This window comes from Tinamus guttatus, unplaced genomic scaffold (assembly GCF_059628265.1).
Source record: "Tinamus guttatus ecotype Peru unplaced genomic scaffold, ASM5962826v1 Tinamus_guttatus_pri_ptg000126l, whole genome shotgun sequence".
Classification (NCBI taxonomy): domain Eukaryota; kingdom Metazoa; phylum Chordata; class Aves; order Tinamiformes; family Tinamidae; genus Tinamus; species Tinamus guttatus.
Window position 1 is genome coordinate 1 of NW_028288660.1, and position 66,598 is coordinate 66,598.

The 66,598-nt window shown below is 64.9% G+C and overlaps 5 protein-coding genes and 1 pseudogene across 5 annotated transcripts in view; 2 read left to right on the forward strand and 4 right to left on the reverse strand.

The window, feature by feature from the left end:
- Positions 1 to 335: 335 nt before the first annotated feature.
- LOC148595265 (uncharacterized) lies at positions 336 to 3,157 on the forward strand (annotated as a pseudogene).
- Positions 3,158 to 8,574: 5,417 nt separating this feature from the next.
- ZFPL1 (zinc finger protein like 1) lies at positions 8,575 to 23,636 on the reverse strand. Its single transcript, XM_088521685.1, has 5 exons — positions 23,535 to 23,636; positions 22,080 to 22,191; positions 18,886 to 19,079; positions 10,924 to 11,033; positions 8,575 to 8,737 (listed from the first exon to the last, which is right to left on the reverse strand). Exons 1-5 carry the CDS (start codon positions 23,634 to 23,636, stop codon positions 8,575 to 8,577), a joined length of 681 nt encoding a protein of 226 aa, XP_088377811.1.
- Positions 23,637 to 34,906: 11,270 nt separating this feature from the next.
- Positions 34,907 to 39,565, reverse strand: FAU (FAU ubiquitin like and ribosomal protein S30 fusion). The gene is made up of 5 exons (XM_088521684.1): positions 39,509 to 39,565; positions 36,936 to 37,014; positions 36,705 to 36,849; positions 36,569 to 36,624; positions 34,907 to 35,072 (listed from the first exon to the last, which is right to left on the reverse strand). The coding sequence occupies exons 1-5, from the start codon at positions 39,556 to 39,558 to the stop codon at positions 34,947 to 34,949; spliced, it is 456 nt and encodes a 151-aa protein (XP_088377810.1). The 5' UTR covers positions 39,559 to 39,565; the 3' UTR covers positions 34,907 to 34,946.
- An 86-nt stretch (positions 39,566 to 39,651) lies between these two features.
- MRPL49 (mitochondrial ribosomal protein L49) lies at positions 39,652 to 43,513 on the forward strand. Its single transcript, XM_088521686.1, is given in 5 exon segments — positions 39,652 to 39,717; positions 41,373 to 41,510; positions 41,513 to 41,561; positions 42,363 to 42,487; positions 43,351 to 43,513. Coding segments are annotated over 5 exon segments (525 nt in total). The 3' UTR covers positions 43,498 to 43,513.
- A 1,366-nt stretch (positions 43,514 to 44,879) lies between these two features.
- LOC104568275 (pre-mRNA-processing factor 39-like) lies at positions 44,880 to 60,326 on the reverse strand. Its single transcript, XM_088521687.1, has 14 exons — positions 60,245 to 60,326; positions 59,103 to 59,410; positions 57,210 to 57,335; positions 56,725 to 56,843; positions 56,472 to 56,639; positions 55,722 to 55,911; positions 55,087 to 55,194; positions 54,808 to 54,972; positions 52,690 to 52,816; positions 48,360 to 48,628; positions 46,994 to 47,178; positions 45,772 to 45,846; positions 45,025 to 45,148; positions 44,880 to 44,948 (listed from the first exon to the last, which is right to left on the reverse strand). The coding sequence occupies exons 1-14, from the start codon at positions 60,324 to 60,326 to the stop codon at positions 44,880 to 44,882; spliced, it is 2,115 nt and encodes a 704-aa protein (XP_088377813.1).
- A 2,346-nt stretch (positions 60,327 to 62,672) lies between these two features.
- The window catches only part of SYVN1 (synoviolin 1), a 12,719-nt gene continuing 8,793 nt past the window's right edge, over positions 62,673 to 66,598 (reverse strand). The window contains exons 8-15 of the mRNA XM_088521689.1: positions 65,764 to 65,825; positions 65,449 to 65,565; positions 65,179 to 65,339; positions 63,836 to 63,973; positions 63,626 to 63,736; positions 63,350 to 63,536; positions 63,109 to 63,227; positions 62,673 to 62,815 (exon numbers count right to left, since the gene is read on the reverse strand). Coding sequence (XP_088377815.1) covers positions 62,676 to 62,815; positions 63,109 to 63,227; positions 63,350 to 63,536; positions 63,626 to 63,736; positions 63,836 to 63,973; positions 65,179 to 65,339; positions 65,449 to 65,565; positions 65,764 to 65,825 — 1,035 coding nt within the window. The 3' untranslated portion in view covers positions 62,673 to 62,675. The remainder of the gene's footprint in view (positions 62,816 to 63,108; positions 63,228 to 63,349; positions 63,537 to 63,625; positions 63,737 to 63,835; positions 63,974 to 65,178; positions 65,340 to 65,448; positions 65,566 to 65,763; positions 65,826 to 66,598) is intronic.

Below are 66,598 nucleotides of genomic sequence, written 5' to 3' on the forward strand. Positions count from 1 at the left end.
CCCCGCCGCCTGGGCGCGTGTCGTCACTTCCGCCCGAATTGCCTCCGCCAGCCTGGCGTTACTTCCGCCCCGCCGCCTGGGCGCGCGCCGTCACTTCCGCCCGAACTGCCTCCGCCAGCGCTGTTGCTTCCGCCCCGCCGCCTGGGCGCGCGTCGTCACTTCCGCCCGGCCGCCTCCCGCGCGTTACCATAGTAACGGGCGAACGTAGTCACGGGAGCGGCCGTGACGTCACAGCGGCCCCTTTCCCATCGGGCCTTGGGGCTTCCGCGGGCCCCACTCGGACGCCGGGGCCCCGCCCCCTGAGCGCTACCGGACACGCCTCCCCCGCCGCAAACATGGCGGCCCCGGGGCCCCCCCGCGGCGCCCCCCGGGCCCCGCCGTCCACGCTGGAGGTTCCCCGCGATGTCACCCGGACGCCGCCACCGGGGACAGCGCGGGGGGGGGCGGCCAGGACCCCCCGGGCACCCCCGGTGACGCCCGGAAGCGTCACCCCGCCCGCCGTGGCGGTGACGCCCGGAAGCGCCACCCCGCCCGCCGTGGCGGCGCCGCCCGGAAGTTTCATCCCGGCGGCCCTCGCGGCGGCGCCGGGCGGCCCCTCCCCGGGCGCCCTCTACGGCGCCGCCGTGACGTCACGCGCCCCGCCCGCGCCGGTGACGCCGTCCGGCAGCGTCACCGCCGGCCCCGCCCCCGCGGCCGCGCCGGCCCCGCCCTCCCCGGCGGGGGGGGGCTGGCGCGCGGCGCTGGGGCGGGGCGGCGGCCCGGGGGGGCGGGGCTCACGGTGGGGGCGGCGCTTCTGGGGCTGCTGCTCGGCGGTTTCCTTGGCAACGACCTGCGGCTGTTGGGGCTGCGGCGGCGGCGGCCGCGACTGCGGCTGCGCCTGGTGCGGGGGCTGCTGGTGCGGGCGCCGGGACCAACGGGAGCGGGACCGGACCGGCATTCCCGGCATTCCCGGCATTCCCGGGACCGACATTCCCGCCCTGGGACCCGTGATTCCCGCCCCGGGACCGCCCATTGCCGGGACCAACATTCCCGGGACCGGCATTCCCGGCATTCCCGGCATTCCCGACATTCCCGGGACCGCCCATTCCCATCCCGGGACCGGCATTCCCGGCATTCCCGGCATTCCCGGGACCCGAGACCGCCCATTCCCATCCCGGGACCGCCATTCCCGACATTCCCGGCATTCCCGGGACCGACATTCCCGGGACCGACATTCCCGCCCCGGGACCCGCCATTCCTGGCATTCCCGGGACCGGCATTCCCGGGACCTGCCATTCCCGCCCCGGGACCGCCCATTCCCGGGACCGGCATTCCCGGCATTCCCGGCATTCCCGACATTCCCGGGACCGACATTCCCGGGACCGCCCATTCCCGGGACCGCCATTCCCGGGACCCCGCCATTCCCGGGACCGCCCATTCCCGGGACCGCCATTCCGGCATTCCCGGCATTCCCGGCATTCCGGGACCGACATTCCCGCCCCGGGACCTGCCGATTCCCGCCCCGGGACCGCCCATTCCCGGGACCGGCATCCCCGACATTCCCGGGACCGACATTCCCGCCTGGGACCTGCCGATTCCCGCCCCGGGACCGCCCATTCCCAGGACCATCATTCCCGACATTCCTGGGACCGCCATTCCCGGGACCGACATTCCCGCCCTGGGACCGGCCAATTCCCGCCCCGGGACCGCCCATTCCCGGGACCGGCATTCCCGACATTCCTGGGACCCGCCATTCCCGCCCGGGACCCGTGATTCCCGCCCCGGGACCCGTGATTCCCGCCCCGGGACTGCCCATTCCCAGGACCATCATTCCCGACATTCCCAGGACCGCCATTCCCGGGACCGGCATTCCCGACATTCCCGGGACCGACATTCCCGCCCCTGGACCGCCTATTCCCGCCACGGGACCTGCGATTCCCGGGACCCGGCATTCCCAGGACCCGCGATTCCCGCCCCCCGAGACCGCCCATTCCCGGGACCCTCCATTGCCGCCCCGGGACCCGGCATTCCCAGGACTCGGCATTCCCGGGACCGCCCATTGCCGGGACCCGCGATTCCCATTCTGGGACCCGCCATTCCTGGGACCGTCATTCCCGCCCTGGGACGGCCCATTCCCAGGACCCGCCATTCCTGGGACCCACGATTCCCGCCCCGGGACCCGCCATTCCTGGGACCACCATTCCCGCCATTCCCGGACCCACCATTCCCGCCATTCCCGGGACCGCCATTCCCGCCCCCCGGGACCCGCCATTCCCGGGACCAACATTCCCGGGACCCGCCATTCCCGCCCTGGGACCCGCAATTCCCACCCCGGGATGTGTTGATTCCCACCCCAGGACCTGACATTCCCACCCCGGGACCCCGTGATTCCCGCCCTGGGACTGGCCATTCCCGCCCTGGCGATTCCCACCCCGGGACCCTCAATTCCTGCCCTGGGGCCTGCAATTCCCAATCCGGGACTGGCCATTCCCACCCTGGAACAGCAGGGCCCCTCCCGGACGCCTGGGCCCCTCCCGGACACCTGGGCCCCTCCCGGACGCCTGGGCCCCTTCCCAACAACCTCCTGGGTATCCGGGATCCCCCCCGGACGCCTGGGCCCCTCCCGGACGCCTGGGCCCTTCCCAACAACCTCCTGGGTGTCTGGGATCCCCCCGGACACCTGGGCCCCTCCCGGATGCCTGGGCCCTTCCCAACAACCTCCTGGGTATCCGGGATTCCCCCTGGACACCTGGGCCCCTCCCGGACGCCTGGGCCCCTCCCGGACACCTGGGCCCCTTCCCAACAACCTCCTGGGTATCCGGGATCCCCCCGGACGCCTGGGCCCCTCCCGGACACCTGGGCCCCTCCCGGACACCTGGGCCCCTTCCCAACAACCTCCCGGGTATCCGGGATCCCCCTCCCGGACGCCTGGGCCCCTTCCCAACAACCTCCTGGGTATCCGGGATCCCCCCGGATGCCTGGGCCCCCCCCCCGGACGCCTGGGCCCTTCCCAACAACCTCCTGGGTATCTGGGATCCCCCCCGGACACCTGGGCCCCTCCCGGACACCTGGGCCCCTCCCGGACGCCTGGGCCCCTTCCCAACAACCTCCTGGGTATCCGGGATCCCCCCCCGGACGCCTGGGCCCCTCCAGGACGCCTGGGCCCCTCCCGGACGCCTGGGCCCCTTCCCAACAACCTCCTGGGTATCCAGGATCCCCCCGGACGCCTGGGCCCTTCCCAACAACCTCCTGGGTATCCGGGATCCCCCCGGACACCTGGGCCCTTCCCAACAACCTCCTGGGTATCCGGGATCCCCCCGGACACCTGGGCCCCTCCCGGACGCCTGGGCCCCTTCCCAACAACCTCCTGGGTATCCGGGATCCCCCCGGACGCCTGGGCCCCTCCCGGACGCCTGGGCCCCTTCCCAACAACCTCCTGGGTATCCGGGATCCCCCCGGACGCCTGGGCCCCTCCCGGACGCCTGGGCCCCTTCCCAACAACCTCCTGGGTATCCGGGATCCCCCCGGACGCCTGGGCCCCTCCCGGACACCTGGGCCCCTTCCCAACAACCTCCTGGGTATCCGGGATCCCCCCCGGACGCCTGGGCCCCTTCCCAACAACCTCCTGGGTATCCGGGATCCCCCCGGACGCCTGGGCCCCTCCCGGACACCTGGGCCCCTTCCCAACAACCTCCTGGGTATCCGGGATCCCCCCCGGACGCCTGGGCCCCCCCCGGACGCCTGGGCCCCTCCCGGACACCAGGGCCCCTTCCCAACAACCTCCTGGGTGTCTGGGATCCCCCCGGACGCCTGGGCCCCTCCCGGACACCTGGGCCCCTCCCGGACGCCTGGGCCCCTTCCCAACAACCTCCTGGGTGTCTGGGATCCCCCCCGGACGCCTGGGCCCTTCCCGGACGCCTGGGCCCCTTCCCAACAACTTCCTGGGTTTCTGGGATCCCCCCCGGACGCCTGGGCCCTTCCCGGACGCCTGGGCCCTTCCCAACAACCTCCTGGGTGTCCGGGATCCCCCCGCCCCGGACGCCTGGGCCCCTTCCCAACAACCTCCTGGGTATCCGGGATCCCCCCGGACGCCTGGGCCCCTCCCGGACGCCTGGGCCCCTTCCCAACAACCTCCTGGGTATCCAGGATCCCCCCCGGACACCAGGGCCCTTCCCGGATGCCTGGGCCCTTCCCAACAACCTCCTGGGTATCCGGGATCCCCCCGGACGCCTGGGCCCCTCCCGGACACCTGGGCCCCTTCCCAACAACCTCCTGGGTGTCCGGGATCCCCCCGGACGCCTGGGCCCCTCCCGGACGCCTGGGCCCCTCCCGGACGCCTGGGCCCCTTCCCAACAACCTCCTGGGTGTCTGGGATCCCCCTGGACACCTGGGCCCCTCCCGGACGCCTGGGCCCTTCCCAACAACCTCCTGGGTTTCTGGGATCCCCCCCGGACGCCTGGGCCCCTCCCGGACGCCTGGGCCCCTTCCCAACAACCTCCTGGGTATCTGGGATCCCCCCGGACGCCTGGGCCCCTCCCGGACGCCTGGGCCCCTTCCCAACAACCTCCTGGGTGTCTGGGATCCCCCCCGGACGCCTGGGCCCCTTCCGGACGCCTGGGCCCCTCCCGGACGCCTGGGCCCCTTCCCAACAACCTCCTGGGTGTCTGGGACCCCCCCCGGACGCCTGGGCCCCCCCGGACGCCTGGGCCCCTCCCGGACACCAGGGCCCCTTCCCAACAACCTCCTGGGTTTCTGGGACCCCCCCCGGACGCCTGGGCCCCTCCCGGACGCCTGGGCCCCTCCTCCCCGCAGTTCTCCCATGTGCTGAGTTTCTTCTGGGCTCTGCTGGGCGCCCTGCGCAGCCTCCGGCCCCGGGGGAACATCCTGGGCCACGTGGCCTTGACCTCGCTGGGTACGACCCGGAGGGGACACACACACAGGCGCAGGGGGGTGTTGGGGACAACAGGCGGCCGCGCGGTGACGCCGTCCCCTCCCCGCAGCGCTGAACGCGGCGCTGTGCGTGGGCCGCATCGCCTTCGAGTACGGGACGCTGCAGTTCCGCCCCGAGAGCTACCGCGTGCCGGGGACGCCCTGGTGACGACCGCTGGGGCCCGCGGGGACACCAAGGTGACGACCGCCGGGGCCCGCGGGGACATCCCGGTGACAACACCCAGGGCCCTTGGAGATACCCCGGTGACGACCCCCGGATGCCGGGGACACCCTGGTGACAACCCCCGAGGCCCTTGGGGACACCAAGGTGACGACCCCCGAGGCCCAGGGGGACATCCCGGTGACAACACCCAGGGCCTCGGGGACACCCCGGCAACGACCCCCGGATGCCGGGGACACCCTGGTGACAACCCCCGAGGCCCTCGGGGACACCCGGGTGACAACCCCCGGATGCTGGGGACACCCCGGTGGCGACCCCCAAGGCCCTCGGGGACATCCCGGTGACAACCGCTGGGGCCCGCGGGGACATCCTGGTGACGACCCCCAAGGCGCTCGGGGACACCCTGGTCACAAGCCCCAAGGCCCTCGGGGACACCCAGGTGACAACCCCCGGACGCCTGGGCTCACGGGGACACCCCAGCAACAACCCCCATGGCCCTCGGGGACATCCCGGCGATGACCCCGGAGGCCCTCGGGGACACCCGGGTGACAACCGCTGGGGCCCGCGGGGACATCCCGGTGACGACCCCCAAGGCCCTCGGGGACACCCGGGTGACAACCCCCGGACGCCTGGGCTCATGGGGACACCCCAGCAACAACCCCCAGGGCCCTTGGGGACACCCAGGCGACGACCCCCGAGGCCCTCGGGGACACCCGGGTGACAACTCCCGGTGCCCTCGGGGACACCCCAGCAACGACCCCCGAGGCCCTCGGGGACACCCCGGTGACAACCCCCAGGGTCCTTGGGGACACCCCGGTGACAACCCCCGAACGCCTGGGCTCACGGGGACACCCCAGCAACAACCCTCGGGGACATCCCGGTGACAACCCCCAGGGCCTCGGGGACACCCTGGTGACGACTCCCAGACGCCCGGTGACAACACCCGGGCCCTCGGCGACACCCCACGAACAGTCGGCGACAACCCCCGGACGCCCAGGCCCTTGGTGACACACCGGGAGCCACCGGCAACAACCCCCAGCCCCTCGGTGACGCCCCGGCGACAACCCCCAGACACCCGGGTTCATCGGGACACCCCAACAACAACCCCCAAACACCCGGGTTCATCGGGACACCCCAACAACAACCCCCGGACACGTTGTCACAACAACCTCACCCGGACACCGGGCACTTTATTAAAGAGCCTGCCCGGACGCCGGGGCCCCTTTAAGGACCCCCCTCCCTGCGGACACCTGGGTCCCCTCCTCCCTGTCCCCCAGGGGGTGTCACTGTCCCCAAGGGGGTGTCAATGTCCCCAAGGGGGTGTCACTGTCCCCAAGGAGGAGGGGTGTCCCCAAGGGGGGCTGTCATTGTCCCCAAGGGGGAGGTCCCTGTCCCCATAGGGGGAGGGTCCCCAAAGGGGGGATGTCACTGTCCCCAGGGGAATGTCACTGTCCCCAAGTGGACAATGTCCCCGAGAGAGTGTCACTGCCCCCAAGGGAGGGTGTCACTGTCCCCAAGGGGGTGTCTCCGTCCCCAGGGGGGTGTCACTGCCCCCAAGGAGTGTCACTGTCCCCAAGGGGGTGTCATGGTCCCTGGGGGGGTGTCACTGTCCCCAGGGGGTGTCATCATCCCCAGGGGGGTGTCACCGTCCCAGGTGGTGTCACGGTCCCCAAGGGAGGGTGTCTCTGTCCCCAGGCGGTGTCACCGTCCCCGGGGGTGTCACTGTCCCCAAGGGAGGGTGTCGCTGTCCCCAGGGCTGGTCCCTGTCCCCAAGGGGTGTCACTGTCCCCAAGGGAAGGTGTCACTGTCCCCAGGGGGGTGTCACTGTCCCCAAGGGGGAGGTCCCTGTCCCCATAGGGGGAGGGTCCCCAAAGGGGGGATGTCACTGTCCCCAAGGGAGGGTGTCACCATCCCCAGGTGGTGTCACTGTCCCCAATGGGGTATCCCTGTCCGCAGGGCTGGTCCCTGTCCCCAAGGGAGGGTGTCACTGTCCCCAGGGGGGTGTCACCGTCCCCAGGTGGTGTCACCGTCCCCAGGCGGTGTCACCGTCCCCAGGTGGTGTCATCATCCCCAGGGGGGTGTCACCGTCCCCAGGTGGTGTCACCGTCCCCAGGTGGTTTCACCGTCCCCAGGTGGTGTCACTGTCCCCAAGGGAGGGTGTCACCGTCCCCAGGTGGTGTCACCATCCCCGGGGGTGTCACCGTCCCCAGGTGGTGTCATCATCCCCAGGGGGGTGTCACCGTCCCCAGGGGGGTGTCATCATCCCCAGGCGGTGTCACCGTCCCCAGGTGGTGTCACTGTCCCCGGGGGTGTCACCGTCCCCAGCAGGTGTCACTGTCCCCAAGGGAGGGTGTCACCGTCCCCAGGTGGTGTCACTGTCCCCAGGTGGTGTCACCGTCCCCAGGTGGTGTCACCATCCCCACGGGGGTGTCACCGTCCCCGGGGGTGTCACTGTCCCCAAGGGAGGGTATCACCGTCCCCAGCAGGTGTCACCGTCCCCGGGGGGGTGTCACCGTCCCCAGGTGGTGTCACCGTCCCCAGGTGGTTTCACCGTCCCCAGGGGGGTGTCACCGTCCCCAGGTGGTGTCACCATCCCCAGGGCGGTGTCACCGTCCCCAGGTGGTGTCACTGTCCCCAGGTGGTTTCACCATCCCCAGGGGGGGTGTCACCGTCCCCAGGTGGTGTCACCGTCCCCGGGGGTGTCACCGTCCCCGGGGGTGTCACTGCCCCCAAGGGAGGGTGTCACCGTCCCCAGGTGGTGTCACTGTCCCCAGGTGGTGTCACCGTCCCCAGGAGGGTGTCACTGTCCCCGGTGGTGTCACCGTCCCCGGGGGTGTCACCGTCCCCAGGTGGTGTCACAGTCCCCAGGGGGGTGTCATCATCCCCAGGCGGTGTCACCATCCCCAGGAGGTGTCACCATCCCCAGGTGGTGTCATCATCCCCAGGGGGGTGTCACCGTCCCCGGGGATGTCACAGTCCCCAGGGGGGTGTCACCGTCCCCAGGTGGTGTCACCGTCCCCAGGTGGTGTCACTGTCCCCAAGGGAGGGTGTCACTGTCCCCAGCAGGTGTCACTGTCCCCAGGGGGGTGTCACACTCCCCAGGGGGGTGTCACCGTCCCCAGGTGGTGTCACTGTCCCCAGGTGGTGTCACCGTCCCCGGGGGGGTGTCACTGCCCCCAAGGAGTGTCACTGTCCCCAAGGGGGTGTCATGGTCCCTGGGGGGATGTCACTGTCCCCAAGGGAGGGTGTCACCGTCCCCAGGCGGTGTCACCGTCCCCGGGGGTGTCACAGTCCCCAGGGGGGTGTCACTGTCCCCAAGGGAGGGTGTCACTGTCCCCAAGGGAGGGTGTCACCGTCCCCAGGGGGGTGTCACCGTCCCCAGGCGGTGTCATCATCCCCAGGTGGTGTCACCGTCCCCAAGGGAGGGTGTCACCGTCCCCAGGTGCTGTCACCGTCCCCAGGCGGTGTCACCGTCCCCGGGGGTGTCACTGCCCCACGCGCACGTGCGGGTTGCGCAGGGGGTCGAGCGCCGGGTCCCCCTCGGTGGCCGCCCGGCCCAGTGTCCCCAGCAGCAGCAGCAGGGCCAGCAGGGCCAGCGCCCCCCCCAGCGCCAGCACCCGCGGGGGGGGACGGCGCCAGCGCCACCACCTGGGGGGGGACAACGGGGAGGGGGGGGTCACGGGGCTGCGGAGACCCCAAAACACCCCAAAACACCCCAAAACACCCCCCGAGAGCCCCAAATACCCCCAAATACCCCCCCAAATACCCCCAAAACACCCCCCGAGACCCCCAGAGACCCCCAAATACCCCCCAGAGACCCCCCCAAATACCCCCAAAACACCCCCCAAGACCCCAAATACCCCCAGAGACCCCCAAATACCCCCCAAATATCCCCCAGAGACCCCCCAAATACCCCCAGAGATCCTCAGAGACCCCCAAATACCCCCAGAGACCCCAAATACCCCCAAATACCCCCAGAGACCCCCCAAATACCCCCAAATACCCCAGAGACCCCCAAATACCCTCAAATATCCCCCAGAGACCCCCAAATATCCCCCAGAGACCCCCCAAATACCTCCCAAAGACACCCAAATATCCCCAGAGACCCCCAAATACCCCCAGAGATCCCCAGAGACCCCCAGAGACCCCCAAATACCCCCAGAGACCCCCCAAATACCTCCCAAAGACACCCAAATATCCCCCAGAGACCTCCCAAATACCCCAGAGATCCCCAGAGACCCCCAAATATCCCCCAAAGAACCCCAAATACCCCCCAGAGACCCAATAATACCCCCAAAGACCCCCAAATGCCTCCTAAACACCCCAGAACACCCCAAAACACCCCGAGACCCCCAAATATCCCCCAGAGACCCCCAAATACCCCCAAAACACCCCCCAAGACCCCCAAATACCCCCAAATATCCTCTCGAGATCCCCAAATACCCCCAAAACACCCCCAGAGACCCCCAAATACCCCCCAGGGAGCCCAAATACCCCCCAAAGACCCCCAAATACCTCCCAAATATCCCCCGAGACTCCCCAAATACCCCCCCGAACACCCCCAAATATCCCCCAGAGACCCCCAAATACCCCCAGAGACCCAATAATACCCCCCAAAGACCCCCAAATATCCCCCAGAGACCCCCCAAATACCCCCAGAGACCCCCAAATACCTCCAGAGACCCCCAAACACCCCCAAATATCCCCCAGAGACCCCCAAATACCCCCCAGAGACCCCCCAAATACCCCCCAAATACCCCCAAATGCCTCCTAAACACCCCAGAACACCCCAAAACACCCCCTGAGACCCCCAAATATCCCCCAGAGACCCCCAAATACCCCCCAAATATCCCCCAGAGACACCCCAAATACCCCCAGAGACCCCAAATACCCCCAAAATACCCCCCAAATATCCCCCAGAGACCCCCAAATACCCCCCAAAGACCCCCAAATACCCCGAGACCCCCAAATACCCCCCAAATATCCCAGAGACCCCCAAATACCCCCCAAATATCCCCCAGATAACCCCAAATACCCCAGAGACCCCAAAATACCCCCAGAGACCCCCAAATACCTCCAGAGACCCCCAAATACCCCCCAAATATCCCCCAGAGACCCCCCAAATATCCCCCAAAGACCCCCAAATACCCCGAGACCCCCAAATACCCCCCAAATATCCCCCACAGGCCCCCCAAATACACCCAGAGACCCCCCCAAATACCCCCCAAAGACCCCCAAATACCCCCCAAATACCCCCAGAGACCCCCAAATACCCCCCAAAGACCCCCCAAATACCTCCTAAACACCCTAGAACACCCCAAAATACCCCCAAATACCCCATAACCCTCCCAAAACACCCCAAAATAGCCCCAACCTCCCCCCAAAACACCCCAAATACCACCTAACGCCCCCAAATACAAATACTGTATACATCCCATAATATCCCCCCAGAAACCGCAAAATACCTCCCAAACACCCTAGAACACCCCAAAATACCCCAAAGCAACACCTGGATAACCCAAAATACCCCCAAACACCCCAGAATGCCACCAACACCCCCAAATACCCCCTAAACACCCCCAAACACCCCCTAACCCTGCAAAAATACTCCCTAAACACCCCATAATACCCCCCAGAGACCCCAAAATACCCCCAAACACCCAAAATACACCCCCACGCGTTTTGTCCCACTCACACCCATTTTTTGCCCGTTTTGGCCCCTTTTTGCCGTTTTTCGTGGGGTTTTGCCCGTTTCTGGGCGTTCTTGCCCTTTCCCCCCGTTCCCGCCCGTTTTTGCCCGTTTTCGCCCGTTTCGGCCCCGTTTCCGCTCTCACCGCCGCCGTCGCCGGTACTTGTCCTCGTCCCGGTCGGGAGGGGGGTCCCGGCTCTCGCGCCCCCCCAGGGCTTTCCGGGGGGCGGAGCCTGCGGGGGTGACGTCAGCAGGGGGCGGGCCCCACGCCCCCCCCCCCCGTCCTCCCCCATGTCCCCATCACCCCCCGTGTCCCCCCATGTCCCTGTCACCCCCCGTGCCCCCCTGTCCCATGTCCCTGTCACCCCCCCATGTCCCTGTCACCCCCTGTGTCCCCATGTCCCTGTCACCCCCGTGCCCCCCTGTCCCCATGTCCCTGTCACCCCCCCATGTCCCTGTCACCCTCTGTGCCCCCCGTCCCCATGTCCCTGTCACCCCCCCATGTCCCTGTCACCCCCTGTGCCCCCATGTCCCCATGTCTCTGTCACCTCCCCCATTCCCCCGTGTCCCTGTCACCCCCGTGTCCCATCATGTCCCCCTTCATGTCCCCATGTCCCTGTCACCCCTGTGTCCCCCCATCTCGCCCCATGTCCCCCCTGTGTCCCCATGTCCCCTCCCACGTCCCCATGTCCCCCCTGTGTCCCCATCACCCCCCATGCCCCATGTCCCCTCCCATGTCCCCCCATGCCCCCATCACCCTCCATGTTCCCGTGTCCCCCCCGTGTCGTGTCCCCATATCCCCACATGTCCCTGTGTCCCCGTCACCGCCCGTGTCCCCTCCATGTCCCTGTGTCCCTCCTGTGTCCCCGCCACCCCCCATGTCCCCCCGTGTCCCCGTCACCCACCTTGTCCCCGTGTGTCCTCCCCATGTCCCCATGTCCTCATCGCCCCATGTCCCCCCGTGTCCCCACGTCCCCGTGTCCCCGTCACCGCCTGTGTCACCCCATATCCCCATGTCCCCGTCACCCCCATGTCCCCCCACGTCCCCATGTCCCGTCACCCCCCATGTCCCCATGTCCCCGTCACCCTCCATGTCCCCCCATGTCCCCATCCCCCCATGTCCTCATCACCCCCCATGTCCCGTGTCCCCCATGTCCCCATGTCCCCGTCACCACCTGTCCCCCCCATGTCCCCGTCACCCCCCATGTCCCCCCGTGTCCCCATCCCCCCCATGTCCCCATGTCCCCATTCTCCCCCATGTCCCCAACACCCCCATGTCCCCCATGTCCCTGTCCCCCCCATGTCCCCATCACCCCCATGTCCCCCATGTCCCCGTCACCCCCCATGTCCCCCCATGTCCCTGTCCCCCCCATGTCCCTCATGTCCCCGTCACCCCCCATGTCCCCCCATGTCCCTCATGTCCCCGTCACCCCCCATGTCCCCCCCGTGTCCCCCCTGTCCCCGTCACCCCCCATGTCCCTGTCCCCCCCATGTCCCCATGTCCCCCCCATGTCCCCCCCATGTCCCTCATGTCCCCATCACCCCCCATGTCCCCCATGTCCCCCCATGTCCCCCATGTCCCCCCCGTGTCCCCCATGTCCCCCCATGTCCCCATGTCCCTGTCCCCCCCATGTCCCCCCCATGTCCCCAACACCCCCATGTCCCCCATGTCCCCGTCACCCCCCATGTCCCCCCATGTCCCTGTCCCCCCCATGTCCCTCATGTCCCCGTCACCCCCCATGTCCCCCCATGTCCCTCATGTCCCTGTCACCCCCCATGTCCCCCCGTGTCCCCATGTCCCTGTCCCCCCCATGTCCCCAACACCCCCATGTCCCCCCATTCTCCCCCATGTCCCTGTCCCCCCCATGTCCCCCCATGTCCCCGTCACCCCCCATGTCCCCCCATGTCCCCAATGTCCCCGTCACCCCCCATGTCCCCCCCATGTCCCTCATGTCCCCATTCCCCCCCATGTCCCCAACACCCCCATGTCCCCCATGTCCCCATGTCCCCCATGTCCCCCATGTCCCCATGTCCCCCATGTCCCCCCATGTCCCCATGTCCCCGTCACCCCCCGTGTCCCCAATGTCCCCGTCACCCACCGGGCCGTGCGGGGCTCTCGGCCCCCCCGTGGACGCCGCCGGGGGTGGGGGAGGGGCTCGGGGGGGGCTCCGCAGGGGCCGGGGGGGCTGTGGGGACACGGGGGGGGGGGGGGGGGGTCAGGGAGGGGGGGCCCAGGCGTCCGGGCTCCCCCCCACCCCCCCTGTCCCCAACTCACCCCCAAAGTCACCCCAGGAACCGGCGGCTGCTCCGGGATCCGGATCCGGCGGCGCCTCCGGAGCCTCCAGCTGTAGCGGGGGGGGGTGTTGGGGCACCCATGGGTGCTGGGGGGGGGGGGGGCGGGGGGAGTTGTGGCATCCAGGGGGTGTCAGTGTCACCCGTGGGTGCTGGGGGGTGTCAGTGTCACCCATGGGTGTTGCCGGGGGGCTGGGGGGGGGTGTCAGTGTCAGCCGTGGGTCCCAGGGGGTGTCAGTGTCACCCGTGGGTGCTGGGGGGTGTCAGTGTCACCCATGCGTGTTGGTGGGGTGTCAGTGTCACCCGTGGGTGCTGGGGGGTGTCAGTGTCACCCATGGGTGCCAGGAGGGTGTCTGTGGCACTTGTGGGGTGTCAGTGTCACCCGTGGGTGCTGGCGGGTGTCAGTGTCACCTGTGGGTCCCAGGGGGTGTCAGTGTCACCCGTGGGTGCTGGGGGGTGTCAGTGTCACCCATGCGTGTTGGTGGGGTGTGTCACCCGGGGGTGCTGGGGGGTGTCAGTGTCACCCATGGGTGCCAGGAGGGTGTCTGTAGCACTTGTGGGGTGTCAGTGTCACCCGTGGGTGCTGAGGGGTGTCAGTGTCACCCATGGGTGTTGCCGGGCGCCTGGGGGGGGTGTCAGTGTCAGCCGGGGGTCCCAGGGGGTGTCAGTGTCACCCGTGGGTGCTGGGGGGTGTCAGTGTCACCTGTGGGTCCCAGGGGGTGTCAGCGTCACCCATGGGTGCCAGGGGGGTGTCCGTGGCACTTGTGGGGTGTCAGTGTCACCCATGCGTGTTGGTGGGGTGTCAGTGTCACCCGTGGGTGCTGGGGGGTGTCAGTGTCACCCATGGGTGTTGCTGGGGGCCTGGGGGGGGGGTGTCAGTGTCAGCCGTGAGTCCCAGGGGGTGTCACTGTCACCCGTGGGTGCTGGGGGGTGTCAGTGTCACCTGTGGGTCCCAGGGGGTGTCAGTGTCACTCGTGGGTGCTGGGTGTCACCTGTGGGTGCTGGGGGGTGTCAGTGTCACCTGTGGGTCCCAGGGGGTGTCAGCGTCACCCATGGGTGCCAGGGGGGTGTCCGTGGCACTTGTGGGGTGTCAGCGTCACCCATGGGTGCTGGGAGGGGGCATCAGCGTCACCCGTGGGGTGTCAGTGTCACGCGCGGGTGCTGGGTGCTGTCAGTGCCACCCATGTGTCCTGGGGGGTGTGGGTGGGTGTCAGTATCACCCGTGGGTCCCAGGGGATGTGTCACCCGTGGGTCCTGGGGGGCTGTCAGCGTCACCCGTGGGTCCCAGGCGGTGTCAGTGTCACCCATGGGCGCCGGGGGTCACTCACCAGCGGCAGCCCCAGCCCGTCCCGCGCCCAGGGCTCCGCGTGGGGGTGTCAGGGGGTATCAGTGGGTGTTGGGGTGTATCGGGGTGTGTTCGGGTGTATCGGGGGTGTCACGGTCACTCACCAGCGGCAGCCCCAGCCCGTCCCGCGCCCAGGGCTCCGCGTGGGGGTGTTGGAGGTGTTAGGGGTATGGGGGGGTGTCAGAGGGTGTTGGGGGTGTCAGGGGGTATCGGGGGGTGTTGGGGTGTATCGGGTGTATCGGGGGTGTCACCGTCACTCACCAGCGGCAGCCCCAGCCCGTCCCGCGCCCGGGGCTCCAGGTGGGGGTGTCAGGAGGTGTCAGGGGGTATCGGAGGGTATCAGGGGGTGTTGGGGTGTATCGGGTGTATCGGGGGTGTCACCGTCACTCACCAGCGGCAGCCCCAGCCCGTCCCGCGCCCAGGCCTCCGGGTGCGGGTGTTGGAGGTGTCAGGGGGTGTTGGAGGTGTCAGGGGGTGTTGGGGGTTGTCAGGGCGTATCGGGTGTATCGGGGGTGTCACCGTCACTCACCAGCGGCAGCCCCAGCCCGTCCCGCGCCCAGGGTTCCGCGTGGGGGTGTCAGTGGGTGTTGGGGTGTATCAGGGGTGTTGGGGGTTGTCAGGGGGTGTTGGGGCTGTCAGGGGGTATTGGGGGTGTTGGGGTGTATCGGGGGTGTATCGGGTGTATCGGGGGTGTCACCGTCACTCACCAGCGGCAGCCCCAGCCCGTCCCGCGCCCAGGGCTCCGCGTGGGGGTGTTGGAGGTGTCAGTGGGTGTTGGGGTGTATCGGGGGTGTTGGGGTGTATCGGGGGTGTCACCGTCACTCACCAGCGGCAGCCCCAGCCCGTCCCGCGCCCAGGCCTCCGGGTGGGGGTGTTGGAGGTGTCAGGGGTATGGAGGGGTATCAGGGGGTGTTGGGGGTGTCAGGGGGTATCGGGGGGTGTTGGGGTGTATCGGGTGTATCCGGGGTGTCACCGTCACTCACCAGTGGCAGCCCCAGCCCGTCCCGCGCCCAGGGCTCCGCGTGGGGGTGTTGGGGGTGTTAGGGGGTATCAGTGGGTGTTGGGGTGTATGGGGGTGTTGGAGGTGTCAGGCGGTATCAGGGGGTTGTCAGGGTGTATCGGGTGTATCGGGGGTGTCACCGTCACTCACCAGCGGCAGCCCCAGCCCGTCCCGCGCCCAGGGCTCCGCGTGGAGGTGTTGGGGGTGTCAGGGGGTGTTGGGGCTGTCAGGGGGTATCGGGGGGTGTTGGGGTGTATCGGGGGTATCGGGTGTATCGGGGGTGTCACCGTCACTCACCAGCGGCAGCCCCAGCCCGTCCCGCGCCCAGGGCTCCGCGTGGGGGTGTTGGGGCTGTCAGGGGGTATCCGGGTGTGTTTGGGTGTATCGGGGGTGTCACCGTCACTCACCAGCGGCAGCCCCAGCCCGTCCCGCGCCCAGGGCTCCGCGTGGGGGTGTTGGGGGTGTCAGGGGGTGTTGGGGGTGTCAGGGGGTGTTGGGGCTGTCAGGGGGTTGTCAGGGTGTATCGGGTGTATCGGGGGTGTCACCGTCACTCACCAGCGGCAGCCCCAGCCCGTCCCACGCCCAGGCCTCCGGGTGGGGCTGTCAGGGGGTATCAGTGGGTGTTGGGGTGTATCGGGGGGTGTTGGGGGTGTCAGTGGGTGTTGGGGTGTATCGGGTGTATCGGGGGTGTCACCGTCACTCACCAGCGGCAGCCCCAGCCCGTCCCACGCCCAGGGCTCCGCGTGGGGGTGTTGGAGGTGTCAGGGGGTTGTCAGGGTGTATCGGGGGTGTCACCGTCACTCACCAGTGGCAGCCCCAGCCCGTCCCGCGCCCAGGGCTCCGTGTGGGGGTGTTGGAGGTGTCAGGGGGTATCGGGGTGTATCGGGTGTATCGGGGGTGTCACCGTCACTCACCAGCGGCAGCCCCAGCCCGTCCCGCGCCCAGGGCTCCGCGTGGGGGTGTTGGGGGTATCAGTGGGTGTTGGGGTGTATCGGGGTGTGTTGGGGTGTATCGGGGGTGTCACCGTCACTCACCAGCGGCAGCCCCAGCCCGTCCCGCACCCAGGGCTCCGCGTGGGGGTGTTGGAGGTGTCAGGGGGTATCAGTGGGTGTTGGGGTGTATCAGGGGTGTTGGGGTGTATCGGGGGTGTCACTGTCACTCACCAGCGGCAGCCCCGGCCCGTCCCGCGCCCAGGGCTCCGGGTGGGGGTGTTGGGGGTGTTAGGGGTATGGGGGGGTGTCAGGGGGTGTTGGGGCTGTCAGGGGGTTGTCAGGGTGTATCGGGTGTATCGGGGGTGTCACCGTCACTCACCAGCGGCAGCCCCAGCCCGTCCCGCGCCCAGGGCTCCGCGTGGGGATGTCAGGGGGTGTTGGGGGTGTCAGGGGGTGTTGGGGGTTATCGGGCGGTGTCAGGGGGTATCGGGGGGTGTTGGGGTGTATCAGGGGTGTTTGGGTGTATCGGGGGTGTCACCGTCACTCACCAGCGGCAGCCCCAGCCCGTCCCGCGCCCAGGGCTCCGCGTGGGGGTGTTGGAGGTGTCAGGGGGTATCAGTGGGTGCTGGGGTGTATCAGGAGTGTTGGGGTGTATCAGGGGTGTTGGGGTGTATCGGGGGTGTCACCGTCACTCACCAGCGGCAGCCCCAGCCCGTCCCGCGCCCAGGGCTCCGGGTGGGGGTGTTGGAGGTGTCAGGGCGTGTTGGAGGTGTCAGGGGGTTGTCAGGGTGTATCGGGTATATCCGGGGTGTCACCGTCACTCACCAGCGGCAGCCCCGGCCCGTCCTGCGCCCAGGGCTCCGCGTGAGGGTGTTGGGGCTGTCAGGGGGTATCAGTGGGTGTTAGGGTGTATCAGGGGGTGTTGGGGGTATCGGGGGTGTCACCGTCACTCACCAGCGGCAGCCCCAGCCCGTCCCGTGCCCAGGGCTCCGCGTGGGGGTGTTGGGGGTGTCAGGGGGTGTTGGAGGTGTCAGGGGGTATCGGGGTGTGTTTGGGTGTATCGGGGGTGTCACCGTCACTCACCAGCGGCAGCCCCAGCCCGTCCCGCGCCCAGGGCTCCGCGTGGGGGTGTCAGGGGGTATCAGTGGGTGTTGGGGTGTATCGGGGGTGTATCGGGTGTATCGGGGGTGTCACCGTCACTCACCAGCGGCAGCCCCAGCCCGTCCCGCGCCCAGGGCTCCGCGTGGGGGTGTTGGAGGTGTCAGGGGGTATCGGGGTGTATCGGGGGTGTCACCGTCACTCACCAGCGGCAGCCCCAGCCCGTCCCGCGCCCAGGGCTCCGCGTGGGGGTGTTGGGGGTGTCAGGGCGTGTTGGAGGTGTCAGGGGGTATCAGTGGGTGTTGGGGTGTATCAAGGGTGTTGGGGTGTATCGGGGTGTGTTTGGGTGTATCGGGGTGTCACCGTCACTCACCAGCGGCAGCCCCAGCCCGTCCTGCGCCCAGGGCTCCGGGTGGGGGTGTCAGTGGGTGTTGGGGTGTATCAGGGGTGTTGGGGGTTGTCAGGGGGTGTTGGAGGTGTCAGGGGGTTGTCAGGGTGTATCGGGTGTATCGGGGGTGTCACCGTCACTCACCAGCGGCAGCCCCAGCCCGTCCCGCGCCCGGGGCTCCGCGTGGGGGTGTCAGGGGGTGTCAGTGGGTGTTGGGGTGTATCGGGGGTGTTGGGGTGTATCGGGGGTGTCACCGTCACTCACCAGCGGCAGCCCCAGCCCGTCCCGCGTCCAGGGCTCCGCGTGGGGGTGTCAGGGGGTGTTGGGGTGTCAGGGGGGTGTTAGGAGGTGTTGGGGGATATCGGAGGGTGTCAGGGGGTGTTGGGGGTGTCAGGAAGTGTCGGGGGTATGGGGGGGTGTCAGGGGGTGTTGGGGTGTATCGGGTGTATCGGGGGTGTCACCGTCACTCACCAGCGGCAGCCCCAGCCCGTCCCGCGCTCAGGGCTCCGGGTGGGGGTGTTGGGGGTGTCAGGGGGTGTTGGGGCTGTCAGGGGGTATCGGGGGGTGTTGGGGTGTATCGGGGGTATCGGGTGTATCGGGGGTGTCACCGTCACTCACCAGCGGCAGCCCCAGCCCGTCCCGCGCCCAGGGCTCCGGGTGCGGGTGTTGGAGGTGTCAGGGGGTGTTGGAGGTGTCAGGGGGTGTTGGGGGTTGTCGGGGTGTATCGGGTGTATCGGGGGTGTCACCGTCACTCACCAGCGGCAGCCCCAGCCCGTCCCGCGCCCAGGGCTCCGCGTGGGGGTGTTGGAGGTGTCAGGGGGTGTTGGGGTATATCGGGGCTGTTGGGGTGTATCGGGTGTATCGGGGGTGTCACCGTCACTCACCAGCGGCAGCCCCAGCCCGTCCCGCGCCCAGGGCTCCGCGTGGGGGTGTTGGAGGTGTCAGGGGGTATCAGTGGGTGCTGGGGTGTATCAGGAGTGTTGGGGTGTATCAGGGGTGTTGGGGTGTATCGGGGTGTGTTCGGGTGTATCCGGGGTGTCACCGTCACTCACCAGTGGCAGCCCCAGCCCGTCCCGCGCCCAGGCCTCCGGCTCCAGGCGCTTCCGCAGGGCGCTCGCCAGGGGGCCCTGCAGGTTGGGGGGCGGGAAGAGGGGCCCCCCGCACGCTGGGCACCGGAAGCCCCCGGGCGCCGTGCGGGGGGGCAGCGCCCGGGCCCGCCCCGCCAGGCAGCTCCAATGGAAAACGTCTGCGGGGGGGGTCACCGTGAGGACCCCCCCGGCCCCACGGATCCCTCCATGGCGGTTTCAAGCTCCCCCGCCGCCTTAAAGGCGGTTTCAAGCCCCCCCCCCGCAATGGTTTCCAGCCTCTGTGGTGGTTTCAAACCCCCCATGGCAGTTTCTCACCCCCTCCATGACGGTTTCAAGCTCCCCCGCCACCTTAAAGGCGGTTTCAAGCCCCCCCCCCCCCGTGGTTTCCAGCCTCTGTGGTGGTTTCAAACCTCCCCAATGGCAGTTTCGAGCCCCCCACTCCTATAACAGTGTCCCATTACCCCTCTCCAGGACCATTTTACACCCCTCTCCCTGATGCTTTTGACCCCCTGGCTGTTTCTTACCCCCCCATGACAGTTTCTCGCCCCCCTCCATGGCGGTTTCAAGCTCCCCCGCCACCTTAAAGGCGGTTTCAAGCCCCCCCCCCGCAATGGTTTCCAGCCTCTGTGGTGGTTTCAAACCCCCCCATGGCAGTTTCAAGCCCCCTCCATGGCGGTTTCCAGCTCCCCCACTGCCTTAAAGGCAGTTTCAAGGCACCCCGCCCATGGTTTCCGCCTCTGTAGTGGTTTCAACCCCCCTACATGGCAGTTTCTCACCCCCTCCATGGCGGTTTCAAGCTCCCCCACTGCCTTAAAGGCAGTTTCAAGGCACCCCGCCCATGGTTTCCGCCTCTGTAGTGGTTTCAACCCCCCTACATGGCAGTTTCTCACCCCCTCCATGGCGGTTTCAAGCTCCCCCACTGCCTTAAAGGCGGTTTCAAGGCCCCCCCCCAATGGTTTCCAGCCTCTGTGGTGGTTTCACACCCCCCCATGGCAGTTTCGAGCTCCCTCCATGGCGGTTTCAAGCTCCCCCACCACCTTAAAGGCGGTTTCAAGGCCCCCCCCCCCCAGTGGTTTCCAGCCTCTGCGGTGATTTCAAACCTCCCCAATGGCAGTTTCGAGCCCCCCACTCCTATAACAGTGTCCCATTACCCCTCTCCAGGACCATTTTACACCCCTCTCCCTGGTGCTTTTGACCCCCTGGCTGTTTCTTACCCCCCCATGACAGTTTCTCACCCCCCCTCCATGGCGGTTTCAAGCTCCCCCGCCGCCTGAAAGGCGGTTTCAAGGCTCCCCCCGCCCATGGTTTCCGCCTCTGTGGTGGTTTCAAACCCCCCATGGCAGTTTCGAGCCCCCTCCATGGCGGTTTCAAGCTCCCCCGCCACCTTAAAGGCGGTTTCAAGGCCCCCCCGCAATGGTTTCCGCCTCTGTGGTGGTTTCAACCCCCCCCCATGGCCGTTTCTCACCCCCCCCCATGGTGGTTTCAAGCTCCCCCACTGCCTTAAAGGCGGTTTCAAGGCCCCCCCCCCCATGGTTTCCAGCCTCTGTGGTGGTTTCAAACCCCCCCATGGCAGTTTCGAGCCCCCTCCATGGCGGTTTCAAGCTCCCCCGCCGCCTTAAAGGCAGTTTCAAGCCCCTCCCCGCAATGGTTTCCAGCCTCTGTGGTGGTTTCAACCCCCCTCCAAGGCAGTTTCAAGCCCCCTCCATGGCGGTTTCAAGCTCCCCCACTGCCTTAAAGGCGGTTTCAAGGCCCCCCACAATAGTTTCCAGGTGGTTTCAACCCCCCTCCATGGCAGTTTCGAGCCCCCCACTCCTATAATAGTGTCCCATTACCCCTCCCTCCACCCCCGGGGCCGTTTTACCCCCCTCTCCCCAGGGCTTTTGACCCCCTGGCTGTTTCTTACCCCCCCATGACAGTTTCTCACCCCCCTCCATGGCGGTTTCAAGCTCCCCCACTGCCTTAAAGGCGGTTTCAAGGCTCCCCCCGCAATGGTTTCCAGGTTCTGTGGTGGTTTCTTACCCCCCCATGGCAGTTTCAAGCCCCCTCCATGGCGGTTTCAAGCTCCCCCACTGCCTTAAAGGCGGTTTCAAGGCCCCCCCCCCCCCATGGTTTCCAGCCTCTGTGGTGGTTTCAAACCTCCCCAATGGCAGTTTCGAGCCCCCCACTCCTATAACAGTGTCCCATTACCCCTCTCCAGGGCCGTTTTACACCCCTCTCCCCGGTGCTTTTGACCCCCTGGCAGTTTCTTACCCCCCATGGCAGTTTCTCAGCCCCCCATGGCGGTTTCTTACCCCCTCCATGCTGGTTTCTTGCCCCCCCAGCGGTTTCTCATCCTCCCCCCAATGGTGGTTTCTTGCCCCCCCCCCCCCCATGGGGGTTTCTTGCCCTCCCATGGCCATTCCTTGCCCCCCGCAATGGCAGTTTCATGACCCCCCGCGATTTCTTGCCCCTCATGGCAGTTTCTCGCCCCCCCCCCCCCGGCAGTTTCACCTCCCCCCATGGCGGTTTCTCGCCCCCCCCCCCCCCACCATGGCGGTTTCTACCCCCCCCATGGTGGTTTCTGTCCCCCCCATGGCAGTTTCTCGCCTCCCATGGCGGTTTCACCCCCTTCGCGGCAGTTTCCCGCCCGCCATGGCAGTTTCTCTCCCCCCTCGACGGCGGTTTCTACCCCCCCCCCCCCATGGCGGTTTCTCGCCCCCCCCCCCCATGGCAGTTTCTCGCCCCCCCATGGCGGTTTCTGCTCCCCCCCCCATGGCAGTTTCTCGCCCCCCCATGGCGGTTTCTCTTCCCCCCCTCCCCATGGCAGTTTCTACCCCCCCCATGGCAGTTTCTCGCCCCCCCCCGGCAGTTTCACCTCCCCTCATGGCGGTTTCTCGCCCCCCTCGACGGTGGTTTCGATCCCCCCCATGGCAGTTTCTCGCCCCCCATGGCAGTTTCTACCCCCCCTATGGCAGTTTCTACCCCCCCTATGGCAGTTTCTACCCCCCCCATGGCAGTTTCTCGCCCCCCATGGCAGTTTCTCGCCCCCCATGGCAGTTTCTACCCCCCCTATGGCGGTTTCTACCCCCCCCATGGCAGTTTCTACCCCCCCCATGGCAGTTTCTACCCCCCCCACGGCGGTTTCTCGCCCCCCTCGGCGGCGGTTTCGCCCCCCGCACCGTAGCAGACCAGGCGCACGGTGTCCCCGCTGCTCAGGGCGCTCCCGCACAGGCGGCAGTTGGGGCTGTAGTCGCTGTCCTGCAGCCACCGCAGGTACGACTGTACCACGCACTGCGGGGGGGGGGGGACAGGGGGTCACCGCGTGGCCCCCCGGCTGTGTCCCCAAGACCCCCCATCCCCTGTCACCCCCTGGGATACCCCCCATGTGTCCCCAACACCCCCATCCCCTGTCACCCCCACCCCCCCCCCAGGATACCCCCCACATCCCTGTGTCCCCCCCCCCGTTGTCCTCCCCATGTCGCCCCCCGTGTCCCCTCAATGTCCCCCCCCACGTCACCCCCCATGTCCCCGCAATGTCCCCAATGTCCCCACAGTGTCACCGCCCTGTCCCCACTGTACCCCCTCGTGTCCACCCCATGTCCCCGCCACATCCTCCCCATGTCCCCCCCGTGTCCCCCACCACGTCACCCTTCCATGTCCCTTCCCATGTCACCCCCTCCATGTCCCCACAATGTCCCCCGTGTCCCCACGGTGTCCCCGCTGTACCCCCATATCCCCCCCATGTCCCCACCATATCCTCCCCATGTCCCCCCCATGTCCCCACAATGTCCCCCATGTCCCCACAGTGTCACCGCTGTACCCTCATATCCCCCCCATGTCCCCCCCATGTCCCCACAATGTCCCTCGTGTCCCCACAGTGTCACCGCTGTGCCCCCCCCATGTCCCCACGTCACCCCCCACGCCCCCTCCCATGTCCCCCCTTGTGTCCCCACCGTGTCCGTGTCCCCCCCCAACGTGACCCCCCCGCGTCCCCTCCCATGCTGCCCCCCCGTGTCCCCCCCGTGTCCCCCCATGTCACCCCGTGTCCCCCCATGTCTCCATGTCCACCCCGTGTCCCCCTCATGTCCCCCCCGTGTCCCTCACCGTGTCCCCCACATGTCCCCCACTGTGTCCCCCCGTCCCCACCCGTGTCCCCCCCGTCCCCTCACCGTGTCCCCCCATGTCCCCCCCGTGTCCCCATGTCCCCCCCCGTGTCCCCCCCCGTGTCCCACTGTGTCCCCCCGTGTCCCCCCCCGTGTCCCCTCCATGTCCCACCCGTGTCCCCCCCTGTGTCCCCCCCCATGTCGCCGTGTCTCCCCCATGTCCCCCCCCGTGTCCCCCCCCATGTCCCTGCCGTGTCCCCCCATGTCTCCATGTCCCCGCCGTGTCCCCTCCCATGTCCCCCCCGTGTCCCCCCGTCCCCCCCCATGTACCCCCATGTCCCCTCATGTCTCCATGTCCCCCCCATGTCCCCGCCGTGTCCCTCCCGCTCCCCCCCATGTCCCCCCCCGTGTCCCCCCGTGTCCCCCCCGTCCCCTCACCGTGTCCCCCTCATGTCCCCCCCATGTCCCCCCATGTCTCCCTCCCCGTCCCCTCCCCATGTCCCCCCCGTCCCCCCCGTCCCCCGCCCGTACCCGCGGGTGCCCGCTGACCAGGCAGCTCTCGCACACGTTGACCCGGTGCTCGAAGCAGAACAGGGTGGTCACCCGCCGCTTGGGGCACTTGCACAGCCCCATGGCGGCCTCCGCGGGGACCGGCCTGCAAACGGGCCCAGGCGTCCGGGGCGGGGGCGGCAAAGAAACCCCCCCCGTTCCGCCCCACCGGGAGCCGCTCAAAGGGGGCCCCGGCGTCCGAGCCCCGCCCCCCCCCAACCTCTTGGGGGGGCCCCGGCGTCCGAGCTCCCCCCCCCCACCTCTTGGGGGGGCCCCGGCGTCCGGGGGGGGCCCCGCGGGCGCCCCCGGGTTCCTATGGAGACGCGCTGCCCCGCTGGCACCGACGGCTCTTCCGGCTCCGTCGCGCGGCGACGCCGTCACTTCCGCCCTTCCCTCGCGGACGCCCCGCCGCGTCTTCCGCCACGCCTAAGATGGCGCCGCGCGGCGGGACGCGCGCGCCCGCCCCCCCCCGCCGTCACTTCCGCCCTTCCCTCGCGGAAGCCCCGCCGCGTCTTCCGCCACGCCTAAGATGGCGCCGCGCGGCGGGACGTGCCCCGCCCCCGGCGTCACTTCCGCGACGTCACTTCCGCGCGCGCGGGCGGTTTGAACGCGGCGATGGCGGCGAGCGGAGCCGCGGGTGAGGGGGGACCGGGAGGGGGCGGGGCCTGCGGGGGGCGGGGCCTGCGGGGGGGGTCCGGGGGGGGCGGGGCCTGGGGGGGATTTGGGGTCCGGGGGGGGGGTCACAGCCCCCCCTGACCCCCCCCTCCCCGCTCCCCCCCCCAGCCCGGCCCAGATCCGGACCCGGATCCGCCCGGAAGACGGTGAGAGGGGAGGGGGGGGGACCGGGGGACACGGGGGGACATGAGGGAGACACGGGGGGACATTGGGGACACGGGGGACATGGGGGACACGGGGGGATATGGGGGGGACACAGGGGGACATGGGGGACATTGAGGGACACGGGGGGACATGGGATATGGAGGGACATGGGGGGACATGGGGGACATGGAGGGATATGGGGGGACATGGGGGGACATGGGGGGACGTGAGGGATCGGGGCACATGGGATATGGGGGGACATGGGGACATGGGGGGACGGGGGGGACAGGGGGACATTGAGGGACACGGGGGGACATGGGATATGGAGGGACATGGGGGGACATGGGGGACACGGAGGGGACATGGAGGGACACAGGGACACAGGGGGACATGGAGGGACATGAGGACATGGAGGGACAAGGGGACATGCGGGATGGGGGGGCATGAGGGGACATGGGAGACATGGAGGGATATGGGGGGACGGGGGGACATGGGGGGACATGGGGTGACAGGGGGACATGGAGGGACATTGAGGGACACGGGGGGACATGGGATATGGAGGGACATGGGGGGACATGGGGGACATGGAGGGATATGAGGGGACATGGGGGGACGTGAGGGATCGGGGCACATGGGATATGGGGGGACATGGGGACATGGGGGACACGGAGGGGACATGGAGGGACACAGGGACACAGGGGGACATGGAGGGACAAGGGGACATGCGGGATGGGGGGACATGAGGGGACATGGGAGACATGGAGGGATATGGGGTGACAGGGGGACATGGAGGGACATTGAGGGACACGGGGGGACATGAGGACATGGGGGGATATGGGGACATGGGGGACATGGGATATGGAGGGACATGGTGGGACATGAGGGGACATGGGGGGATATGGGGGGACATGGGGATACATAGGGGACACGGAGGGGACATGGAGGGACACAGGGGTCATGGAGGGACATTGAGAGACACGGGGGGACATGAGGACATGGGGGGACACAGTGGGACATGCAGGAGGGGGGGACATGGGATATGGGGGGACATGGGGGACACGGAAGGACATGGAGATACATATGGGACACGGAGGGGACATGGAGGGGGACAGGGGGACATGGGAGACATGGAGGGATATGGGAGGATGGGGGACATCGAGGGACATTGAGGGACATGGGGGACATGAGGACATGGGGGGACATGGGATATGGAGGGACATGAGGGGACATGGGGGGACATGGGGGGACATGGGGACCTGTCCCCCCAGGTGTGTGAGCGCCCGGAGGCCACGCGACGAAGCCCCCGCGTGAGTTTGGGGACACGGGGACATCCTGGGGGGGGGGTTGGGGACATCTGCAGCCTTGGGGACAAGGGCGTCCAAGGGCGTCTCATAGGGTTGGGGACAAGGACAGGGATGTCCCCACGGGGTTGAGGACCTCCCTGTGGGGCTGGGGACATTCCCATAGGGTTGGGGACGTTCCCATAGGGTTGGGGACATCTGCAGCCTTGGGGACAAGGGCGTCCAAGGGCCCTCTCATAGGGTTGGGGACAAGGACAGGGATGTCCCCACAGGGTTGGGGACATCTCTATGGGGCTGGGGACATTCCCATAGGGTTGGGGACGTTCCCATAGGGTTGGGGACATTCCCATAGGGTTGGGGACATCTGCAGCCTTGGGGACAAGGGCGTCCAAGGGCCCTCTCATAGGGTTGGGGACAAGGACAGGGATGGCCCCATGGGGTTGGGGACCTCCCTATGGGGCTGGGGACATTCCCATAGGGTTGGGGACATTCCCATAGGGTTGGGGACAAGGACAGGGATGTCCCCACGGGGTTGGGGACCTCCCTGTGGGCCTGGGGACAAGGATTAGGGTGTCCCCACGGGGTTGGGGACCTCCCTATGGGGCTGGGGACATTCCCATAGGGTTGGGGACATCTCTATGGGCCTGGGGACAAGGATTAGGGTGTCCCCACAGGGTTGGGGACAAGGACAGGGATGGCCCCACGGGGTTGGGGACATCTCTATGGGGCTGGGGACATTCCCATAGGGTTGGGGACATTCCCATAGGGTTGGGGACATCCCCCCGATCTTGGGGACATTGGGGACCAGGAGGGTCCCTGACCCCTGTCATTGTCCCCACAGCTCCGCAGCCACAAGGAGAATGTCCCCAATGGCCCCTGCGACGTCCCCAAGGGTCCCCTGGATGTCCCCAAGGGTCCCCTGGACGTCCCCAAGAGCCCCCTGGACGTCCCCAAGGGTCCCCTGGACGTCCCCAAGGGTCCCCTCGATGTCCCCAAGGGTCCCCTGGATGTCCCCAAGGGTCCCCTGGGCGTCCCCAAGGGTCCCCTCGATGTCCCCAAGGGTCCCCTGGATGTCCCCAAGGGTCCCCTCGATGTCCCCAAGGGTCCCCTCGATGTCCCTGCGTCCCCGCGGCGGCCCCCGCTGTCCCCGCGCCCCCCCTCGCCGCTGTCCCCCCCCCTGCGGCCCCGTCGCTCCTACAGCCGCCTGGAGGCCGCGACCCCCCCCGGGCGCCCCCCCCGCGCCACCCCCCCCGCGTGTCCCCCGTGTCACCGCGACGACGTCCCCGACGTCCCCGACGTCCCCATGGCCACCGACCTGCCCGGCATCGGCCTCGGCCCCGAGCGCAAGAGGAAGAGGAAGGTGCCGCCCATCGACGTGAGTGACGGGGGGGACATCCCTGTCCCCCCTGTGTCCCTTCATGTCCCCCATGTGTCCCCCTGTGTCCCCCGTGTCCCTTTATGTGCCCCATGTCCCTCCATGTCACCTCCTGTCCTCCATGTCCCTCCATGTCCCCCATGTGTCCCCCTGTGTCCCCCGTGTCCCTCCATGTCCCCCATGTGTCCCCTCTGTCCCCCTGTGTCCCCCGTGTCCCTTCATGTGCCCCATGTCCCTCCATGTCACCTCCTGTCCCCCATATCCCATGTCCCCCCGTGGCTGGTCCTGTCCCCTCACGTCCCTCTGTGTCCCTCCCTGTCCCCCCTGTCCCCCTGTGTCCCTTCATGTCCCCCATGTGTCCCCCTGTGTCCCCCGTGTCCCTTCATGTGCCCCATGTCCCTCCATGTCACCTCATGTCCCCCATGTCCCCCTATGGCTGGCCCTGTCCCCTCACGTCCCTCTGTGTCCCTCCCTGTCCCCCCTGTCCCCCTGTGTCCCTTCATGTCCCCCATGTGTCCCCCTGTGTCCCCCGTGTCCCTTCGTGTCCCCCATGTCCCTCCATGTCACCTCCTGTCCCCCATGTCCCCCCGTGGTTGGCCCTGTCCCCTCACGTCGCTCTGTGTCCCTCTATGTCCCCCATGTCCCTCCATGTCCCCCCATCCCTCCATGTCCCCCATGTGTCCCCTCTGTCCCCTTGTGTCCCCCGTGTCCCTCCATGTGCTCTGTGTCCCTCCATGTCACCTCCTGTCCCCCATGTCCCTCCATGTCCCCCTGTGTCCCCCTGTGTCCCCCGTGTCCCTCCATGTCACCTCATGTCCCCCATGTCCCCCCATGGCTGGCCCTGTCCCCTCACATCCCTCTGTGTCCCTCTGTGTCCCCCAGGTCCCTCAATATCCCCCATGTCCCTCCATGTCCCCCTGTGTCCCCCGTGTCCCTTCATGTGCCCCATGTCCCTCCATGTCACCTCCTGTCCCTCCATGTCCCCCATGTGTCCCCTCTGTCCCCTTGTGTCCCTCGTGTCCCTCCATGTGCCCTGTGTCCCTCCATGTCACCTCCTGTCCCTCCATGTCCCCCATGTGTCCCCTATGTCTCCCTGTGTCCCCCGTGTCCCTCCATGTCACCTCCTGTCCTCCATGTCCCCCTGTGTCCCCCATGTCCCCCTGTGTCCCCCTGTCCCTCCATGTGCCCCGTGTCCCTCCATGTCACCTCCTGTCCTCCATGTCCCCCTGTGTCCCCCATGTCCCCCTGTGTCCCCCTGTCCCTCCATGTGTCCCATGTCCCTCCATGTCACCTCCTGTCCCCCATGTCCCCCCGTGGTTGGCCCTGTCCCCTCACGTCGCTCTGTGTCCCTCCATGTCCCCCATGTCCCTCCATGTCCCCCCATCCCTCCATGTCCCCCATGTGTCCCCTCTGTCCCACTGTGTCCCCCGTGTCCCTCCATGTGCCCTGTGTCCCTCCATGTCACCTCCTGTCCCTCCATGTCCCCCATGTCCCCCTGTGTCCCCCTTGTCCCCCTGTGTCCCCCCTGTCCCTCCATGTCCCCCATGTCCCTCCATGCCACCACATGTCCCCATATCCATCCCTGTCCCTTCACGTCCCTCTGTGTCCTCCCTTTCTGTGTCCCCCCGTCCCTCTGTGTCCCCCGTCCCAACATCCCCCTGTCCTCACATCTCTCCATGTCCCCCCGTGTCCCCATGTCCCTCTGTGTCCCCCCCATGTCCCCCCATGTCCCTCCCTGTCCCCCATGTCCCTCCATGTCCCCCCTGTCCCCATGTCCCCCTGTGTCCCCCCATGTCCCCCCGTGTCCCTCCATGTCCACCCTGTCCCCACGTCCCTCCATGTCCCTCTGTGTCCCCCATGTCCCTCTCTGGCCCCCATGTCCCTCCATGTCCCCTCTGTGTCCCCCCATGTCCTTCTGTGTCCCCTCCGTCCCCACATCACTCCATGTCCCTCCGTGTCCCCCATGTCCCTCCATGTCCCCCCATGTCCCTCTGTGTCCCCCTGTCCCCACGTCCCTCCATGTCTCTCTGTGTCCCCCCCATGTCCCCCCAGGTCCCTCCATGTCCCTCTGTGTCCCCCATGTCCCTCCCTGGCCCCCATGTCCCTCCATGTCCCCCCTGTCTCTCTGTGTCTCCCATGTCCCTCTGTGTCCCCCCCATGTCCCTCCATGTCCCCCTTGTCCCTCCATGTCCTCCCTGTCTCTCTGTGTCCCCCATGTCCCTCTGTGTCCCCCCCGTGTCCCTCCATGTCCACCCTGTCCCCACGTTCCCCCATGTCCCTCTGTGTCCCCCATGTCCCTCTCTGGCCTCCATGTCCCTCCATGTCCCCTCTGTGTCCCCCCATGTCCTTCTGTGTCCCCTCCGTCCCCACATCACTCCATGTCCCTCTGTGTCCCCCATGTCCCTCCATGTCCCCTCTGTCCCTCTGTGTCCCCAATCCCAACATCCCCACATCTCTCCATGTCCCCCCATGTCCCCATGTCCCTCTGTGTCCCCCATGTCCCTCTGTGTCCCCCCCATGTCCCTCTACGTCCCCCATGTCCCTCTGTGTCCCCCATGTCCCTCTGTGTCCCCCCACATCTCTCCATGTCCCCCCATGTCCCCATGTCCCTCTGTGTCCCCCATGTCCCTCTGTGTCCCCCCCATGTCCCTCTACGTCCCCCATGTCCCTCTGTGTCCCCCCATGTCCCCCCGTGTCCCCCATGTCCCTCCGTGTCCCCCTATCCCCACGTCCCTCCACGTCTCTCTGTGTCCCCCCATGTCCCTCCGTGTCCCCCTGTCCCCACGTCCCTCCATGTCTCTTTGTGTCCCCCCCGTGTCCCCCATGTGCCTCCGTGTCCCCCCTGTCCCCCCGTGTCCCCCCCGTCCCCCTGACCGTGTCCCCTGTCCCAGCAAGGGGAGCTGGACGCCTGGGCCGCCCGCATGAACGCGCAGTTCGAGGAGGCCGAGCGCTTCCACCTGGTCGTCGAGTGACAACGGACCCGGCGACACCGTTTTGGGGCCATTAAACCGCTTTTCCTGTCGCCTCGTGACGTCACGCGTGTCTCTGTCCCCACCACACGAATGGGACGCCTGTCTCTTTAAGGGGGGGAGGCGCAGAGCAGCCAATCAGCGCGCGCCATGGTGACCCCCCCCCCCCGCGGCCTGCGTGGCCAATGGGGAAGCAGGAGGGTCACGTGGGGGCTCCAAAGAGAGGGGCGTGGCCTGGAGGGCGTGGTCAGCGTTGGTCACGCCCCTGTGGGCGGGGCCATGGGAGTCCAGGGGAGGGGGGCGGTCCCAGCCTCCTCCCCCCCCCCAATTAAACCTGCTCCCACCTGCGGGTCTGACCTCGTTAGCCCCGCCCCCTCATTAGCCCCGCCCCCTCGTTAGCACCAACGACATTAGCATTAACCAACCAAGACTTTAATGAGCTCCTCCCCTTGCCCCCCCACGTCGTTAATGAGCTCGTTAGCCCAGAGCCTCGTTAGGCCCCTCTTTTTCCACACGGGTCCCGGTGCCCTCTAGGGCCAGGCCTTAACGAGCGGCTCGTTAACCCGGCCTCCATTTGGGGGCCTCGTTAGTCCCAGCGAGCCGCACTGGGGGACCCTCATTAGCGTCTTCCCCCGGGGTTGCTAATTAGCGGCCTCGTTAGCCCCTCTGCCCTTGTTAATCCAACTCCTGGATGAGCGGCCTCCGCGGAGGCTCCGTCGGCCTCCGTCGCCCCCCGGCCTCCAGGAGGCCCCCGAGGCCCCCGCTCCGGGGAGGCTCCGTCGGCCTCCGTCGCCCCCCGGCCTCCAGGAGGCCCCCGAGGCCCCCGCTCCGTGGAGGCTCCGTCGGCCTCCGTCGCCCCCCGGCCTCCAGGAGGCCCCCGCTCCGGGGAGGCTCCATCGGCCTCCGTCGCCCCCCGGCCTCCAGGAGGCCCCCGCTCCGTGGAGGCTCCATTGGCCTCCATTGCTCCCCGGCCTCCAGGAGGCCCCCGCTCCGGGGAGGCTCCGTCGGCCTCCGTCGCTCCCCGGCCTCCAGGAGGCCCCCGCTCCGGGGAGGCTCCGTCGGCCTCCGTCGCTCCCCGGCCTCCAGGAGGCCCCCGCTCCGTGGAGGCTCCGTCGGCCTCCGTCGCTCCCCGGCCTCCAGGAGGCCCCCGCTCCGTGGAGGCTCCACCGGCGACGCGGGGGAGCGGAGGCCCCCGAAGGCCTCCGGGAGGCCCCCGAGGCCCTGCAGCCTCCCCCGGCCCTGCAGCCTCCGGTGCTCGGCGCGGGCCTCCCTGGCCAGGGCCTCCAGCTGGGCCGGGTGCTGGCGGCACCAGGCGAGCAGGAACTCGCACTCCTTGCGGCAGCGGCGGGCGATCGAGCGGAGGCCCCGGGGAGGCCGCCGCAGGGCGCGGGCCGCGTGCGCCAGGGCCCTCGGGGCGGCCTCCTCGGCCTCCAAGAGCTCGGCGGCCGCCAGGGCCAGCGCAGCGGCGCCCAGCGGCCCCGGCGGGTACCCGGCGGCGGCGGCGGAGGCCGCGGAGGCCGCCAGGGCCGCCGCCGTGGAGGGGAAGGGGCCGCGGGCGGCCAGCGCGGCCGCCAGGAGGCCGCGGGGGAGAGGCCCCCGCGGCGCCAGCGCCAGGGCCTGCGCGTAGGCGCCCAGCGCCCGCGGCACCTGGAAACGCAGCAGCGGCGACAGCCGCCGAGGGGCCCCCGGCACGAGGGGGCCTCCCGCGGAGGCGCCGGCGGCCTCTGCAGGTTGGGGCATCTTTGCCTTGGTCAACTTGGCCTCGGCCTCCTCAGTCTCGGCCTCCTTGGAGCGCTTGGCCTCCGTGGCCTCGTCCCCTGCGGTCTCGGCCTCCTTGGAGCGTTTGGCCTCCTCGGAGCGTTTGGCCTCCGTGGCCTCGTCCCCTGCGGTCTCGGCCTCCTTGGAGTATTTGGCCTCCGTGGCCTCGGCCTCCTTGGAGCGTTTGGCCTCCTTGGAGCATTTGGCCTCCTTGGAGCGTTTGGCCTCCGCGGCCTCGTCCCCAGCAGTCTCGGCCTCCTTGGAGCGTTTGGCCTCCGTGGCCTCGGCCTCCCCAGTCTCGGCCTCCTCGGAGCGTTTGGCCTCCGTGGCCTCGTCCCCTGCGGTCTCGGCCTCCTCGGAGCGTTTGGCCTCCTTGGAGCATTTGGCCTCCTTGGAGCGTTTGGCCTCCGTGGCCTCGTCCCCTGCGGTCTCGGCCTCCTTGGAGCGTTTGGCCTCCGTGGCCTCGGCCTCCTCAGTCTCGGCCTCCTTGGAGCATTTGGCCTCCATGGCCTCGGCCTCCTCAGTCTTGGCCTCCTTGGAGCATTTGGCCTCCTTGGAGCATTTGGCCTCCTTGGAGCGTTCGGCCTCCGTGGCCTCGTCCCCTGCGGTCTCGGCCTCCTCGGAGCGTTCGGCCTCCTCAGTCTCGGCCTCCTTGGAGCATTTGGCCTCCTTGGAGCGTTTGGCCTCCTCGGAGCGTTCGGCCTCCGTGGCCTCGTCCCCTGCGGCCTCGGCCTCCTCGGAGCGTTCGGCCTCCGTGGCCTCGGCCTCCTCAGTCTCGGCCTCCTTGGAGCGTTTGGCCTCCGTGGCCTCGTCCCCTTCAGTCTTAGCACCTTCGTTTTCGGCCTCCTCGGCCCCCTCCTTGTCTGCAGCGTCTTCGGCCTCGGCAACGTCCCCCCTGCCCTTGGCCTCGCCCACGGCCTCGACCAACGCGGCCTTGGGCCCTTTGGCCTCCTCCTTGCCCGGGGCCTCCCGAGCCTCCTCCTCCTCCTCCTCCTCGCCGCCCAGCTCCGTCACCAGCCTCCTCCTCGGCAGCCGCCTCCACCAGGGCCTCCAGGGCGGCAGCTGCGCGGCCACCTCTCCCGAGGCCACCAGGCGCCCGAACTCGGCCCGTTCCGCGGAGCTCAGGAGGCTCCAGAGGCGACGCAGCTCCTCGGCCTCGTCCTCGTCCTCATCCTCATCCTCGGCCTCCCCCTCCTTCTCAGCCTCGTTTTTGGCCTCTTCTCCCTTCTCGGCCTCCTCCTCCTTCTCGGCCTCCTCCTCGTCCTCTCCCTCGTCCCCGGCCTCCTCTTCGTCCTCCTCCTCCTCACCTTCCTCCTCCTGCTCCCGCAGCCTCCTCAGCGCGGCCTCCAGCCTCGCGCGGGCCCCGTCGCCGCCGTTGCCGCCCCCCAGGGCCTGCAGCAGCTGCCGCCGCTGGAAGCGCCGGGCGCAGTCCCCGTGTCGCCGGTAGCAGCGCGCGGAGCAGAGGCGCCGGTTGCAGCGCGGGCAGCAGTAGGGGGCGCCCGCGGCGCCGCACGGGCCGCACGCGGCGGCCGCCGCCATGGCGCGGGGCGGCCTCCTCCCCGCGGCCGCCGCTCGGCTGCTTCCGCCGCCGCTCGGGAGCTTCCGCCGCCGCTCGGCTCCTCCCGGCGCCGCTCGGGGGTTTCCGGCGCCGCTCGGGGGTTTCCGGCGCCGCTCGGTTCTTCCCGACGCCGCTCGGTTCTTCCCGCCGCCGCTCGGGCTCTTCCGGCGCCGCTCGGTTCTTCCCGCCGCCGCTCGGTTCTTCCTGGCACCGCTCGGGCGCTTCCGGCGCCGCTCGGGCTCTTCCGCCGCCGCTCGGTTCTTCCCGGCGCCGCTCGGGCGCTTCCGCCGTCGCACGGTTCTTCCCGGCACCGCTCGGGCGCTTCCGCCGCCGCTCGGTTCTTCCCGGCGCCGCTCGGGGGTTTCCGGCGCCGCTCCGTTCTTCCCGGCACCGCTCGGGCGCTTCCGGCACCGCTCGGGCGCTTCCGGCGCCGCTCGATTCTTCCCGGCACCGCTCGGGCGCTTCCGCCGCCGCTCGGTTCCTCCCGGCGCCGCTCGGGGGTTTCCGGCGCCGCTCGGTTCTTCCCGGCGCCGCTCGGTTCTTCCCGCCGCCGCTCGGGCTCTTCTGGCGCCGCTCGGGCTCTTCCGGCGCCGCTCGGTTCTTCCCGCCGCCGCTCGGGCTCTTCTGGCGCCGCTCGGGCTCTTCCGGCGCCGCTCGGTTCTTCCCGGCGCCGCTCGGTTCTTCCCGACGCCGCTCGGTTCTTCCCGGCACCGCTCGGGGGTTTCCGGCGCCGCTCGGGCGCTTCCGCCACCGCTCTGTTCTTCCCGGCGCCGCTCGGTTCTTCCCGGCGCCGCTCGGGCGCTTCCGCCGCCGCTCGGTTCTTCCCGCCGCCGCTCGGTTCTTCCCGGCGCCGCTCGGTTCTTCCTGGCACCGCTCGGGGGTTTCTGGCGCCGCTCGTGCGCTTCCGCCGCCGCTCGGGCGCTTCCGCCGCCGCTCTGTTCTTCCCGGCGCCGCTCGGTTCTTCCCGGCGTCGCTCGGGCTCTTCCGGCGCCGCTCGGTTCTTCCCGGCACCACTCGGGTGCTTCCGCCGCTAACGCCTCCCTCGGCTGGCCACGCCCCCCCCGCTCCTCCTAACCGCCCCCTCCCCTCTCCGACAAGTTCGGCTCTTTCCGCCCGTCCCCCCTCCCCACCCCAGGAGTCGCCCGTGCGTTTCCGCCGCCGCTCGGCTCTTTCCGCTGTCCCTCGGGTGTTTCCGTCGCCCCTCGGCTACACCCCCTCCCCTCTCCGGCACGTTCGGCTCTTTCCGCCTGTCCCCCCTCCCACCCCAGGAGTCGCTCGTGCGTTTCCGCCACCGCTCGGCTCTTTCCGCTGTCCCTCGGGTGTTTCCGTCGCCGCCCGGATGCCCCCCCCTCCCGCGCGCTCGGGTATTTCCGTCCCTCCCCCGCCCACCCGGCGACGCGCTCGGCTGTTTCCGCCCTCGCCGACGTCACCCTCCCCTGGCCACGCCCCCCGCTCTTCCCGGGCGCCCCCTCCCCTCCTCGGCGACTTCGGGTGTTTCCGGCGCCGCTCGGCTCCTTCCGCCCCCCCTTCCCCCATGCAGCCACGTGCACCACCACGACCCGCCCATTAATGAATTAGCGCTAATTAACGAGCGTTTATTGGCGCGGGGGGGGCCTAGGAGTTGGCGTTGGGGCCCTTCTTCTTGCCGAAGCCGGGCACCACGTTGACGAAGCGGCGGTTGTACTGCATGCGCCGCTTGGCCCGGCCCGTCTTCTTCTTCTTCTTCTCCTGCTTGGCCACCTGCAACGAGGGGACATGGGGACAAGGGGACAAGGGGACAAGGGGACAAGGGGACAAGGGGACAAGGGGACAAGGGGACAAGGGGACAAGGGATGGCGTCAGCAGCTCCCTGCACCTCTTTGTGCCTTTTTACCCCCAAAATGAGGGGGCAACGTCTCAACTTTGCAGCACGCGGCCCCAAAAATGAGAGAGCGGAGTCTCCGTTTTGCACCATTTTGCCCCAAAACCAAGAGTTCAAAGTCCTCATTTTGCACCATGTTGCCCCCCAAAAATTCAGAGCTCCCAATCTCCATTTTGCCCCAAAACAGACCCCCAAACTGAGAGGTCGGAGTCCCCATTTCACACTCCTTCACCCCCAAAAATGAGAGCTCAGAGTCCCTGTTTCCCCCCAAATCTGGGTACTCAGTCCCTGTTTCACCCCGTTTCGCCCCAAACCCGGGTGCCCAGTCCCCATTTCAGCTTTTTACCCCAAATCCAAGCACTCAGCCCCAATTCTGCCCCAAACCTGGGCGCTCAGCCCCCAATTTTGCCCCGTTTCCCCCTAAACCCAGGCGCTCAGCCCCAATTTCACTCCGTTTCGCCCCAAACCCGGGTGCCCAGTCCCCATTTCAGCCCTTTTTACCCCTCAGCCCCAATTCTGCCCCAAACCCGGGCGCTCAGCCCCCAATTTTGCCCCGTTTCCCCCTAAACCCGGGTGCCCAGTCCCCATTTCAGCTCTTTTTACCCCTCAGCCCCAATTCTGCCCCAAACCCAGGCGCTCAGCCTCCAATTTTGCCCCGCTTCCCCCTAAACCCAGGCGCTCAGCCCCAATTTCACCCCATTTCGCCCCAAACCCAGGTGCCCAGTCCCCATTTCAGCCCTTTTTACCCCAAATCCAGGCACTCAGCCCCAATTCTGCCCCAAACCCGGGCGCTCAGCCCCAATTTCCCCCCGTTTCGCCCCAAACCCAGGTGCCCAGTCCCCATTTCAGCCCTTTTTACCCAAATCCAGGCACTCAGCCCCAATTCTGCCCCAAACCCGGGTGCTCAGCCCCCAATTTTGCCCCATTTCCCGCTAAACCCAGGCGCTCAGCCCCAATTTCACCCCATTTCGCCCCAAACCCGGGTGCCCAGTCCCCATTTCAGCCCTTTTTACCCCTCAGCCCCAATTCTGCCTCAAACCCGGGGGCTCAGCCTCCAATTTTGCCCCGTTTCCCCCTAAACCCAGGCGCTCAGCCCCAATTTCACCCCGTTTCGCCCCAAACCCGGGTGCCCAGTCCCCATTTCAGCCCTTTTTACCCCAAACCCGGGCGCTCAGCCCCAATTTCACCCCGTTTCGCCCCAAACCCAGGTGCCCAGTCCCCATTTCAGCCCTTTTTACCCAAATCCAGGCACTCAGCCCCAATTGTGCCCCAAACCCGGGCGCTCAGCCCCCAATTTTGCCCCGTTTCCCCCTAAACCCGGGTGCTCAGCCCCAATTTCACCCCGTTTCGCCCCAAACCTGCTGTCCCCGCTCACCTTGGGTGTCTGTCCCCTCACTTTCCCAGCACGGGCCAAGGATCCGTGGACCTTCCCTGCAAAGGGGGGGACATTGGGCACCTCGTTAGGATGTGCTAATGAACTGTCCCCAAATGTCCCCTTGGTGGCCACTCACCGCCCCGCAGGCGCGCGGCCACCTCCAGCGTGGCCAGGGGGGTGACACCGCTCCGGGCCACCACGGTGTCATCGTGCAGGGGGGTCCCGGCGAGCAGCAGCACCTGGTCGGGGGCCGCGACGCCCTCGAGGGCGGCCACCCGCTCCTGGGGACACGGGGAGGGGGGTGTCAGCGCCCGCGGGTGGCCCCGAGTGTCCCCCGCGTGTCCCCGAGTGTCCCCCCGAGTGTCACCTTGAGCTGCGCGACGGTCTCGTCGTCGGCGACGTCGAGGACGTGCAGGGCCTGGGCGCGCACGAAGAGCTGCATGGTGCTGGGAGGGGGACAATGGGACGGTGACACCGCCGTCGGGACGGGGACAGCGCGACGGTGACACCGCCGTCGGGACGGGGACAGCGCGACGGTGACACTGCCGTCGGGACGGGGACAGCATGACGGTGACACCGCCAGTGTGACGGTGACACTGCTGTCGGGACGGGGACAGCATGACGGTGACACCGCCATCGGGAGGGGGACAGCGCGACGGTGACACCGCCAGTGTGATGGTGACGGCACCATCGGGACGGGGACAGCGCGACGGTGACACCGCCAGCGTGACGGTGACACTGCCAGTGTGATGGTGACACTGCCAGTGTGACGGTGACACCGCCGTCAGGACGGGGACAGTGTGACGGTGACACCGCCAGTGTGACGGGGACACTGCCAGTGTGACGGTGACACCACTGTCGGGATGGGGACCACACGAGGGTGATACCGCGAGTGTGACGGTGACAGCGCGACGGTGACACCGCCATCAGCACGGGGACAGCGTGATGGTGACACCGCCGTCGGGACGGGGACAGCACGACGGTGACACCGCCAGTGTGACGGTGACAGCACGACGGTGACACCGCCATCAGCACAGGGACAGCGTGATGGTGACACCGCCAGTGTGACGGTGACACCGCCGTCAGGACGGGGACAGCGCGACGGTGACGGCGCCATCGGGATGGAGACAGCGAAGCGGGGACACCATGACGGGGGGACAACAGTGACACCGCCAGTGTGACGGTGACAGCGTGACGGTGACACCGCCATCAGCACGAGGACAGTGTGATGGTGACACCGCCAGTGTGACGGTGATGACGCCATCGGGATGGGGACAGCGCAACGGGGACACCGTCCTAACAGGGACACCGCGACGGGGGGACAACGGTGACACCACCCTCAGGACAGGGACACTGTGATGGGGATGTCACCCATGTGACGGTGACACCACTCTCAGGACGGGGACACCTCCATCGGGCTCACCGTGGTGACACCACGGTTGTGACAACACCCCGTGACAACAACAGCGCGGTTGTAACCGCGTTGCTGTGACAAGGATTACGCGGTTGTGACGGGGACACTGGTGGTGACACCGCGGTTGGGACAAGGTCCCTCTGTCCCTGGGGACTTTGTCCCCGCTGGGTGGGGAGGTGACACCTGGACAGGCCCCAATTTCCCCGTTTTACCCATTTTGGGGGGCCTCAACCCCCCCACAAAAGCTCCTAAAGGCCCCCGGGCTCCAAACACCTTTAGAAGCCCCTGAGGGTCCCCAAAATACCCCCCAGGCCTAAAATACCCCCCAAAATACCCCCTCCCCGGGCCTGACGTACCCCCAAAAGCTCCTGGGGTCTCACACGTCCCCAAAACACCCTGTAAGACCCTCAAATGCCCCTTAGGACCCCCCGGATCTCCCTCAGGACCCCAAAACACTCCCCAAGACCCCAAATGCCCCTCGGGACGACCTGGATCCCCCTCAGGGCCTCAAAACACCCTCCAAGACCCCCCAAATGTCCCTCAAAACAACCTGGATCCCCCTCAGGGCCTTAAAACACCCTCCAGGACCTCAAAATGCCATTTGGAGCCTCCTGGATCCCACTCGGGACCCCAAAACAAGGTCCAGGACCCCAAAATGCCCCTTGGAAAACCCCCGGATCCCCCCCCAGGACCCCGAAATACCCCTTGGGCCTTCCCGGACCCCTCTTAAGTCCCCAAAACAGCCCCCAGGACCTCAAAATGCCCCCCCAGGCTCCCAAAACACCCCCCAGGGCTCCGAAATGCCCCTCGGGTCTTCTCGGACCCCGAAAAAGCCCCAGGACCTCAAAATGCCCCTCCAGGCTCCCAAAACAGCCCCCAGGGCTCCGAAATGCCCCTCGGAAGCCCCAGGTCCTGCTTGGGACCCCCAAAACACCCCCCAGGACCCCGAAATGCCCCTCGGGCCCCATGGATCCCACTCGGGACTCCAAAACATCGCCCAGGACTCAGAAATACCCCTAGGGTCCCCCCTGACCCTGAGGACCTCAAAACACCTCCCAGGATCTCAAAAAAGACCCCAGGACCCCAAAATGTCCCCTGGGATACCAAAACACCCCCCCCCGCATCCTGAAATGACCCTTGGGACCCCAAAACGGAGCCCGAAATGCCCCTTGGGACCCGAAAACACCCCCCGGGACCCCGAAATGCCGGTCGGGCCCCATGGATTCCGCTCGGGACCCCAAAACACCTCCCAGGACCTCAAAATACCCCCCAGGACCCCGAAATGACCCTTGGGACCCCAAAACGCCCCCCGGGACCCCGAAATGTCCCTTGGGACCCCAAAACACCCCCCGGGACCCCGAAATGCCGGTCGGGCCCCATGGATTCCGCTCGGGACCCCAAAACACCTCCCAGGACCTCAAAATATCCCCCAGGACCCCGAAATGCCCCTTGGGACCCCCAAAACGCCCCCCCTGGACCCCGAAATGCCGCTCGTGCCCCCCGAACCGGCCGCGCTCCCGCCTCACCTCAGAGCCGCCTCACAAGATGGCGCCGCGGAGAGGCCGCCCCCGCGCATGCGCGCGCCTTTTATAGGCCGCCCCCGCTCCCCCCTCCCCGTGACGCGCTGACGTCAGCGCGCCCGGCCTTGACGTCAGGGCGGCGGCGCAAGATGGCGGCGCTGCTGAGGCGGCGGGTGGCGGGGCTGGCGTGGGGCGCGGGGGGGCGGCGCGCGCAGGTAACGGGAACGGGGGGAAATTGGGGGGATTTGGGGGGTCTTGGGGGGTTTGAGGGGTCCTGAGGGACTTTGGGGGCGTTTTGGGGGAAAATGAGGCCATTTGGGGGGAAATTGGGGGGGTCTTGAGGGGGTGGGGGGCACTTGGGGGGGGGGGTCCCTGAGGGGATTTCGGGGTGTCCTGGGGGATAGGGGGAGATGGGGGGGGTTGAGGGAGTTTTGACGGAGTTTGGGGCTATTTTGCGTGAAAATGGGGCAATTCTGGGGGAAAATGGGGCCATTTGGGGGGAAATTGGGGGGGTCCTGAGAGGAATTTTGGGGGGTCCTGAGGGGAAATTGGGGTGTCTTGGGGTGGGGGGAGATTGGGGAGGGGTTTCGGGGAGTCCTGAGGGAGTTTGGGGCTATTTTGGGGGAAATGGGGCAATTCTGGGGAAAAATGGGGCCATTTGGGGGGAAATTGGGGAGGTCCTGAGGGGAATTTTGGGGGGTCCTGAGGGGAAATTGGGGTGTCTTGGGGTGGGGGGAGATTGGGGAGGGGTTTGGGGGAGTCCTGAGGGAGTTTGGGGGCATTTTGGGGGAAAATGGGGCCATTTGGGGGGAAATGGGGAGGTCCTGAGGGGAATTGGGGGGGTCCTGAGGGGAACTGGGGGGGGTCTTGAGGGGGTGGGGGGCACTTGGGGGGTCCCCAAGGGGATTTTGGGGGGTCCTGGGGGGTGGGGGGAGATTGGGGAGGGATTTGGGGGAGTCCTGAGGGAGTTTGGGGCTATTTTGGGGGAAATGGGGCAATTCTGGGGAAAAATGGGGCCATTTGGGGGGAAATTGGGGGGGTCCTGAGAGGAATTTTGGGGGGTCCTGAGGGGAAATTGGGGTGTCTTGGGGTGGGGGGAGATTGGGGAGGGGTTTCGGGGAGTCCTGAGGGAGTTTGGGGCCATTTTGGGGGAAAATGGGGCCATTTGGGGGGAAATTAGGAGGTCCTGAGGGGAATTGGGGGGGCCCTGAGGGGATCAGGGGGGGTCTTGAGGGGGTGGGGGGGGACTTAGGGGGTCCCCAAGGGGATTTTGGGGGGTCCTGGGGGAATGGAGGGAGATTGAGGAGGGATTTGGGGGAGCCCTGAGGGAGTTTGGGGCCATTTTGGGGGAAAATGGGGCAATTCTGGGGGAAAATGGGGCCATTTGGGGGGGTCTTGAGTGGGTGGGGGGCACTTGGGGGGTCCCCAAGGGGATTTTGGGGGGTCCTGGGGGGATTTGGGGGGGAGATTGGGAAGGGATTTGGGGGAGCCCTGAGGGAGTTTGGGGCCATTTTGGGGGAAAATGGGGCCATTTGGGGGGAAATTGGAGGGTCCTGAGAGGAACTGGGGGGTTTTGAGGGGGTGGGGGGGGATTTAGGGGGTCCCCGAGGGGATTTTGGGGGGTCCTGGGGGGTGGGGGGAGATTGGAGAGGGATTTGGGGGAGTCCTGATGGAGTTTGGGGCCATTTTGGGGGAAAATGGGGCAATTCTGGGGGAAAATGGGGCCATTTGGGGGGAAATTGGGGAGGTCCTGAGAGGAATTTGGGGGGGTTCTTGAGTGGGTGGGGGGCACTTGGGGGGTCCCCAAGGGGATTTTGGGGGGTCCTGGGGGGCCAAGTCCCTAATCCCCCCCCCTCTTTCCTCCCCAGAGCCAGGCAGGGGCCCCCCCCCGCGGCCCCCCCCGGATCCGGATCCCGATCCCGATCCCGCCTATCCCGGCGTCGTGGAATCCCGCGCGGAATTCGCCTTCGTGGAGCGGCTGCTGCCCCCCAGCCGGGTGCCCCCCCCCGCCCCGCCCACCCCCGTTACCCAACACCCTCGGGCTGGGTCCCCCCGCGAGGTAAAAACGGGGAAAAACACCCCAAAAACCCCAATTTGTCCCTTTTTTTACCCAGGAGATGGTGGGGGGTGAAAACAGGGGGAAAAAAAACCTATTTCGAGGTTTATTTCAACCCCCGGGGTTGAAGTGGGGGGATCCGGGTAAATACCCTGTTTTCTTAAATGAAACAGCCACTTTCGAGGGAAAAAGGCATCAAAATGGGATAAATCCCCCGGTTTAGCACTGAAGTCACACCTGGGGGTAAAAAAAATTAAAAAAAAGCATAAAATGGGACAAAAATAGTGCAAAAAAATGGACAAAAAATGGGGCAAAAATGGTTAAATTTGCCCCTGCTATGGAGAAAAGCTGGTTAAATACCCCGTCTCGAGCTGTGCGGGAGGTAAAGAGGGCGGAAAAAAAGGCAAAATCACCTAGTTTTAGGGACAGGGCTGCCCCCTCAATGTGAAAATGGGGGAATAAACCAGATTTGACCCATTTTGGGCTTCTGTGCTGCTTGTGAGACAAAACTGGGTAAAAAACAGCCAAAAAAAAAACCCATTTTTGAAACCGGAATCCGCCTGACAAATGGTGTAAAAACTTGTTTTAAAAAGGCTGGTTTTGGTGCAAAAATGCAGTAAAATGCTCTATTTTTTGTCCTGGGGATCCCTAGCCTGGTAAGAAGAGTAAAACCAGGATAAATACCCGCTTGGGAGATAAAAAAAGGGGTAAAAAAAAGGGGGTAAAAATGCCCCAAAATGCCCCGGTGGTGCCGGGAAGGGGCCGTTTTCGAGGTTTTTGGGGCGTTTTGCCCGTTTTTGGCAGACCCGCCCCCCGCGCTGCCCTATTTCGTGGGCCGTTCCCGGCTGCACAACCTGCCCGTGTACCGGAACGTCACCCACGGGAACCGGGACATCACGGAGATCCGGAAAATCCGGGGGGACATTTGGGTGAGGAACGGGTGGGAATGGGGGAGGACGGGGGGGAAATGGGAAGAAATGGGGAAAGAACGTGGGAAAAATCTTAGAAGTGTGAAAAATAGAAAAATGGATTTAAAAAAAAAGGAATAAAAAGAGTAGGAAAGGGTAGAGACAAGAAGAAGATAATAGTAAAAAAAAGTGGGAAAAAGTAAAAACAGCAAAAAAAGGTAAAGAGAGGAGGAAAAGGCTGTAAAAAGGGAAGAGAAAAGGTGGGGGAAAGGTAAAAAAAAAAAGTGGAAAAGATTGAGAAAAGGGGGAAAAATAAAAAATGGGGGAAAAAGTGGGGAAAAAAGCTAGGGGAAATGTGGGAAAAGAGTAGGGAAAAGGGGCGGGAAGAAGGGGGGAAAAGGGGCGGGAAGAAGGGGGAAAGGGGGGGAAGAAGGGGGAAAGGGGGGGAAGAAGGGGGAAAGGGGGGGAAGAAGGGGGAAAGGGGGGAAGAAGGGGGAGAAGGGGGGGAGGAAGGGGGGGAAGAGGGGGAGAGGAAGGGGGGGAAGAGGGGGAGAGGAAGGGGGGGAAGAGGGGGAGAGGAAGGGGGGGAAGAGGGGGGGAGGAAGGGGGGGAAGAGGGGGGGGAGGAAGGGGGGAAAAGGGGGGGAAGAAGGGGGGAAAAGGGGGGGAGGAAGGGGGGAAAAGGGGGGGAAGAAGGGGGGGAAGAAGGGGGGAAGGGGGGGAAGAAGGGGGGAGAAGGGGGGGGAAGAAGGGGGGAGAAGGGGGGGGAAGAAGGGGGGGGAAGAAAGGGGAGAAGGGGGGGGAAGAAGGGCGGAAAGGGGTAGGGGAAAAGGGTAGGGAAAAAGGGGAAAAGGAGGAAAAACGCCGTGTTTTGTGTCCCGGCAGGCGCTGGAGCGGGAGCTGAGGGCCTTCCTGGAGCGGGACGGGGGCCGCGCGCCCCCCATGCAGGTCAACGAGATCACGGGGACCCTGCGGCTCCGCGGGCGCCTGGACGCCGCGGTGAGGGGCTGGCTGCTGGAACAGGGCTTCTGAGCGCCCAAAACGCCGCGAAACGCCCCAAAACGCCCTAAAACGCCCTGAAACGCCCCAAAACGGGGCCGCCCGGCGCCCCGCAGCGCCCCCGGGGTGGGAAAGCAACAAAGGAGCGAGAAAACGGCGTGAAATGAACCCAAATCTGGGCTCTCGGGGCCCTGAAACGGGGCCGCTTCGCACCTTTTGCTACCCCAATATGTACAGAAAGTGGAAAAAATAATAAAAAACGGAGAAAATGGCATGAAATGAACCCAGATCTGGGCTCTCGGGGCCCTGAAACGGGGCCACTTCGCACCTCTTGTTACCCCAATATATACAGAAAGTGGAAAAAATAATAAAAAATGGAGAAAATGGCGTGAAATGAACCCAAATCTGGGCTCTCGGGGCCCTGAAACGGGGCCATTTCGCACCTTTTGCTACCCCAATATGTACAGAAAGTGGAAAAAATAATAAAAAATGGAGGAAATGGCATGAAATGAACCCAAATCTGGGCTCTCAGGGCCTGAAACGGGGCCGCTTTGCACCTTTTGCTACCCCAATATGTACAGAAAGTGGAAAATAAAAAATGGAGAAAATGGCATGAAATGAACCCAAATCTGGGCTCTCAGGACTCTGAAACGCCCCAAAATGGGGCCATTCGGCACCCAGCAGGGCGCACAGAGGAAAAGTAATAAAAAGTGGAGAGAAAGGTGTGAAATGAACCCAAATCTGGTGTCTTGGGGTCCCAAAACGGGACCACTTTGCACCTTTTGCCACCCCAATGTGTACAGAATATGCAAAAATAATAAAAACTGGAGAAAACGGGGCAGAATGAACCCAAATCTGGTGTTTCAGGGGCCCGAAATGCCCCAAAACAGGGCCCCTTGGCACCCTACAATGTGCAGAAAATGGAAAAAAAAAAGGAAACTGGGTGAAATGAACCCAAATCTGGGGTCTCAGGGTCCCCAAATGCCCCAAAACGGGGCCCCCTGGCACCCTAGAATGTGCAGAAAATAGAAAAAAAAAAGGAAACTGGGTGAAATGAACCCAAATCTGGGGTCTCAGGGTCCCCAAATGCCCCAAAACTGGGCCCCTTGGCACCCTAGAATGTGCAGAAAATAGAAAAAAAAAAAAAAAAAAGGAAACTGGGTGAAATGAACCCAAAATTGGGGTCTCGGGGTCCCAAAACGGGCCCGCTCTGCACCCCCAAAACGCAGAAAGTGGCAAAAATCCCCCCAGGGTAGAGAAAACGGGAGGAAATGAACCCAAATGTGGCACCGCGGGGCCTCGAGCCCCCCAGGACGGGGCCGCCCGGTGCCCCCTGCTTTATTTACAGCGCGTGGCCCCAAAATGTACAGAAACGGCGGGAAACGGGAAAGCGGGAAAACGGAGGCCGCGGGGCCTCAGCTCTGCGCGTAGTAGTGGCTGTAGCTCCAGGGCGACTGGTAGCCGTAGGCGCCGTAGTTCTGCTGCTGGAAAAACGGGGCGAAAAACGGTGGGTTTGGGGCCGGCGGGCCCGGGCGTCCGGGCGCCTCCGCGGGCGCTCACCTGGTACCAGTAGTTGTAGGCGGCCGGGCTGCCTCCGTCGGCCCCCATGTGGAGGCCGCCGGGGCCCAGGAGGCCGCCGGCCTCGTCCGGCCGCAGCCTCTTGTCCTCGGGCTCCTCCGCGCTGCTGCGGGTGGAAAAAGGGGGTGAAAAGGCTGGAAAAAGGAGGGGAAAAGGCTGGAAAAAGGAGGGGAAACGGCCCGGGAAAGGGCCCCGACGGCCCAAAGGGGACCCAAAGGGACCCCGAAAGGAGCCCAACGGCCCCAAAAAGGAGGAGAACAAAAGCCAAAAAGGCCAAACCTGCCCCCAAAGAACCCAAATCTGCTCAGAAAGGGGCAAAAAAGACCCAAAGCCTCCCAACAAGGAGCCAAAGGACCCCAAAAGGACCCAAAACTGCCCTAAAGGGCGTGCAAAAAACACTCCCGAAGAGGGTCCCAAAACAGCCAAGAAAGAGAGACCCCCCCAAATCCCCCAAATAAAAGCAAAACCCCTCCAAAATAAAAACCTGAAAGAAGAAATAAAAGACAAAAAAAAGAAGGCACCAAGTCCCAAATAGAGGCCCGAAACACCCCAAATAAAGGCCCAAAACCTCCAAAGTAGAGGCCACAAAAACCCAAATAGAGGCTCCAAAGAACAAAAAATAACCTAAATAGAGACTTTCCCCCCCCAAACCCAGCTAAATAGAGGACCAAACGCCCCCAAAGAGAGGCCTCCAAGGAGGCCCGAAGGGAGGCCGCGCGCGGCGCTCACCCGTTCTCGGGCGGCCTCTTGCGCCCCGCGTGCTGCTTGAGGAACTTCTGGTGCTCGTCGTAGGCCGTGAGGAGGCTGCGGGGGGCGGCGCGTGAGGCCCGGCGGCCTCCGCCGCCCTAGGGCTTCTTCCTGTGGCCTCCACTTCCCTCCAGCCTCCATTCTGCTCCCCTTCCAGCCTCTCCGCTTCTGCCTTTTCCCTCTGGCCTCCCCTCAGCTTCCCCTTGCAGCCTCCTTTGCCCCCGGCCTCAGCTCTGGCCTCCTCTCCAGCCTCTCCTTTTAGGCCCCGCTCTGGCCTCCCCCTCTTCCCTCCAGCCTCCGTCCTCGCTGCCCTAGGGCTTCTTCCTGTGGCCTCCACTTCCCTCCAGCCTCCCTTCTGCTCCCCCTTCCAGCCTCTCCGCTTCTGCCTTTTCCCTCCGGCCTCCCCTCGGCTTCCCCTTGCAGCCTCCTTTTCCCCCGGCCTCAGCTCTGGCCCCCGCTCCAGCTTTTCCTTTCACCCCCCCTGCTCCGGCCTCCCCCTCTTCCCTCCAGCCTCCGTCCCCGCTGCCCTACGGCTTTGTCTGGTGGCCTCCACTTCCCTCCAGCCTCCATTCTGCTCCCCCTTCCAGCCTCTCCGCTTCTGCCTTTTCCCTCCGGCCTCCCAATTCCCCCTTCCAGCCTCCTTTGCTCCCGGCCTCAGCTCTGGCCTCCTCTCCAGCCTCTCCTTTTAGGCCCCGCTCTGGCCTCCCCCTCTTCCCTCCAGCCTCCGTCCCTGCCGCCCTAGGGCTTTTCCCTCCGGCCTCCACTTCCCTCCAGCCTCCCTTCTGCCCCCCTTCCAGCCTCTCCGCTTCTGCCTTTTCCCTCCCGCCTCCCCTCGGCTTCCCCTTGCAGCCTCCTTTGCCCCCGGCCTCAGCTCTGGCCCCCGCTCCAGCTTCTCCTTTCACCCCCCCTGCTCCGGCCTCCCCTTCTTCCCTCCAGCCTCCGTTCCCGCCACCCTAGGGCTTCTTCCTGTGGCCTCCACTTCCCTCCAGCCTCCATTCTGCTCCCCCTTCCAGCCTCTCCGCTTCTACCTTTTCCCTCCGGCCTCCCCTCAGCTTCTCCTTGCAGCCTCCTTTGCCCCCAGCCTCAGCTCTGGCCTCCCCTCCAGCTTCTCCTTTCACCCCCCTGCTCCAGCCTCCCCTCCAGCCTCTCCCTTCACCCCCTTGCCCCGGCCTCCCGCTCTTCCCTCCGGCCTCGTCCCCGGGACCTGTGGATGCTGGAGCCGAAGTCCTCGAGGAACTCGACGCGCCGCTGCGAGAAGACGATCTTGGCCTCGTCGGGGAGGCCGCTGCTCAGCGCCCGCTCGAAGCAGCTCATGGTGTTGCCCTCGTTCTGGCGCACGTCGGCGCTGAACTCCATCTCCAGGAGGTTGGCGTAGAGCCGCGCGTTCTCCTGCGCGCAGAGGCCCGGCCTCAGCGCGGAGGCACCGGCAGGGAGGCCGGGGAGGGCCCCGGGGGCGGATAAGGGGCCTCCACAAGGGGCTGGAGGGCGTCGAGGGGCTATTTGGGGGGGTAGAGGCCACCAAGGAGGCTGTGGGACCTCATAGGGAGACATTGGGCCTCAAAAGGGGGTTGTGGAGGCTCAGGGTGGTTTGGAGGCTGCGGGACCTCATAGGGAGACATTGGGTCTCAAAAGGGGGTTGTGGAAGCTCAAAGTGACTTAGAGGCTGCAAGACCTCATAGAGAGACAATGAGCCTCAAAAGGGGGTTGTGGAGGCTCAGGGTGGTTTGGAGGCTGCGGAACCTCATAGGGAGACATTTGACCTCAAAAGGGGGTTGTGGAGGCTCAGGGTGGTTTGGAGGCTGCGGAACCTCATAGGGAGACAATGGGCCTCAAAAGGGGGTTGTGGAGGCTCAGGGTGGTTTGGAGGCTACGGGACCTCATAGGGAGACAACGGGCCTCAAAAGGGGGTTGTGGAGGCTCGGGGTGGGTTAGAGGCTGACAAGTAGCAGACTATGGGCTTTCATAAGGACTTAGAGGCCTCCAAAAGAGATTCTGGGGCCCCTGGAGAGTTTAGAGGCTGCCTGGAGGAGTCTCCAGTGGGACTCCGAGGCCTCACGAAGGGGCTCCCCGAAACCTCCCTGAGCACAAAGCTCCTCAAAAGGGAGTTGTGGAGGCTCGGGGTGGATTAGAGGCTACCAAATAGGAGACTGTGGGTCCTCATTAGGGCTTAGAGGCCTCCAAAAGAGATTCTGGGGCCTCTGAAGGGTTTAGAGACTGCTTGGAGGAACTCTCTAGTGGGACTCCAAGGCCTCAAGAAGGGGCTCCCCAAAACCCCCCTGAGCCTCCAAGCACAAAGCTCCTGAAAAGGGAGTTGTGGAGGCTCAGGGTGGTTTAGAGGCTGCCAAGTAGGAGTGTGTGGGTCCTCAAAACGGCTTAGAGACCTCCAGAAGAGATTCTGGGGCCTCTGGAAGGTTTAGAGGCTGCCTGGAAGGACTCCGAGGCCTCCAGAAGGGCCTCCCCGAAACCTCCCTGAGCCTCCGAGCAGAAAACTCCTCCAGCCTCCCCCCAAAACCCACCGTAGCCTCCCCAGAGCCTCCCCCGGAGGCCGCGGCGGCGGCGGGGGGCCTCACCGGGTCGCGGTCGAGGGCCTCCACGAGCACCTTGCGCGCCTTGATGAGGTTCTTCTGCACCTTGAGCACCTGGCGCGCCAGCTTGACGGCGTAGAAGGAGGCGAGGGGCGGCGCGGCGCTGGAGGCCGCGGCCTCGCGCAGCAGGGCCTCCGCCGCCGCCAGCTCGCCCTGGCGCCGCTCGAGGCTCACGCGCCGCAGCCGCACCATGGCCAGCCCCGGCACGGCCTCCTCGAAGGCCCGCAGGATGCGCCGGGCCTCCTCCACGTTGCCTGCGGCGGCCGGACACGCGGGGCCGTTGGGAGCGAGTCCGGAGGCCGGGATGGGGGCATTTGGGGGGGGATTGGGGTAAAACCAGGGAAATTGGGGAGGAATGGGGCGTAGGGGGCAACTAGGGGGATTTGGAGTGACACTGGGGGCAGATTGGGGTAAAAGCGGGAGGGATTGGGGTAAAACCAGTGGAATTGGGGAGGAATGGGGGGTAGGGGGCAACTAGGGGGATTTGGGGTGACCCTGGAGGGGGATTGGGGTAAAACCAGGGGGATTGGGGAGGAATGAGGGGTAGGGGGCAACTAGGGGGATTTGGGGTGACACTGGGGGGGGGGATTGGGGCATTTGGGGGGGATTGGGGTAAAACCAGGGGGATTGGGGTATAACTGGGGGGACTGGGGTAAAACCAGGGAGATTGGGGAGGAATGGGGGGTAGGGGGAAACTAGGGGGATTTGGGGTGACACTGGGGGGCCGGATGGGGGCATTTGGGGTGACACTGGGGGGGGGATTGGGGTAAAACCAGGGAAATTGGGGAGGAATGGGGCGTAGGGGGCAACTAGAGGGATTTGGGGTGACACTGGGGGCAGATTGGGGTAAAAGCGGGGAGAATCGGGGTAAAACCAGGGGAATTGGGGAAGAATGAGGGGTAGGAGGCAACTAGGGGGATTTGGGGTGACACTGGGGGCAGATTGGGGTAAAAGCGGGGGGGATCGGAAAAAAACCAGGGGAATTGGGGAAGAATGAGGGGTAGGGGGCAACTAGGGGGATTTGGGGTGACCCTGGGGGGGGATTGGGGTAAAACCAGGGGGATTGGGGAGGAATGGGGGGTAGGGGGCAACTAGGGGGATTTGGGGTGACACTGGGGGGGGGGATTGGGGCATTTGGGGGGGATTGGGGTAAAACCAGAGGGATTGGGGTATAACTGGGGGGACTGGGGTAAAACCAGGGAGATTGGGGAAGAATGGGGGGTAGGGGGAAACTAGGGGGATTTGGGGTGACACTGGGGGGCCGGATGGGGGCATTTGGGGTGACACTGGGGGGGGGATTGGGGTAAAACCAGGGGGATTGAGGAGGAATAGGGGGTAGGGGGCAACTAGGGGTATTTGGGGTGACATTGGGGGGGATTGGGGCATTTGGGGGGGATTGGGGTAAAAGCTACGGGGATCGGGGTAAAACCAGGGGGATTGGGGTAAAACCAGGGGAATTGGGGAGGAATGGGGGGTAGGGGGCAACTAGGGGGATTTGGGGTGACCCTGGGGGGGGATTGGGGTAAAACCAGGGGGATTGGGGAGGAATGAGGGGTAGGGGGCAACTAGGGGGATTTGGGGTGACACTGGGGGGGACTGGGGCAGTTGGGGGGGATTGGGGTAAAAGCGGGGGAGATTGGGGCAAAACCAGGGGGATTGGGGAAGAATGGGGGGTAGGGGGCAACTAGGGGGATTTGGGGTGACACTGGGGGGGATTGGGGCAGTTGGGGGGGATTGGGGTAAAACCAGGGGAATTGGGGTAAAACCAGGGGGATTGGGGAAGAATGAAGCGTAGGGGGCAAGTAGGGGGATTTGGGGTGACACTGGGGGGGGGATTGGGGCATTTGGGGGGATTGGGGTAAAACCAGGGGGATTGGGGTATAACTAGGGGGACTGGGGTAAAAGCGGGGGGATTGGGGAGGAATGGGGGGTAGGGGGCAACTAGGAGGATTTGGGGTGACACTGGGGGCAGATTGGGGTAAAACCGGGGAAAAGGGGGCAACTAGGGGGATTTGGGGTGACACTGGGGGGGACTGGGGCATTTGGGGGGGGATTGGGGCATTTGGGGGGGATTGGGGTAAAACCAGGGGGATTGGGGTAAAACCAGCGGAATTGGGGAGGAATGGGAGATAGGAGGCAACTAGGGGCATTTGGGGTGACACTGGGGGGGGATTGGGGTAAAACCAGGGGGATTGGGGAGGAATGGGGGGTAGGGGGCAACTAGGGGGATTTGGGGTGACTCTGGGGGGGATTGGGGCATTTGGGGGGGATTGGGGTAAAAGCTACGGGGATCGGGGTAAAACCAGGGGGATTGGGGTAAAACCAGGGGAATTGGGGAGGAATGGGGGGTAGGGGGCAACTAGGGGGATTTGGGGTGACCCTGGGGGGGATTGGGGCATTTGGGGCAACACTGGGGGGGACTAGGGCATTTGGAGGGGATTGGGGTAAAACCAGGGGGATTGGGGTAAAACCAGCGGAATTGGGGAGGAATGGGGGGTAGGAGGCAACTAGGGGGATTTGGGGTGACACTGGGGTGGGATTGGGGCATTTGGGGGGGATTGGGTAAAACCAGGGGGATTGGGGGAAAACCGGGGGACTGGGGTAAAACCAGGGGGATTGGGGAGGAATGGGGGTAGGGGGCAACTAGAGGCATTTGGGGTGACACTGGGGGGGATTGGGGCATTTGGGGGGGATGGGGGCTTTGGGGGGATTTTGGGAAAGTTTGTGTTTTTTTGAGAGGGATTTGGGGTATTTCTGGGGGAGTTGGGTATTTTGGGGGTGTTTGGAAGTGTTTCTGGGTTTTGGGGTGGTTCTGGGGTGTTTGGGGGTGTTTCTGGGGTGTGTGGGGCTGTCGGGGGGTGTTTTGGGGGTGTGTCTGGGATGTTTCGGGGTGTTTGGGGGTGTTTCTGGGGTATTCAGGGTGTTTCTGTGGTATCTGGGGGTGTCTGGGGGTGTTTCTGGGACGTCTGGGGTGTTTTGGGGGTGACTGGGGGTGTCTCTGGGGTATTTGGGGGTGTTTCGGGGGTGCCTGGGAGTGTTCCTGGGGTATTCGGGATGTTTCTGGGGTATCTGGGGGTCTTTTGGGGTGTCTAAGGGGTGTTGGGGGGTGTTCTGGGGCACCTCTGAGTTATTTGGAGTGTCTCGGGGATGTTTTGGGGTGTCTCGGGGGTGTTTCAGTGGTATTTGGGGTGTCTCTGGGGTGTTTGGGGTGTTTCGGGGGTGTTTCTGGGGTATTTGGGGTGTCTCTGAGGTCTTTGGGGGTGTCTTGGGGGTGTTTCTGGGGTATCTGGGGTGTCTCTGGGGTGTTTGGGGGTGTTTCTGGGTATTTGGGAGGTGTTTCTGGGGTATTTGGAGTGTTTCTGGGGTGTTTCGGGGGGTGTTTCTGGGGTGTCTCTGGGGTGTTTTGGGGGTATTTGGGGTGTCTCGGGGTGTCTGGGGGTGTTTTGGGGTGCTTCAGGGGTATTTGGGGTGTCTCAGGGGTGTTTCGGGCATGTTTCGGGGTTATTTGGGGTGTCTCGGGGGTGTTTGGGGTTGTTTCTGGGGTGTCTGGGGGTGTTTTGGGCATGTTTCGGGGGTATTTAGGGTGTCTCGGGGGTGTTTGGGGTTGTTTCTGGGGTATTTGGGGTGTCTCGGGGGTGTCTGGGGGTGTTTGGGGGTGTTTCTGGGGTGTTTTGGGGGTATCTGGGGTGTCTCGGGGTGTCTGGGGGTGTTTCTGGGATATTTGGGGTGTCTCAGGGGTGTTTTGGGGTGTTTCTGGGGTGTTTCAGAGGTATTTGGGGTGTCTCTGGGGTGTCTCGGGGGTGTCTGGGGGTGTATGTGGGTGTTTCGGGGGTATCTGGGGTGTCTCGGGGGTGTCTGGGGGTGTTTTGGGGTGTTTCAGGGCTATCTGGGGTGTCTCGGGGGTGTTTGGGGTTGTTTCTGGGGTATTTGGGGTGTCTCGGGGGTGTTTGGGGGTGTTTCTGGGGTATTTGGGGTGTCTTGGGGGTGTCTGGGGGTGTTTCTGGGGTGTCTGGTGGTGTTTGTGGGTGTTTCGGGGGTATCTGGGGTGTCTCGGGGGTGTCTCGGGGGTGTCTGGGGGTGTTTGTGGGTGTCTCGGGGGTATCTGGGGTGTCTCGGGGGTGTTTGGGGGTGTTTCTGGGGTATTTGGGGTGTCTTGGGGGTGTCTGGGGGTATTTGGGGTGTCTCTGGGGTGTTTCTGGAGTGTCTCTGGGGTGTTTCGGGGGTATCTGGGGTGTCTCGGGGGTGTTTGGGGTTGTTTCTGGGGTATTTGGGGGTGTTTCTGGGGTGTTTCGGGGGTGTTTGGGGCCGCGCTCACCCTGCTTCTCCTCGAAGGCCGCCCACAGCAGGTGGATGTTGGGCTTGCGGGGCAGGTGGTAGCCGCAGGCTCGCTGGAAGACGCTGCGGGCGCCGGCCACCGTGTGGCGCTCCAGGTAGCGCGTGTACTGCGGGGGACACGCGTGACGCAGGCGTGACCATGGCGTGACCATGGCGTGTCCTTAGTGTGACCATGGTGTGTCCATGGCACGTCCTTGGCATGACCAAGGCATGACCATGGCGTGACCATGGTGTGTCCTTGACATGACCAAAGCATGTCCATAGCATGTCCTTGGTGTGACCAAAGCATGTCCTTGGTGTAACCAAGGCATGACCATGGCGTGTCCTTGGCATGACCAAGGCGTGACCATGGCATGTCCTTGGCGTGACCAAGGCATGACCATGGCATGTCCTTGGTGTGACCAAGGCATGTCCATGGCATGTCCTTGGTGTGACCAAAGCACGTCCTTGGTGTGACCAAGGCATGACCATGGCGTGTCCTTGGCATGACCAAGGCGTGACCATGGCATGACCATGGCGTGTCCTTCGTGTGACCAAGGGGTGACCATCGTGTGACCAAAGCATGTCCATGGCATGTCCTTGGTGTGACCAAGGCATGACCATGGTGTGACCATGGTGTGTCCTTGGCATGACCAAAGCATGTCCATGGCATCTCCTTGGTGTGACCATGGCATGACCAAGGCGTGACCATGGAGTATCCTTGGTGTGACCAAGGCATGAACGTGCTGTGTCTTTGGCATGACCATGGCATGTCCTTGGTGTGACCAGGGCATGACCATGGCACGTCCTTGGTGTGACCAAGGCATGAACATGCTGTGTCCTTGGCATGACCATGGCGTGTCCTTGGTGTGATCAAGGCATGTCCATGGCGTGACCAAGGCATGTCATTGACATGACCAAGGCTTGACCATAACGTGACCATGGCATGTCGTTGGCATGACCATGGCGTGTCCTTCATGTGACCAAGGGGTGACCATGGTGTGACCAAAGCATGTCCATGGCATGTCCTTGGTGTGACCAAGGCATGACCATGGCGTGACCATGGTGTGTCCTTGGCATGACCAAAGCATGTCCTTGGTGTGACCAGGGGATGTCCATGGCACGTCCTTGGTGTGACCATGGCGTGTCCTTGGTATGACCAAAACATGACCATGGTGTGACCAAAGCATGACCATGGCGTGACCATGGTGTGTCCTTGGTGTGATCAAGGCATATCCATGGCATGACCAAGGCATGTCATTGACATGACCAAGGCTTGACCATAACGTGACCATGGCATGTCGTTGGCATGACCATGGAGTGTCCTTGGTGTGACCAAGGCGCGTCCATGGCATGTCCTTGGTGTGACCAGACCATGTCCATGGCGTGGCCATGGCATGACCGAGGCATGATCAAGATGTGTCCTTAACCTGACCAAGGCATGACCATAGCGTGTCCTTACCATGACCAAGGCTTGACCATGGCATGTCCTTGGCATGACCATGGCATGTCCTTAGCATGACCAAAGCATGTCCATGGTGTGACCAAAGCGTAACCACGCCATGTCCATAGCATCACCATCATGTGACCTCTCATGACCATGGCATGACCTCAGCATGACCCCTGTGTGACCCTCACATGACCCTCCCCCATGACCCTCCCACTCACTCCTTTTGGGGACAAAACAGGCAAATTTGGGGGCAACGAATGGAAAGGACCCAGGTGTCCGGGCGGGACGTTAAGGGGGCCCAGGCGTCCGGGAGGCGAGTTAGCGCGTGGCCGCGTTCTGGGGCCAAACGGGGCGGTTTTGGGGCAGTTTGGGGCAGTTTCAGGACGGTTTTGGGCAATTTGGGGTGGTTTCGTGCGGTTTTGGGGCAGTTTGACACGGTTTCGGGTGTTTTCAGGGCCGTTTTGGGGCGGTTTTGGGCAATTTAGGGGTGGTTTCGTGCAGTTTTGGGGCAGTTTGACACGGTTTCGGGTGTTTTCAGGGCTGTTTTGGGGCGGTTTTGGGCAGTTTTGGTGCATTTTTGGCGATATTGGGCAGTTTGGGGGCAATTTCGGGTGGTTTCGGAGCAATTTGGGGCCGTTTTGGGGCAATTTCGGGCGATTTCGGGCGCACCTTGACCCAGAACTCCTCGTAGAGGGCGCAGGCGATGACGCAGCGCTCGAAGAGGACGATGGTGCGCTCGTGCGAGCCGGCCGCCATCTCGTAATCCAGGTATTCCCGCCAATTCCGGAGCTGCGCCCGCTCCAGCGGCTTCACGTGGAAGTAGGGACGCTTGATCTGCGCACACGGAGCCGGTGTCCGGAACGCCGCGGGAAAAGCCCGGCGTCCGGAACGCCGCGGGGTTGGATCCAAGGTTCGGTTCCGGTTAGATTCCGGAGCCCGCGTGCTCACCCCTTCCTCGAAATTCCAGCGCTTCCCGACTTCCGCCTCGTTCTGCGTGTAGATCTGCTGCCGCATGGAGATGACCAGCTCGCGGATCTTCTCCTGGTCCAAATCATCCTGGAAAAGGGGATGGGAATCGTCGGGAAGCGGCCGGCGGCCCCGGGAGCGGCGTTCCCAGTGTGGGGATTGCGGGAAGCGGCCGGCGGTCCCGGGAGCGGCGTTCCCGGCACCGAGAAAAGGTGGGAATCAGGCGGTGTTCCCAGGAGCGGCGTTGCCCAGATGGAGAGAAGGTGGGAAGCGGACGGCGTTCCCAAAATGGAGAGAAGTCGGGAAGCAGCTGATGTTCCCAGGACGAAGAGAAGTCGGGAAGTGGCCGACATTCCCAGAAGCAGCGTTCCCAGGATGGAGAGAAGTTGGGAAGAGGCCAGCGATCCCGGAATGAAGCCGGGAAGCAGCCAGCATTCCTGGCAGCGGCATTCCCGGGATGGAGAGAAACCGGGAAGCAGCCGGCATTCCCGGGAGCAGCATTCCCAGAACGAAGTCGGGAAGCAGCCGGCATTCCCGGGACAGCGAGAAGTCGGGAAGCGGCCGACATTCCCAGAACAGAGAGAAGTCGGGATGTGTCCGGCATTCCCGGCACCTACCTGCGAGTCCTCGGCCTCCTCCGGCTTGGCCTCCGCGGCGGGAGGCGGATCCTCTCCCGGCGGAGCCTCCGCGGCTCCCGGCTCCGGAGGCTGCGGAAGCGGCTCCGTGGCCAACTTGGACCGGACCCAGAGCAGCTCCTCGGGAGACAGGATGTCCCTGGGCGAGTTCTGCAGCACGTGCTCCTTGAACCTGCCGGAAAAACGGGAATGCCGGAAAACGGGAATGCCGGAAAACGGGAATGCCGGAGCCGCCCGGAGCCTGGACATTCCAGCATAGGGCACCTGGGGCGCATTTCCATGGGAAACAGGGGAGATTTGGGCTCCCTGGGGTGGTTTTCCATAGGGAACAGCAGTTTTCCGCAGGGAATGGGAAAATTTTGCTTCTTGGGGCCATTTTCCGCAGGGAATGGTGGATTTGGGCTCCTGGAGGCCGTTTGCTGCAGGAAAGGGCAATTTTCCGCTAGGAACGGTGGAGATTTTGGTGCCCAGGAGTCATTTTCCATGGGAAATGGTGCAGATTTTGCCTTTATGGGGGAAAAAAAAAACCCCACGGAAGCGTTTTCCATGGAAAACAAGGGACATTTCACCACCCAGGTTGATTTTCTGCTGGGATCAGCGGAGATTTTATCGCCCCGGGGGAAATTTCCTGCAGGGAACGGGGAAGTTTTCCGGCCCCGTTAGGGAATCCCTGCCCGCGCGGAAGTTACGGATGCACCGGGAAAAAGGGGGATTTTCCCGCCCGGCACCCACTTTTCCCAGTGGTGGTTGTAGAGCTGGGTGGGCATGGAGAGCACCCGGTCGTAGATCCCGGTGACGGCCCGGAGATCTCCCTGCTCCCGCTCCCATTCCACGTAGAGCTCCCAGAGCTTATCCGAGCGGAAATCCATGCCGGCCGCGGCCACGGCCGACTCGAAGACGCTGCGGGACGGAAGCGGGAAAAGCGACGGATTCGTTAGCGGCTCCGGTCGGGGGGAGCGCGTTCCGGCGGCGGAATGTCGCCTACCCGCGGATTTTCTGAATGGATTCGGGAAGATTCATATCCAAGGTGCTCTGGAGGAAGGAGATGTAGTGGATCCAGAGGTCCATGCTGAGCGGGATGGATTGGAGCCCGCGCTCGAACACCTGTAGCCGAGAGCGGCCGAGCATCACCGGAGGCGCCCGGAAAAGCGGGAAAACGGGAGGCGAATCCCCCCCCAAAGGCCTCGGAGCCGCCTGGGGCTCGGAACGCGGCCGGGAGCGGGAAGCCGGAGCCGCCGCCGGGCGCCCGGGCTACCTCGCGAGGAGAAAACCGGCCCCGACAGCCTCCGCCGTCCAAACCTCCATCCCGGAGCGGGGCCGGAATACGGCGCGAAACGGCCCGGAACGGCGCCGGGCACCTGGATCTGTCACGAAGCAGGGACAGAAACGGGGGGTGTGACGCCCCGGAACGTCCCGGCCGGACGGCTCCGAACGCCGGGAACGCCGCGGGTGCCCGGCACGATTCCCTACCTCCTCGGCCTCCTTCGGGAAGTCGAAGCGGCGTTCCATGTCGGCGTATTTCTTCCAGTATCCGTAGCAATAGGGATAATGGGAGAAGAAGGCGTCGAAGGCCTTGCGGGCGGCGAAGATGTGGTTCTGCGGGGGCGGAAAAGCGGGATATGGGATGGAAACGGGAACGCGACGGGATTCCCGGCGGAAAAAGAGCCGGAATGACCCAAAATGCCCCCGTGGAGCCGCGTTTTGGGAGGGAATGGGGCTGGAAAAGCAGCGGAATGACCCAAAATGTCCCCATGGAGCCGCATTTTGGGAGGGAATGGGGCCGGAAAAGCAGCGGAATGACCCAAAATGCCCCCATGGAGCCGCGTTTTGGGAGGGAATGGGGCCGGAAAAGCAGCGGAATGACCCAAAACGCCCCCATGGAGCCGCGTTTTGGGAGGGAATGGGGCCGGAAAAGCAGCGGAATGACCCAAAACGCCCCCATGGAGCCGCGTTTTGGGAGGGAATGGGGCCGGAAAAGCAGCGGAATGACCCAAAACGCCCCCATGGAGCCGCGTTTTGGGAGGGAATGGGGCCGGAAAAGCAGCGGAATGACCCAAAACGCCCCCATGGAGCCGCGTTTTGGGAGGGAATGGGGCTGGAAAAGCAGCGGAATGACCCAAAACGCCCCCATGGAGCCGCGTTTTGGGAGGGAATGGGGCCGGAAAAGCAGCGGAATGACCCAAAATGCCCCCATGGAGCCGCGTTTTGGGAGGGAATGGGGCTGGAAAAACACTGGAATGACCCAAAACGCCCCCATGGAGCCGCGTTTTGGGAGGGAACGGGGCCGGAAAAGCAGCGGAATGACCCAAACGCCCCCATGGAGCCGCGTTTTGGGAGGGAATGGGGCCGGAAAAGCAGCGGAATGACCCAAAATGCCCCCATGGAGCCGTGTTTTGGGAGGGAATGGGGCTGGAAAAGCAGCGGAATGACCCAAAACGCCCCCATGGAGCCGCGTGTTGGGAGGGAATGGGGCTGGAAAAGCAGCGGAATGACCCAAAACGCCCCCATGGAGCCGCGTTTTGGGAGGGAATGGGGCTGGAAAAGCAGCGGAATGACCCAAAATGCCCCCATGGAGCCGCGTTTTGAGAGGGAATGGGGCCGGAAAAGCACTGAAATGACCCAAAATGCCCCTGTAGCGCCTGGTTCCATACGGAACTAAATCCAAAAACTTCCCATAATAACTGTAAATATCAAGAATTAGAAAAAAAAAAAAAGCCTAAAACCCCAAAAAGGCCTTGAAAACCCGGACTCACCAAGAATTCGGGCCAAAAATACCATTATTGCCCAAAAACATCCGGAAGGCCCCGTTCCACCAGGAATTGGAGCCGGGAATGTCACACATGGCCCCAGCAGGCCGGTGGCAGACCCATTTTGGGGGCCTTTTTGACCATTTTTGTGCCATCGTTTTGGGGCTGTTTTACCCAACGCCGTTTTGGGGCTATCGGGCCTTTTTCGGCCGCTTTTGCAACCCCATTTCGGGCGTTTTTTATGTTTTTGGTGGCACTTTTCCCTATTTCCCCCAGATTTTGGGTCCTGCGGGCACTTTTCACCCATTTTGGCTCCCGCGGCTGCATTTTACCCATTTCCACCCACCATTTTGGGTCCTGCGGGGGCTTTTCACCCATTTTGGCTCCCGCGGCCGCATTTTACCCATTTCCACCCACCATTTTGGGTCGTGCGGGCGCTTTTCACCCATTTTGCCTCCCGCGGTCACATTTTGCCATTTCCACCCGCCGTTCCGGGTCCCGTTTTGCCCGTTTTCCCCTGAATTTTCGGGCGTTTTTCAGGCACTCCGTGGCCCGCGGGTGCTTCCCACCATTCCCACCCCATTCCCGCCCCATTCCCGCCCCATTCCCGCCCCACCTCCTGCTCCACGTAGAGCAGCAGGTCGGTCCAGGCGCCGAAGTCGTGGGGGGCGTCCCGGGCCGCCCCCCACAACCGCTCGAACTCGGGGGGCTCCGCGGGGGGCGGCGGCGGCGGCGGCTCCTCCTCCTCGGGGGGCGGCGGCTCCGCGGCGCCGTTGCAGGACGGAGGCGACGCCGGGAACGCCGGGAATGTCGGAGACGCCGGGAACGTCGGCGGCGGCGGCGACGGCGGCAGCGGCGGCCGGGGGGCCTCGACCCCCCCCTCCTCCGCGCCGGGCGCCGGGGGGGGCGGCTCCGCGGGGGGGGCTGCGGGTTTGGGGGAAGAAAAGGCAATTTAGGGAACGCGGGGGGGTAACAAGGCAGCCCCCCAATGATCCCCCCCCCATGGATTAATGGGAGACCCGGATAGGGGGGTCTTGGGGGGCCCCCTCTCTTGGGGGACCCCAGCCCCATTTCTGCCTCTTTGGCCCCAATTTCTCCCCCTTCTGGCCCCAATTTCTCCCCCTTCTGGCCCCAATTTCTCCCCCTTCTGGCCCCGTTTTGGCCTCTGGCACTTCATGCCCTCCCCCAACCCGATTTCTGCCTCTTGGAGTCCCGTTTCTGCTGCTTTTGGCCCCATTTCACCCCCTCGGCCCCAATTCAGTCTTGTTTTGCCCCCCCCCCCCGCCTCCCGTTTTTGCTTCTTTTGGCCCCTTTTGGCAGCTTCTCTGCCCCTTTTCACTCCCCCCAGCCCCATTTCTGCCTCCTTTAGCCCCATTTCTTCCCCGTCTGGCCCTGTTTCACCCCCTCGATCACATTTCTGCCTCTTTTAGCCCCATTTCACCCCCTCAGCCCCATTTCTACCCCTTCCCGCCTCATTTCTGCCCCTTCCGGCCTCGTTTCACCCCTTGGGCCCCATTTCTGCCTCTTTCAGCCCCATTTCTTCCCCGTCCAGCCCTGCTTCACCCTCTTGGCCACATTTCTGCCTCTTTCGGCCCCATTTCTGCCTCTCTTGGCCCCATTTCTGCCTGTTTTAGCCTCATTTCTGCCCCTTCCCGCCTCGTTTCGCCTCCTCGGCCCCATTTCTGCCTCTTTTAGCCCCGTTTCTCCCCGCTCCGGCCCCGTTTCCGCCTCTTTTAGCCCCATTTCCGCCCCCCTCACCGGGGGGGTCGGCGCCCCCGCCGGGTCCGGGCGCCCCCTCGGCCCCCCCGCCCTGCGGCGCCTCCGCCGCCTCCGCCGCCATCTTGTCCCGCCGCCTCACGGAGCGGAGCGCGCGGGACCCGGATGTGGCGCCAGCGAGAGCCGAGGGAGCGGCGGGATAGAGAGGCCCCTCGGAGCGACTTCCGGCTGCGACGTCTCGATGGTAGAGAGGGCGCCCGGAGCAGGGCGGGAAGGCGCGGACCGGAAAACCAGAGCGGCCGGGAGGCCGCTCGGCCACCACAGAGACGCGGAGAGAGGAAGCAGAGCGGCCAGGAAGCTGTTAAGAAACCATAGATACACGGGGAAGGAGAAACCAGAGCGGTCAGGAGGCTCCTGGGCAACCATAGAGACACGGGGAGGGAAAGAAAGCGGCCAATAGGCTCCTGGGCAACCATAGAGATGCGGGGAGGAAAACCAGAGCGACGGGGAGGCTCCTGGGCAACCATAGAGACGCGGAGCGGCCTCGTTAGCAACCATAGAGCACTCAAGAGACCAGAGCGGTCACAGGGCTCCTTGACCACCAGCGAGTGACCATAGAGAGGGAGGGACCATAGAGACACGATGGGGAAAGGGAGGCCAGAGCGGCCCCTGCTCCTCACCGACCCCATGGGCTCCTGGAGGAGCCACCCGGGCCCTTGGGAACCATAGAGACTTGAGGGAAGAGAGACCAGAGAAGCCCGCGGGGTCCCTGGAGGACCGGACAGGCCTTGGCGGGGGGGGGAAAGGGGGTGTCAAGATGGCCGCCGAGCTTTATTGCAATCTTTATTGCGCCGTATATACAATCAAGCTATTAAAAATTTGTACATTATTTACAAATTAAATAATTATCCCACCCCACCCCCCTTCCGCCACCACCTTGAAAAGGAAACGGGAGGAAATTAAAAAAAAAAAAAAAAGGGGGGGGGGGAAGGAGGCGGCGCGGGTTAAATTGCCAGGCACGGCCCCAAAATCTGCGTTTTTCCACTCAAAAAAAAAAAATTATTTAAGGAAAAAGGAGGCGGAAGAGGCGGACGCCTCCGAGCGCCGCTTCGTTATTGCCGAGTCGCTCAAAACCCACTGTTTTTCGATAAGGAACTTCCCTCCATTCCCAAATTATTCCGGAAAAATGATGGAGCGGGGAAAAAGGAGGCCGGGATTCTGCGAGGTCAATCGGAGCCTCCCATAGGATACAGTGGGAATCCGGGACAAACCTCCTGCTGCCCCCCAATCCGCTTCCTGCCTTTATTTCCATTGGAAAAGGGAAGGGTCCGGAGCTTCCCGCATCCCTTCCGGCTGTTTTCCCTGAGATCCGTGAAGGAGCAGAAGCCGCTTGGGTCCGGAGAGAGGCACTGAACAGCGGGAACGTCGCGGAGCGGGAAACGCGGCTCCGGAGGCGCCGGGATCCGGGTGGGAAGGACCTGGGAATCAATGGAGCGGGATGGCCGGTGCCGGGATCCCGGTGCTGATCCGGATGCTCCCTGGGGAATTGCGCAGAGGGAGAGGACGAGGCCGGAGAAGCGGAGGGTTTATTGGGATCTCCATAGGGAATGCTGGGGGGTCTCCCTTGGGATGCTCCGATGGCCGGTCCGGCTCCCAATGGCGGCGATCCGGATTCCTAGGAGAGATCCGCTAATACTGTCCATTGACAGGAATCCCTCCGGAAAAGGAGGTGGATGAAACCCTTGGAGCCGCGGGATGGGATCCGCTCGCTCCCGGGCGGCTTTGGGCTTCCCACCCTCTGGAATTGCCGCTAAAACCAAGCGGGGAGAGAGGGACGAGGCCATTTCTCTAGGGATTCCATACGGGTCCCGGTCCAAAGCGCTCGGAGAAGAAACCTGGACAAATCCCAAGGGATTGGGAGGCTTTCCGGAAAAGCCACTGGATCCCAACGCGGCCGGAGCTTCCGGATCTGCCCAAACCGCTTCCAAACTCGGACTCTCCGCAGCCCTGGAAACGTTTCCATTGACTCCTCCGGCTTCCAAGCACTTCCAAACATCCAGAGCCTTCCTGCTCCTCCGAGACGTCTTCCCGTTCGGCAGCGTGGAGAGAGATCCCGGGATTCCAGAGAGGTAGAAAGAAAACTGGGAAAGAAGAGGCGGAAAGAAGCTACCGGAGAGGAAAAGGTGGCCGGAGCCAGCGGATCCAGAAAAGGAGGCCGGAGTTACAGATGGGAAGGGCTTGGCTTCCAGATTCCACATTTTGGGAATTTTTAGTTGAAAACGGGGATAAAAAAGTTGGATAAAGAGGTTGAATCCGGCTCAGGATGCGTCCGTTCCTCGGCACGTCGACGGGATCGCGGAAGCGGCTTCTCCGCTCCGGCTCCCAGGAAGCTGCGGCGGTAACGGGGAGGAAGAGGAAGGAGGGAGGAAAAGCAGGGAATGGGGAAAATCCAATGTCGGAGCCAGGGAAGACGTCAGTGCGGGGAGGAGGAGGAAGGCGGCGATCCCAGTTTCTGGAGCCGGCGCCTCCGGAGTTCGGCGGCGTCGGGTTCTCCCAGCAGAGCCGATTCGTCTCCGTCTTCATCCGGAGCGAAGCCTTCGGCACCCGCCGGAGCTGCGGGAATGAAGCGGAGCCGCGTGAGGAATCCCAAGCGGAAAGCGCAGGAAAACGGCTGAAATTTAGGGAAAAGTAGCCAAAAAAGCTCCCAAAATTGCTCCCAAAAGCCACGCGGCATCTTGATTCCATCATTGCTGTAACGCTCCCAAAAGGAGAGCAGGTGCTTCCCGAAAAGTTTTTTTTTTTTGGAAAGGTGGCATTTGGGAAGGGTGGCATTTGGGAACAGTGACTTTTGGGAACGGCGGCTTTCGGGATCAGGATCCGTTTGGGAACAAGGGAGGCCCACGCACCTGTGGGAGCCTCGGGATCAGGCTGCGCGGCGAGCGGATCCGGAGAGCGGAGCGGAGCCGGATCTTCCGCTGGATTTTCCGGAGCGGGAGCCGGCTGGGGCGGAGCGGGACGAGGAGACCTGGGTGGCAAAGGAGGCCGGAAAACAGTGGGAAAAAGGGAAAACAAAGGCGGGAAAAGCAGCCGAAGGGCTCCGCGCGCGCATGCGGCCCGATCCCGGTTTCGGGAATGCCGCGGCCTCACCCGAGGGTGGCCAGCACGGAGAGGTACTGGTTGATCTGGAGCATGGCAGCATCCAGGAGCGTGTGGATGTTCTGGAGACATTGGAGCCGCGCTTCCAGGTGCTGCCGTTCCTGCCCTTCCATGGCCCGGAGCTCCTCTTCCGTCAGGCCCGCGAAGCCGGCGGGAGGCACCGGCATGGGGGGGAATCCTGGGAATGCGGCGGCGGGATGAGCGGGGGGATCCCTGGAGACGGCGCCTGGGAATGCGGAGCCGGGAATGCGGAGCCGGGTTTCTTACCCCAGAGCGGCGGCCACGGCATTCCCATCCAGGGCGGCGGGAAGGGAAGCCCGGGAAGCGTTCCGCTCGGAGCGGCTTCCGACGTGGAATCACCGGGTCTGGCGGCGCCGGCTGCGGGGATAGAAGGAACGTGAGGGCGGAGATGCGGGAGAACCATCCGCTTCCCGACATTCCCAGCCGGGTGGGAAAAGGGGAATGGAGGCAGCTCACCGGGAGCGGCGCCGGAAGCGGATCCGGAATTTTCGGAGCCGTTGGGCGCCTGCGCTCCGGGTACCGGAGGGAAAGGAGCCACCGGCGGCCAGAAGGGAAACATCCCGGGTGGAAAAGGGGGCAGCATTCCCTGGGGAACTGTGGGAAGAGAACAGCAGCTTAAAACGCTACAGAATCCCAAAAAAATTCCTCACAAAGCTCCATTCCGGAGCTGGGAGGAGGGATTCGGGATTCTGAGCATCTGGGATGCCCGGATTCGGGATTTCCGGATTCGACACCTTTTAAGGGAAGGGATGGGGGTCCAGCTGGATGCCGACATCCCAAAACCATCATCGCCCTCCGGAACCCATTCCCGGCGGCTCCGGATCCCATTCCCGGCGGCTCCGGAACCATCATCGCCCTCCGGATCCCATTCCCGGCGGCTCCGGAACCATCATCGCCCTCCGGATCCCATTCCCGGCGGCTCCGGGACCCATTCCCGGCGGCTCCGGAACCATCATCGCCCTCCGGATCCCATTCCCGGCGGCTCCGGATCCCATTCCCGGCAGCTCCGGAACCATCATCGCCCTCCGGATCCCATTCCCGGCGGCTCCGGATCCCATTCCCGGCAGCTCCGGAACCATCATCGCCCTCCGGATCCCATTCCCGGCGGCTCCGGAACCCATTCCCGGCGGCTCCGGAACCCATTCCCGGCGGCTCCGGAACCATCATTGCCCTCCGGATCCCATTCCCGGCGGTTCCGGAACCATCATCGCCCTCCGGATCCCATTCCCGGCAGCTCCGGAACCATCATCGCCCTCCGGATCCCATTCCCGGCGGCTCCGGAACCCATTCCCGGCGGCTCCGGAACCATCATCGCCCTCCGGATCCCATTCCCGGCGGCTCCGGAACCACCATCGCCCTCTGGATCCCATTCCCGGCGGCTCCGGAACCATCATCGCCCTCCGGATCCCATTCCCGGCGGCTCCGGAACCATCATCGCCCTCCGGAACCCATTCCCGGCGGCTCCAGATCCATCCTCGCCCTCCAGATCCCATTCCCAGCGGCTCCGGATCCCATTCCCGGCGGCTCCGGATCCACCATCGCCCTCCAGATCCCATTCCCGGCGGCTCCGGATCCCATTCCCGGCGGCTCCGGACCCCATTCCCGGCGGCTCCGGATCCATCATCGCCCTCCGGATCCCATTCCCGGCGGCTCCGGATCCATCATCACCCTTCGGATCCCATTCCCGGCGGCTCCGGAATCATCATCGCCCTCCGGAACCCATTCCCGGCGGCTCCGGATCCATCCTCGCCCTCCAGATCCCATTCCCAGCGGCTCCGGATCCCATTCCCGGCACTCACAGTTGGGCGGCGCCGGCGCCTGGGGGGTCTGCGGCGGCGCCGGCCCCTGTTCCGGCTGCTCCGGAGGCGTTGGAGGCGCCGGAGCCGGCAGGGAAGCGCGGAGCACATCCATACGGCACGTGGGACACGTCTGCTGGCGCTGGAACCAGGAGCGGAGGCAGCTGCGGGGACGCGGATGCCGCCGGATCATCGGGAAGGGGGAAAAAAAAATCCGGGAAGGATCCCGGGTTTCCCGCTGCGGGAAAAATCCCGGATTCGGGGCCTTCCTACCTGGTGTGGAAAATGTGGTTGCAGGGCAGGCGCTTGGCGCCCGTCACCATCTCCTCCCGGCAGATGATGCAGACGTTATCCATGGCCTGCAGCTCCTCCGGAGTGGCATCGGGATACCTGCGTAGGGAGACGGAATTTCGGGAGCGGGATGGGGTGGGAAATGTGCGGAAACCTCCAGAAAATCACCCGCGTGGCCCTCGATCCGGAGGGGGATGCGGGGAGAGAGCCAGGACTCCGGGTCTCCGTGTCCGGATCCCTCCCTTTTCCATCCCGGCGGATGTTCCCGTGGGATGCGGGGGTTTTCCCGGCACTCACAGCGTGTTCATGTTGCGGATGGCGCGTCGGGACATGATGGCGTCGGTCACGGCCTTCTTGAACTGCCTGCGGGGAGCGAGGACGGAGCGTCCGGAACGGGATCCGTGGGGACGGGAACGGCCCCGGCGCCCCGAACGGGACCCGAAGCACCCAAAAGAGCCCCCAAAAGACCCCCAAAACACCTAAAATAGCCCTTAACAGGCTCCAAAGCACCCAAAAGAGTCCCGAACGTCCCCAAAATGTGCCCCAAAGCACCCAAAATAGCCCCAAAGAGCCCCCAAAGCACCCAAAAGAGCCCCAAAGTACCCAAAATGTGCCCCAAAGCACCCAAAAGAGTCCAAAGAGACCCCAAAAGGGGCCCAAACAGGCTCCAAAGCACCCAAAATAGCCCCCAATGTCCCCAAAATGGGCCCCAAAGCACCCAAAGCAGCCCCCAAAAGACCCCAAAACACCCAAAATAGCCCTTAAAAGGCTTCAAAGCACCCAAAAGAGTCCCAAACATCCCCAAAATGTGTCCCAAAGCACCCAAAATAGCCCCAAAGAGACCCCAAAGCACCCAAAAGAGCCCCAAAGTACCCAAAATGTGCCCCAAAGCACCCAAAATAGTCCAAAGAGACCCCAAAAGGAGCCCAAACGGCTCCAAAGCATCCAAAAGAGCCCTAAAGTCCCCAAAATGTGCCCCAAAGCACCCAAAATAGCCCCAAAGAGACCCCAAAGCACCGAAAAGAGCCCCAAAGTACCCAAAATGTGCCCAAAGCACCCAAAATGTGCCCCAAAGCACCCAAAATAGCCCCCAAATGTCCCCAAAATGGGACCCAAAATAGCCTCAAAATGT

Coding starts and splice junctions, on each gene's coding strand:
- ZFPL1 (XM_088521685.1), bottom strand. CDS start 23,636: ATGGGGCTGTGCAAGTGCCCCAAGCGGCGGGTGACCACCCTGTTCTGC. Junction 11,034..18,885: donor ACGGGCTGGGGCTGCCACTG/GTGAGTGACGGT, acceptor TGGGGCCCGCCC/CCTGCTGACGTCACCCCCGC. Junction 8,738..10,923: donor AAGTACCGGCGACGGCGGCG/GTGAGAGCGGAA, acceptor GTCCCCCCCCAG/GTGGTGGCGCTGGCGCCGTC.
- LOC104568275 (XM_088521687.1), bottom strand. CDS start 60,326: ATGGCGGCGGAGGCGGCGGAGGCGCCGCAGGGCGGGGGGGCCGAGGGG. Junction 59,411..60,244: donor CGGGGGCGCCGACCCCCCCG/GTGAGGGGGGCG, acceptor CCAAACCCGCAG/CCCCCCCCGCGGAGCCGCCC. Junction 48,629..52,689: donor GGCCTTCGAGGAGAAGCAGG/GTGAGCGCGGCC, acceptor CGGCCGCCGCAG/GCAACGTGGAGGAGGCCCGG.
- FAU (XM_088521684.1), bottom strand. CDS start 39,558: ATGCGCGGGGGCGGCCTCTCCGCGGCGCCATCTTGTGAGGCGGCTCTG. Junction 36,850..36,935: donor AGACCGTCGCGCAGCTCAAG/GTGACACTCGGG, acceptor CCGTGTCCCCAG/GAGCGGGTGGCCGCCCTCGA. Junction 35,073..36,568: donor TGAGGGGACAGACACCCAAG/GTGAGCGGGGAC, acceptor CCCTCGTTGCAG/GTGGCCAAGCAGGAGAAGAA.